This window comes from Erythrolamprus reginae, chromosome 3, assembly GCF_031021105.1.
Source record: "Erythrolamprus reginae isolate rEryReg1 chromosome 3, rEryReg1.hap1, whole genome shotgun sequence".
NCBI classification, from domain to species: Eukaryota; Metazoa; Chordata; class Lepidosauria; order Squamata; family Dipsadidae; genus Erythrolamprus; species Erythrolamprus reginae.
In genome coordinates, this window is record NC_091952.1 from 205,127,549 (window position 1) to 205,199,637 (window position 72,089).

Sequence of the window (72,089 nt, forward strand, 5' to 3'; positions counted from 1 at the left end):
AGCTGACCCTTTTGCCTTGAACAAATAGACAAGTTAATGCTCATGCATGGAATTATTGAAGCAAAGAGGAAACCCATGCATTGAAACTATAATTCTAATATTGAGAAGAGTTCCCCATACAATGAACACTCACATGCAGTAGATCTACAGTATCTGCATAGTGTGCATATCCACATTCCAAAGTGGATTTGACGTTGGAACATATTGGAATGCAGAGAAACAAAAAAACCTTTCCCTTTTCACAACTATGTTACTAGTCTGAAAATATATAATGTGGGAAGACCTGCAGGTAAAATGACAACAGTTTTATTTGATATAAGTGAGGAAGCAAAGTAAGCAACACGTTTATATTTGATGTAGGGCTCACATTGAAAAAAAAAAAGATTGCTTGGATATATTTAAAACAGAGCTATACAAACAGAATGCAAAGCTCTGTTTTTGTTACACAAATGCAAATGTGCAGCTTCCAACCCTCAAGTTCTTTAAGTTATTATATTCACTGACAAATCCTTCTGCATACAGTACTGTTTTATAAAGCAGTGCTTAAAGGACACTGTTTCTTAACATGATATATGAGTCTTTTTACTATAAATACACTATTGCAACCCAACCTAGATTGGCTTCCAGAGAAATAGAGAATGATATAAAAGGGCTGAGGCAACTGGCAGCAATATCTTGATTTTACTTTAATTTTCAGCTATAACGGAGGACAAGCTATTACATGAATAGTTAATACTTGGTTTTTTTTGAATAGGTGAAATTAGGTGAGGCAGATGAAAAGAAATCTGCGCTCGGCTAACAAATCACTTTTACATTAGCCAGACCAAAGTTTTCCTGGCAAATATATGTAAATCACCATCTTTCAGGGCACCCAAGGGAAAGTGCTTTATACTATAACTTAAATACTAATGAAATCAACTGAAAATGATCTTCATTAGTCAGCTGCGCCTTGATAAGACTCCCTGTGGACTGATATAAATTCACCATGAGAAATGGATTCTCTCCTAGTCCACAGTGAGCATTTAATCCTTCTGCAAAGCAAATTCAAATATAATGTTTAATGTGCACTTTCCCCACTCCCACTGGCTCTATTTCAGGCATTTTATATTCTATTTTGCACTGCTTCCCCCACCTATTTTTAGAGCGGCTGTGTTTTTCCTTTCTTCCATCTCCCCTTTATTTACTTTCTTGTGCGTATTTGTTCATCCATGTGTGACATAAAAATCCAAAATTAGGAACAATAATTTAAAAGCTGCTGATTTGCATATACCAGCTCAAAGTAATACCTTCACTGGCAAGACAAACACACTGATTATTGGTGAAAAGCAAAAGGGCCAGAGCATCCCAATATCAAAGGGATGGTTGAGATATCAACCCTTGCCAAATTAAGGTTGTTGCATGGTTAACCAGATATAGCTCCAATGCTGGCAATGTTTGCTGATTGGAGGAAGAATTTCCTAGTAATGTGGTTATTGCCACATGTGGATCTCAATTTTGAGAACTACCAGTTCCATAATCTCTGACCATCTCCGACCATATTAAAAGCTTGATTAGATTCTCATTCATTTGTCAATGAAGATTTTCAATCATATATGTGATGGTTTTCTCAAAGGTGCTGTTCCGAAAGGCAACTGGACTCGGTGGGTTTTCTCTTGAAGAATTTTTGCTTCTTATCCAAGAAGCATCTTCAGTTTTTCACATCTTCAAAACAAAAAATACAGGAGGAAACATCGTTGGGATTCCCATCAATTTCTTAAGTCTAGAATAGCCCTTTCATGGTTTGAAGCTAATGTCACACAGGCAAGGCAAGGTGGCTAGCCTTGCCTGATATGTCAATGAGAAACTTTTTCTTGCTTCAGTGCATTCACACTAGACCTTTATCTGGCGTCAACATTTATTAACCTCTGCTTTTGCATTTTGCACAACATCTTAAGATGAATACATTAATGAATGAGAATGCTTGTCATCATGTTGTAAAATGTCGGAAAAAAAATCAGCTGCAAAATCCAATCTACCAAGCCTTCCTATCTATCCCCTTGCCTCTCTAGCGAAGCACTACCCTTCCTATTTCTTGGTATATAGGAGGGGAACAATAATTTTCTCAGAAGAGAATTCCCTTCCCCTCGTTCAATAGATGTTAGAAAACTTAATCAACTAAGTGCAACAGGAGTCCAGAAGAACAATAACAGAGAAATTATTTATTTATTTCATTCTTGCAAGAACAGATCCCATGATTGGATCAAGATGGTTTGCATCACAGAGGTAATATTACAATAGAGATGACACATATTTATACAATCCATTTGCTTAACCTCACCCCTACTACTTTCTTGACCATCCCCCTTAGTCAATATTTTTATATAATAGTTTTTGGCATCCTTTTATGTTGTTTTGCAACTTGGAAAATCCTTACATACCAACTTGGAGGTCTTTTACTCGCCTACCCTGCTTAGGCAGAAAACCTACACTATTTCAGACAAATGGTTGTCCAACTGGTTTGTTTAGATTGTTTAAGTACAGTATTATACAATAAACTTACACATTTATTTTTCCCATATTGAGAATAAAATCAGTAGCTAATTTTCTATTTTGTCTATTTCCATTTTTATTCTATTTCAATATTTTATATTGTTTAAAACTTTGTTACTTTGTTTCTGGGTAACCTCATTGTTATTTAGTTATTTGGTAACCAACCATAAATACAGATGTTGTTGTTTGATTTAGATTATATTAGATTTATTGGATTTATATGCCGCCCCTCTCCGCAAACTCGGGGTGGTTCACAACAATAATAAGAAACAGTACATAATAAAAATCCAATGCCCACCAATCTAATTACAATTTAAAATTAGTAATTTCCTAAAACAATCCCAATATATATAAAAAACAGGCACACAGTGAACAAAACAACATGGGCAAGGGGAGGTGTTTTAGTTCCCCCATGCCTGACGGCAGAGGTGGGTCTTAAGGAGTTTACGAAAGGCAGGGAGGGTGGGGGCAATCCTAATCTCAGGGGGGAGCTGGTTCCAGAGGGTCGGGGCCCCCACAGAGAAGGCTCTTCCCCTGGGTCCCGCCAGATGACATTGTTTAGTCGACGGGACCCAAAGAAGGCTGACTCTGTGGGACCTAACCGGTCGCTGGGATTCGTGCGGCAGGAGGCAGTCCCGAAGATATTCTGGTCCGGTTTGGTTGGTTTATGGAGAAAGAGGAGGTTATATAAAGCTTCTCTTTTGATTTTCTTCTCAAAAAGAAAATAAATTGCTATACCCTACAAGTATTCACTACAAGTGAGCTTCTTTCACTCACTATGGTTCTTCCTATAGATATGAAATTATTATCTGAGAATGGAAGAAGAAATTGTTCCCTATTCTAGCACAATAATGGACTAAAATGAACTAAAAGGTGAACTAAAAAAAAAGTGTGGCCCTACTGGGGAGACAATTTGCACAAGGAGAAATCTTCAGGTGGTCCCCTTTTCTTCCCTTTATTTATATGTAGATTTCTGCTTTCCACCCCTTAATTTCAATCCTGGTTTTTTTTCATCAATGAAGTGATATCATAGTAAAATAAGTGCTTGGCCTAAGTAGAAGAGAAATTTCATGGGATATATCTAAAATATGGCAGGAGTAATGAGGAGGTCATTATTTTAGATAAGATGGTCCCAAGCCAATTAGACTTTTAAAAGTTTAAGCCATACTTTGAATTCGCCAGAGATGGATTGAAAAAGAACAGACATGATATAACTATATGGTAGCCATCCAATTTACAACTGTAGCTTGACATCTCACAGTATTTTTTTAAAAGTTTACATAGAAAATGGCTATTCTTCTTTTCATCAGCCCAACAGCTATAGATTGTAATGATCCTAAGTATATATTTTTTTCATGACTTTATTTTGTCCCTCCTTCCTAGATATAGTTTTTTTCCATAATGTCAGTGTCTAACGTACAAGAAATGAAAAAGATTTTAATGAGCTGCCTCATTAGAGGTTTAGACCTACATAGGATGAAAAGATTGACTCTGTGGTATAAGCACAGCACTAGACTAAGTGAAAAGATACAGGGAGTATTTGGAATTTGGCTCATGTTCAAGCAATAACTGCTCCCTGGTGATCCCCTTTTTTAATATATAAGCTTAGGGTGAAAGAGTCTATTTGTAAAGCATCTATCATACATTAAAAATAAATTCTAATTACAGAATACTTAATTTCTTGATTTTCATATCAAAATTAGCATTTTGATATGAAAATCAGAAGCAAAATGCACTTGTATGTCAAATATGTGTCAAGAAATAATACTCATATTCAATTAACTTATGATGCTAGCAATTAAGCTTACATGAATCAGCATGAAGAAACTGTCTTCACTCTCATCCTTGAGTGATGGAGGATATTTATCATAATGTGTTCTTACTATCTTCTCTCTCTTCTCTTGTCTCTTGTCTCTCTACATCAATACAATTGCATCTCTAACAATCCATCTGTTAAACTACTGAAGTTTGCAGATGACACAATAGTGATCAGACTCATTTGAGACAATGATGATTCCACATACAGACAGGAGGTTGAACAATTAACTCTGTGGTGGGACAGGAACAATCTGGAACTGAATATACTCAAAACTGTAGAAATGGTGATAGACTTTAGGAGAAACCTGCCCATACTTCTCTACTGTTGATACTAGACAACACAGTATAATAGTGGACACCTCTAGGTTCTACCATATTGCAAGCACAATAAAGAATGTTCTTTTGCACCAACCCAGAAAGCTCAAACTGCCCAAGGAACTGCTGATTCAATTCTACAGAGGAATTATTGAGTCTGTCATCATCTGCACTTTTATAACTTTCTGGTTTGGTTCTGCAATCCAACAAGACAGACACAGACTTCAGAGGATAATTAAAACTGCAGAAAAAACAAATGCTACCAACTGGCCTTCCACTGAAGATCTGTATATTGTACGAGTCAAAAAGAGGGCTGTGAAAATATTGACAAACTGCTTCAACTCTTATCCTCGAAACGATGCTATAGAGCACTGCACACCAGAACAACTAGACCCAAGAGCAATACCCTGTTTCCCCGATAGTAAGACACCCCCGATTGTAAGACGTATCGGGGGTTTCAGGGGGGTCGGCTTATATAAGCCGTACCCCTAAAGTAAGACATATGTCTTACTTTCGGGGAACCACGGGGGTATTGCCGGGGGGAGAGCCCGATGACGTCGCTTCCAAGCTCCCCGCGTGCCCCTCGCCTTCGCCTCGCCGCGGCGCCGCCGCCTCTTACCCAGCTTGGCAAAGCGAAGGACGGCGCTGGTCCGAAGCGAGCCAAGCGGGCGGCAACTTGCAGCGAAGGCGCTTGTCCCAGCAACCGAGTCCTGCCGAGGCTCGGCTGCAAGCGGCCAGCGAGGCCGACCAGCTCCGAGGCGAGCGGCCGGAGCTGCGCCCTCCTTCGCCTGCCTCCTTTCCGGCAGGCAGGTGGGGCTGCCCAACTGCGCAGAGCGTCTCCTCCTCTCCAGACACACGCTTCCCCGACACACGTCTGTGGCTCCACATGTGCACGCCGCTTGGAGCCCTGAGGTTGAACTTGGAAAAGGGCTCACGAGGCTCCTATCCCGTGGCTGCCCTTCTGGACTCTGGGGAGATGCCTTCGGGAACGCGACCCTTTCAATTTTTTTCCAATGTAAGACATACCCCGAAAGTAAGACGTAGTGGGGCTTTTGGGGGTAAAAAGAAAGTAAGACACTGTCTTACTTTCGGGGAAACACGGTATTAATTCTATTCTATTCTGTTTGTTTCTATCCTTTAAAAATAAGTTAATCCCATAATTTATCTAACTAGGAATTTATCCAACTAGTCCTATAGGATAATATAAATTGGATTTGGACATGGATGTTTTTTCCACAGTAAATATGCCTAGAAAGAGTAAACCCTACATTGAATGAATGAGTCTATGTGTACTGTTTGCATTGTGAATTTCAGAACCTACCTGTTGTACAAAAAGATCTCTCTCTCTCTCTCTCACACACACACACTCTCTCTCTCTCACACACACACACTCAGACGTTTATGACCTTCCTAATTGTAAAGCCTGTGAAAAATAAAATATATATTTATTTTGGTCAAATATTTGTATAAGTCTGCAGACATGTCAGCAGTAAGCAAAAATAAATATTACTAAGATAATAATGAGGTCAAATATTGCACTTCTACACTTGTTAAGTAAAATTATACCACTGCTCCTAAACTGTGATGAAATACAGTCTGTAAATAAAAATAAACATTGTTAACTTTTTATTTAAAGTAGAGAGGAGTATGGAGAAGGTTTTTCATTTTAACTAAATAATACCAGTTAAAATGTGAATCACTTATTAAACTCAATAGTATGTACACTTATAGCAATGGCAAGAGCACATAGACTTATATACTACTTTACAACGCTTGGTAACAGTCATGTGGCCAGTTCATAAACTACCCAAATAGTATCTCATGTTGTACATGTTGTCACATAAAGTGTTATGATATTGTGCATAATAAGTTCAGCAACAGAGAAACAGAACTGATGAAATGAGAAGATGAAAGGAAGGATGCTGCTGCAAGTAGCATCAAATCTCGTGTGTCTTGGTATTCCGATACCAGCTCAGCGGTAAATTATTGACTTGTTTGCTGCCAACCACATTATCCTTTCTAGAGCTTTAGAACCCTACTGTGATGATGATACGTACGCAGTGGTGGGCTACGAGCCGGAACACTAAATTGTGCTCGCTGACACGGCTGGTAAGTTCTTGGGGGACCAATGTGATTTTGCTGCTGTACCTGTGGAGGTAGCAAAATAGAGCATGGAGCCACCAGTAAAACCTTGCTGAAACATGGGTGAAAATTTGCTACCTTCATAGGTGCAGCACCAAAGTTGCGCTGGTCCCGCAAGAACTTACGAGCCACGGCGGCGAGCACAATTTAGCATCCCGTCTCGCAGCCCATTGCTGTACGTATGCAATTTGAAACTCCTATTTGCATCATGAACTCATGATGCAACTAGGGGCTGTATTAGCAACAGATAAAACTGAATTTCACTCTCCCCTATTAATTATTTTAAGAACTCATAATATAAGATGGGAATACAACTATGAGAAATTACCCAACATCTAAAAGAGTTTTCTTCATATTCTTGGGCTGAGTTTGTTCTGGCACAATTTGTCTAGAAAATTCTAGATACTTAACTGCTTGGAAAGGCCAGGACCATAAAGGATCTCATTAATGAACAGACCAACATACACACTAGAAGACTACAATTTATGTAAAGCTAGAGGGAGACACATTCCTTTCAGCATGAACAGGATTCCATATTTCTTGAACTGTGCTGTAGAAATAGGGTCAGATTACCCCTTGGCTACCTAGAAGAGGCTGTATTATTTCTGGAATGTGGAAGCTGGAGATTTTTAAAGGGAGACTGGACAATCATTTGTCTAGGATGATATAGTGTCTCCTGCCTTGGGTAAAACTAGAAGATTTCCAGTGGAGGGCTACTAAACTTTTTACTACTACACTGCGGGCATGGCTTATGCAGGATGCCCTGCATTTTCTTTCAACATCTTTCAGTGCAAATTGGGTACTCTGGGGTGGAGCTCCATTTTTGCTACTCCGCTGCATCCCCCCCCCCCCCCGGTCAGAGCAGTAGCCCACCCCTGAAGACTTCCAAGGTCCTTTCCAGTCCTATGATTCTATGATCTGGCCTATGTATACCTACTCAGTGTACAACTCTAATCAGTTTGTGAAAGCAAGAACAGACACAATGTTTCAGATATGTTTTGATGACTTTTAGAGCTGAATTATTAGCAGCAAACTTCATTGAATCACCTGCTAGAAATCATACAAATTTACTGAGCTGCAGAAATTGAGACTAAAGTTTCAAGACTATGTTTATATATTCTAATCCTTTTCAAGAGTATGGTAAGTACTGCCACAGGCAGAGAATTGTGCAGGTAGCAAATTCTTAATTTAATTTTTGTAAAGTAGAAGAGTAAAAGTAAGGAAAAGTAAGGAAACCTTCAAACATCACTGAAATTATTTAGCACAAATTTGCCACATGCATACACTGTATGTATATCAGTGGTGGGTTGCTCCCAATTCAGTCCTGGTTCTGTGAACCGGTAGTGATAGGAGCAGGAAGCTCCGCCCATCTATGAAGGATGCTTCTGCACATGTGCAGAAGCATTGCATGTATGTGAACCATAATGATGGGTTTTAGAACAACTACTGATGTATATGAATGTGTATGTATATGAATAAATATGTATATATAATACATTTTATCCATTCTGTATTTATAAGTATGGGTGAAATCTGATGCATATAGAATTTTTGTGTGAAAATCCCTTTTAGCTCTTTGTTCCCCTCATTAAAATTTTTGATATATTCTCCAGATTCTGGAGTAGATTTTGAACTGTAGAGTGAAAGGGAAATTGTATCCTTTCAGCTCAGATGCCACCAACTTAGACAGAAAATCTTCTCATTTAGAACTGAAGTTCAGATTGTCTGACTTTCTACTATTGTGGTCAATATAAGGTCTATTTATAGCAGCCTTAACACATCTTTGGATTTTATGATAAAGTTGTGTCACAATCAGTCAATCCACTTTTGGTAGCTTTTTTTTTCATCCCATGGAAATAGTTTTCATCCATTATCAGGAGTTTTTTTAAAAAAAAAATAATTTCTTTACCATTTATGTTCATTATGTTTCTGAGCAGAAAATACTATTGTTTTTTTTCCTTGTTACAGTTCTCTCTAATGCTTTTCAGCTTTTTCTGACTCCTTCTTTCTTCTTGAGAGAGAAAAAAAGATATCCTGGGAGGAATTTCTTGATCATATCTTCTCTTTGTATTTAATTGAGGTGTAAGAAGCTAGAAGAGCTGAAGACTGCTGGAGAAGTGGGAAAAAAAATTAAACACTTAGACATCTCTCTTGGCTATTTTTTAAAATAACACAGCATAAGAATGTCAGATCTTGTCTATCAAGATTTTGTCAAAAATCCTTTCTTTATTAAAAAATCATTTTTATCTAATTAAATGAGAGAAGGTTTTTTTTTAAATGAAAATAAATTTTCAGCACAGCAGTACTTCAAGTTACCTGCTAATTGCAGAGGCTAATTCTATTTAGCCCCTTCCTCTTCTGTACCTAAAGAGGGATCAAAACATATAAAGGTAGCTAATTAAATTTCAGGAACCCCAGAGTATTGAGAGAGTTAGTTATTATAATTTCTGTTTTATATCTTAGGAAATTAGTATGAAGGATAATGATGATGGTTATTCATTGCTGGAGAGACGGAGTAACGACACGGACACCAGAGCTGGATTTAAAATTGGGTCATTTTTATTAACATAAATTTGCATAATTTATTCAAATATTTTTGCATAAATTAGCATAAACAACTATGACCCGGAACTGGACCTGCAGGGTCAAACAAATACTTCCGGGGCGGAAATGACGTATGCCAGCAAACATTCCTGGGCAACTCATGGGCGTATCTCGATGCAAGGTCCAGGTGAGGGCCAGGCCGTCACCTGTGACCTTTTCTGCCATGCTGTGCATGAGGGGGGTCCCACCGGCTAACCCGAATCGGGGAATTAAAGGTGTAGGACCCAAAGACAGGTTCCCCCCAGCTGCTCAGGCAGAAACTCCCTCCATGAGCTTGCGGAGAACCTGTCAATCATCCCCAAAGATGCCCAAGGGAGAACGCGCGGTTGCTAAACCACCCAATTTTCCGCCCCTAACCTGCCTACCCAAATGACCAAAGGTAAGCCAATTAACCTAATTAATGCAAGCACCCCCTAACCGCACATCCATCACCCCAGTGTGGAATGGGCGAAAAAACAGCTCAGCTAAGAGGCAGAACTGCAAAAAATTCCCATTCGGCCCCCTAAGGGCGACCCCGAAGCACACTGCAAAATAGTGGAGGGCGGGCGGGTGTCTGCTCAGTAGCTCGGTCCGGGCGAAAAGGAAGAGCCTCGGGCCTGCTCGCCCTTATATAGGGCAAGCAGGCCCCGCCCGGACCGATCAGGGCCTTGGCCAATCAGGCCCTGATCTCCCGAGCGAAGTCTCGCATCGCGAGACTTCGCCCGGGATCCAAAATGGCGGCCGCCATGAGGGACCGTGTCTCCCGGTCCCTCCAGCAAAGCCTGCCTGCCGGGTAAGTCCGGCGCTGCCCTTGCTGGAGAGACGGAGTAACGACACGGACACCAGAGCTGGATTTAAAATTGGGTCATTTTTATTAACATAAATTTGCATAATTTATTCAAATATTTTTGCATAAATTAGCATAAACAACTATGACCCGGAACTGGACCTGCAGGGTCAAACAAATACTTCCGGGGCGGAAATGACGTATGCCAGCAAACATTCCTGGGCAACTCATGGGCGTATCTCGATGCAAGGTCCAGGTGAGGGCCAGGCCGTCACCTGTGACCTTTTCTGCCATGCTGTGCATGAGGGGGGTCCCACCGGCTAACCCGAATCGGGGAATTAAAGGTTTAGGACCCAAAGACAGGTTCCCCCCAGCTGCTCAGGCAGAAACTCCCTCCATGAGCTTGCGGAGAACCTGTCAATCATCCCCAAAGATGCCCAAGGGAGAACGCGCGGTTGCTAAACCACCCAATTTTCCGCCCCTAACCTGCCACAGGAGCGGGGGTCAGATCTCTATCTTGGCCCCCCGACTCCCCCCTCTAGCTGCGCCAGCTCACGCAGAGACCGCTGCAGGTCCTGTAAGAAGATGGCGTTCCCCTGGTCAGACAGGTGAACGCCATCATCACGGTAGAGCCATGGCTTATCTATTGATATAAGGGGATGAGGTATTACCACTCCACCCAATTCTCTAACCGTTTTGCCCATAGCCCTATTCACCCGTCGCCTAGCCCGGTGAATGGCCCTAAGGGAAGAGGCATCCCTCCACACAAGCCTAGGTAATATTTCTGACCACACCACCTGCGTGGTGGGCCAGACCTCACGAAGCCTTCGCAGGTCTTCGCGTGCCTGGATGAGCAGCGCCAGGCCTCCCAGTATGCACAGGTCATTGCCACCTAAGTGCAATACCAGCCACCTGGGTGCGGCCACAGGACGCTGCCCACCCAGACCCCTTTGGGCGCGACTCCAGGAGCCGCCCCCCATATTGCCGGGCGCAGCCACAGAATGCTGACCGCCCAGCAACGCCGGTAGGAGACCCTCCCACCACATACCTCTCCGGCCCATCCAGGTAACGTTGACCCACCGCCCCAGGGACAGGTGGGTCCCGATGGCGCTCCTGGCTGCCGCGCGGCCGGCCCAGAAAATCATGCTGTGGCCACACAGCAGCGCCGTCGGTTTCATGTTAGCCTGGGGACCTGCAAGAGGACACAGACACAGAGAGGTTACCTAGCCTAAGCCCTGCCTGGGATCCTCAGCGGGCCTAACATAACCCAAATATGCCGCTGACCGCCAGCGGCCGATCTCCCGAATCCGATGGGCCGGGAAACCAGAAAGTGCCGCACTAGTGGCGGCGCCGATACGGAACGAATGCGTTCCATAACCGGCGGGATCCATGCCCACCTGGGCCATCGCCCTAGATACTAAAGCCCAGAATTGGAAACGGGTCAGAGGGGTACCGTCACAATGCCTAAACAGGTACCCCTGACCTGACCCCCTCATACCACAATAAAGCCGTAGGGCGGCCACCGGACACACCGACTGGTCGGTGGCCGCACTAAGTTGTAAGGCAACCCCTCTGTGCAGCTGATCCGTTTTAGACCTTCTCACTACAAGGGACACCCCCCCTTGTCTAAAGGCCAGATCAGCGAACTGGAAGGCCCGGAGCGAAGTGTCAGCCTGAGACGAAGCCATGGCCTCGCTGACCCGAAGGGCCCCAAAGAACATGACACAAGCCGCTGCCCTGAAAAGACGGGCCTCGTACAATGAGGAACACAGACTGCCAAAAACCACGTTGATTGATGACAGCTGCTCCACCGTCAGGGGCTGACGAGTGTCACCTGGGGCCCCCGCTTGCTCCCTAAGCCAGCCCTCCAGCATCTTCCGGATGCGAAAGTCACCCGAAAGATCTGCAAACCCCCCCGCCTTGGACAGAAAGGCGAGGCCGGCTAACCGGGACCGGATTGTCCTAACTGACAGGCCACGCTGCCTAAGTTGGACGCAAAACTCGGCCAAATGCTCTACAGGGACAGGCCAACTAAGCTGGTAACCCCTGCCCTGCCTAAACTCCCCAAACTCCTTACCTGCACGCTGGTATGCCCTGAGGGTGCCGGGCGCTACAGACAAGGAGATAGCCCGGGATGCCTCGCCTCTCCACCACTCTGGATCCCTCCCAGACTCCAGAGGTGGCTGGGGAACGCTTCTGGCAGTTCTCGGGCCCACGGGGCCAGGGTCCGAAACCTGGACAACTGACCACGGGACAAGGCATCAGCAACCCCGTTATCTAACCCGGGGACATGCTTAGCCAAAAACAATGCGTTTAGAGACAAGGACCTGTGCACAAAATGGCGGACAAGCCGCATGACCCTGTCGCTCTTTGAGGACAGGGCATTCACCACATGGACAACCGCTAGGTTGTCACACCAAAAGTGCACAGTCTTGTCCCTAAACTGCTCCCCCCAAAGCTCTAAGGCCACTATTAAGGGGAAGAGCTCCAGGAACGTAAGGTCCTTAACCAACGAAGAGGCACTCCATTCCGGAGGCCATGCCGACCAGCACCACTGGTCACCTAACACTACCCCGAAACCACAAGTCCCCGCGGCGTCAGAGCAGAGCTGCAACTCAGCTTCCAACAGAAGCTCGTGCCTCCAGAAAGACAACCCTTTAAATCTATCCAAAAAATCCCGCCACACGCCGAGGTCAGCCCTGACCCCAGCGCAAAGGCGGGTACGATGATGGGGCAAACGGAGCCCCTTCATCGCATCATACAACCTCCTGGAAAAAGCCCTTCCAGGAACAACTACCCGACAGGCAAAATTAAGAATGCCTGCCAATTCCTGAAGCTGCCGTAGGGTCACCTTCCGGCAGCCCAGGACCTCATCAAGCTTCCGCTTAATCTTTACCAACTTCTCTAGGGGCAATCTGGAAGATTGCTCCTCTGAGTCCAATTCAATACCCAGAAAGGTAATCCTGGTGGCGGGGCCTTCGGTCTTCTCAGAGGCTAAAGGCACCCCTAATTGAGCACAAAGGGCTTCGAAGTCCCGCATCAAAGCAAAACATTGCTCTGAATGCGCAGGCCCCGCCAACAGGAAATCATCAAGGTAGTGAACGACCGTACCCAGACCACTTTGCCTCCTGAGCGCCCACTCCGAGAAGGTGCTAAAACTCTCGAAAAGAGAGCACGAGACAGAGCACCCCATGGGCAAAGCTCTGTCCACGTAATAGCCCCCCTCGAAATGGAAGCCCAACAGCTCAAAGTCGTCTGGGTGTATGGGGAGGAGCCGGAATGCAGACTTAATGTCGCATTTACCCATAAGGGCTCCCACCCCACACTTCCTAACCATAGTCACGGCTGCATCAAAGGACGCATACCGGACTGAACACAACTCGTCAGGAATGAAATCATTCACTGACTCCCCTTTTGGAAAAGACAAATGGTGAATCAACCTAAATTCACCACTCGCCTTTTTGGGGACCACACCTAAGGGAGACACACGAAGATTCGGGAAGGGCGGCTCCGAGAAGGGCCCCAGGACCCTGCCTTCGGCAACCTCCTTCCCAATCTTCTCCCTAACAATGTCTTCATGACCAACAACCGACCTAAGGTTGTCAGACATGAAGGCCTTCCTAACACCCTGATAAGGGATCCTAAATCCCTCTGAAAAACCTAGCAAGAGAGCGGCCGCTCTCGAGCGAGGGTGGTAGTCGCCCAACCAACCCTCAAGCACCCCTAAATTAATTGGGCTGGGCCCCTTTTCCCCCAGCAGGTGGGGGAGGCTTTGGGGGACCCGAGCCTTTCTTTTCAATCCCCTTCTTGGGGCGGGGGCACACGGCTGCGGAATGGTTTCCCCCACAACTTCCGCAGGCGTGACGAAACCTGCAAATGGGGCGAAAACACGCCCCCTTTGCAGCGAACTCGTGACATATTAAAGAGGCCCCTTTACCAACGGCACCCGCCACGGCCTTGGCCGGCGCGGGCGTCGCAGGCTCCTCCTCCATAAAGTGACCGCTATCGGTCCTATCACAGCCCTCCTTCCCTGACATATGAGTGGCCTGGAACCACAGGTCCGGAACCACCATATCCCAAGGCAAGTAGGGGTCATGGGCAATACGCATACGGAAACCCTTGTCGTAATGCCTCCATATGGTGCCCCCATATTCAAAATGGGCCCTCGCTATAAGGTCGATGTACTTCAGCAAGGCAGCGGCCCTCCCCGGCTGCCTCTGAATGACCACCGACGCAAAGGTCAGAAAGGCATACAGCCACGAGCTGAAGCATTTCGTGGCCTTTGTCTTTTTCACCTTCTCCCCAGGGACCACCTCCTTGTCCTGTTTAGGGACCTCCCTGTTCAAGATGGAGAACAAATCAACGTACTCCCCCCGCCAGATTGCCTCCTTAACTGACGGGTGCAGATGGTACCCTAAAGGTGTGGCGGGCAACCCGCAAGGGATGGCCCCAGGCTTGATGCTGGCGAACGGGTCCCACACCGTGGTGGCCCCCGAGCCCAGCACCCCAAGCCCCGGTGGATACATGAATGGGACCGGTGGCATAATGGCCGGGGGAGGAGGAATCCAACCCCCCACCCCCACCCCAGGTGGGACAGGTACCCCCAGCGCCCCCACTGGCGGAGCTGGCGGGGACCAGACCTGACCACAGGTGCCTGCAGCAGCCCCCGTGAAGCTGTTGCCACCCCCCAAAGCTGGCGGGATGAACCCGGGACCCTGGATGGGCAGGAGCGGAGATGTGCCTGCATGTGGTGCAACCTCACCTGCCCCATAAGGGGTAGAAGCCATCCACGGTGGGCCCATCCTGGTTGGGCCCTGGAACGATGACCATTGCCCAGGCTGGGCCATCTGTCCAGCATGGCCCGTCTGCCCGGTGCTGCCCGCCTGTCCGGTGCCCGCCATCTGTACTTCGTGGGCCACTTGCCCTGCTGGGGCCGACTCCTCTTCGGGGTCTGCGCCCCATGCTGCGGTGGCAGCCGAGGAAAGCCCCTCCGGGCCTGCCCCCGACCGCCACCTCTCCAACTCATCAAGCCGCTCCAGTACCCTGGCCCAGGAGAGAGAAGGGGACACCGCGGGTTGAGGGACTGTGGGCATAAACCCAACCACCCCCCCCACCGGGATCCCCCCCGGGGGCCCCTCTGCCGCCGCCCGAGCCCGGGCAGACGGCCTGGCAGCCCTCCTAGGCCGCACCACTGGTTGGGCCGGGAGGGCCTTAGCTGGCCGCTTCTTAGGGGCCATTACAGCAAGAATAAATCTACTTTAACAAGAAGGGATAGGGCAGAACAAAGCCACCAACGGACCCTGCACCCCGTGGGCAAAGGCCTGACTGAAGCAGCAGGCCTCCGCAGAACAAAACCCCCTCAGGAGGCTAATCCCTCCTCCCCGTGGGCAACAAGGCCCGACACCAGGCCTTTATCCCAGGCCACAAGCCACCCCGAGAACACCGCAATCCCGCGGGGCCTCCCCAAGGCAGCACCCCCCACCACCGACAAACAGGCAATGAGGCTCCAAACCGGAGCGGAGTCCAGCCGATGCTGGCTCCGCTAACACTGAAAGGCTCTTCGCTTGACCACAGGCCACAAAATGGCGCCTCGCACGAGGTCGCCACCTAAAATGGCCGCCGGAGCAGACGAACGAACGTCTGCTCAGAAGCTCAGTCCGGGCGAAAAGGGAGAGCCCCGGGCCTGCTCGCCCTTATATAGGGCAAGCAGGCCCCGCCCGGACCAATCAGGGCCTGGCCAATCAGGCCCTGATCTCCCGAGCGAAGTCTCGCATCGCGAGACTTCGCCCGGGATCCAAAATGGCGGCCGCCATGAGGGACCGTGTCTCCCGGTCCCTCCAGCAAAGCCTGCCTGCCGGGTAAGTCCGGCGCTGCCCTTCTATCCCTATCCAGTAGATTTCCAGGACCTCATTTTCAGATATAAAATCTTTTGAACTAGTTAATGAAATAATTGGGCTTTAATAGGTTGATACCTAGATTATTGTAAGTTGAAATAAGAGACGGAATAAAGAGCACAATAAAGAGTAGAAAACAGCCTTTTTTTACTTGTTTGCTACATGACTAATGACTAGCTTAATTAAAAAAAAGTCATGCCCAACTGATCTGGTGATTTGCAAACATGACTAATGTAAAAAATCCATGCCAAAGTGAACAGAAACACATTCCTTTCCAGACCAGTAGTGGCACATCAAAGGTATGAATTGGGGTGGTGCTTAAGAATTATGACCCAGTGATCAAAAACAAAAACACATTCTGATGAGTAAATGAAGATACTATATGATAGTTCATTGTTATCAAAATAGGGCATTCCAGAAATCAGAAGAAAATGCTAGAATATTCATAATATAGGAGAACCGTATTAACAAGCTTAGCCAATTTATAGGCATAGTAATTGAATCAACCAATAGGAGCTAACCACTACTGAGTCTGTGCAGAGAATCGAAACTGAGAAGGTTAAGGTTGGGCGTGGCTCCAGGTCCACACTCTGTACTCTTCCACTCTGAACTTCACTGAAATGAAACTAACTGTTCTCTGCTGTCTGTAACTGCTTGAAGAACTCTGCCAATGGTATTGTTTCTATGTTTATAAAGAAGTTTATGAATCCAGCTGAATCAGTCATCTGTATGTGCTTCGGGAAATTGATTTTTCTGCAACAAACTTTAATAGAAAACAATTTGTTCCAACATCTGTCATCTCTTCCCAACCCCACCAAGATTAAAACTATAATGATAACAGGACCAACAGAAAACTGCTAGTCAGGATCCAACACACAATTAAAGAGGCAAGTCTATCATAACTTTCAGACAGCATTCTGCTGCCCACTATACATAGTCAATGTGCTCCTTTAGACAAAGATCCTATCTTGAGTATAGGTAGTCAGTTCAAGAGGCTCTAATCGTTTCCTCATCTTTACCTTAGCTTTCCCTAGTGATTTTTCTCTGGGATCTGTGCGGCCTCTGAAAATATAATTCCTTGTCATCTAAAATCGCTACTCACCACAATTGCTTTCTCTCCAATCATATTCATATATCAGAATAGCTATCAATCTAGAATTTGGCCATTTTTCTCACCTCTTGTAGGTTATGGGATATCTTTATCAATCAACTGCTTTATTACCCTCTTGATTTCTGATAGGATGACTTTCTGTTCTGAAACATTACACCATTCTCTTATGCTGTGTATACATCTGAACACCATTAATGTTAACAAAATGGAAACAGTACAAGACAGTTTGGCAATGTCGCTTCCATGCAGTTACAGTGATTGCTTAGTAAATCTTCTGGTGCAGTAAAGGCCAAAATAGTCTGATAATTTGTAAGGAATGGAGTCTTTTTTGTGGATTACATTTAAAAAATTTATGAGGTTGCAATAAATTCTCAAGATCTTTAAATCACTTCATTAAAAGCAATCATTAACCATACCTCTTTCTGTATTAGTTCTGCTTAAAAATCCAGTTCAAATCAATTGTTGTTCTTCTTGTTGTTATTTTTATTTATTTTTATTATTATCATTATCATTATCACATTGACTTTTAGCTGAGCCCCAACCAGGGTCTTAGGATGTCATAATTTACTTTTGAAGTATATGTGTGGAATTGAACTGATGGTGATTTTGTCAATTTTGAGCTGTTTTAAATGCAATTTCAGTGCTTTTGGGACTGCACTCAGTGTTCAAATCACCACTGGAATAATCTGTGCCATATTCATTGAATTTTGATTTTTAAGTCCTGGTATTTTGCAATTTTCCTTTTCATTGACCTTGCTATCATGTGGTATTATGATCTCAATGATAGTTACCTTGTTTTTCTCACCCAGCATGATGTGTGGTGTATTATGCACCAGTACCTTGTCTGTTTGTATACAAAAATCCCACAAGATCTTGACCATCTGATTTTCAATGCCTTTTTTCACCAGTTTGTAGCAGTATGAATGTTATAATTTTTGCATAAATTCCAGTGGATCATTTATGCAACAGAGTTGTGCCATAATTTGTAATTGGTCTATGTGATTTTCTTGTATCAGCTGAGCACATGGTCTACAGTTTTATCAGCTTCCTTGCATAATCTGCATCCAAAGACGGGCTACAAAAATGGTGGAAGGTCTTAAGCATAAAACTTATCAGAAAAGACTTAATGAACTCAATCTGTATAGTCTGGAGGACAGAAGAGAAAGGGGGTACATGATCAAAATATTTAAATATGTTAAAGGGTTAAATAAGATTCAGGAGGGAAGTGTTTTTAATAGGAAAGTGGACACAAGAACAAGGGGCACAATCGGAGGTTAGTTGGAGGAAAGATCAGAAGCAACATGAGAAAATACGATTTTACTGAAAGAGTAGTAGATGCTTGGAACAAACGTCCAGCAGACGTGGTTGGTAAATCCATAGTAACTGAATTTAAACTTGCCTGGGATAAACATATATCCCTCCTAAGATAAAATACAGGAAATAGAAAAAGGACAGACAAGATGGACCATGAGTAGTGTTAGGCGAACCCATAGAAGTTTGGGTTTGGCGGATTCGGCAGAATTTGGTGGTGGAATTTGGGTAAGTTCACCGAACCTGAACTCGAACTCGAACCCAAACACCAACCCCATCACCTCTGGCCCCGTCCACCTGTCTTCCGCCAAAGCAGCCCGTGGCCACCTGTCTCCTTTTATTTCTTGTGGAAAAGGCTTGGCCGCCACAGCCACACCTCCTCCTTTAATTTCTTTCACCACTGTGCACGCGATCATGTCAGTTTCCCCTGTGAAAAAGCAGAAGATGGAGTCAGCGCTGGAGCAGCTCAAGCAACACACCGCCATGGTGGCCAATGACCATGGTGGCTGAGCTTTTTCCATAAGAAATAAAAGGAGACAGGTGGCGCGGGCTGCTTTGGTGGAAGACAGGAGGGCTACATCAACACAGAACCCAGCCCCTCCCCTTTTCAAAGAGCACTGGGGTGAGCTAAGGCTGCCCTGGGCAATGGGCGCAACAGGGGGAGAGAGCCACGCCACCTCCGAGCCCAAAATACCCATCCTGGTGCACACAGCAGCTCCCCCGCCTTGGATGCCCTCCACTTGGGCTTTGTTTCCCACTCCCATCAGCAAGAAGGTGGGCTGCCCGGGGTTGATGGGATTCCCCACCTCGGGTATGGCGCTGCAAGCAAAAGGAGGCTGGGAATCCTATTTCCCATTTGTTTGCTGCCCCCGCAGGGATTCCTAGGTCGGGGCTTTGACATCACGAATATTCCTTCCTGGCTGGGGCCGAAACGGTTTTTCAAAAAATATTAATTAATTAAAAAATACTTCGCGGGGTTTTTTCTATAACACGGTTTTTCCCGCCCGATGACATCATACGTCATCGCCAAACTAACAATTTTTGCAAATAAATAGCAAAAAAAATAATATTGTTAATAAATTATTATGTTTATAAATATCAAGATCACTAAGTGTCTTATTCAATGGTGAATACCAGTGATAATGGTGAGTAAATGGTTGTTAAGGGAATGGGAAATGGTAATTTAGGGGGTTAAAGTATTAAGGGATGGCTTGTGATACTGTCCATAGCCAAAAATGGTGTATTTACTTCTGCATCTCTACTTCGTGGAAATTCGACTTTCGCGGGCGGTCTCAGAACGCATCCCCCACGAAAATCGAGGGAACACTGTACTATGAAATTCTTTTAAAAAAAATTCTTTTTAGTTTGGCATTTAAACTATAATTAATAGAAGCTTTTGATTTTAATGTGAAGGATATGAGCATTCTACCTACGTTACAGTTACAGATAAAAGACTGTTATTTTCTACTAACATCAGGCTAGAGGATGTCAAATACTATAAAGTGTTAAATTAAGCAAGGATAGTTTCAGCAAAATTGATTCTTTTGAATTTTTGGAATCCTTGAAATCACTCAGAGTCCTTGTTACTTGGAAGCTATCCCATTAATCTTTATAGGACCCTGTTGACATTGTGGATGCTGCTATCCTATTTTTTTTTCCGGGTCAGATATGAATAGTCTACACATATAGAAGTTTCCATTTTATTCAGCAGAATTCATATTTAGCTCTTCAAATGGAACAGGAAATAATATCAAAAGAATTTTTAAAGAAAAAAGTATAATAAGGGCTAGTTCCTTGTAAAAGTCAATGCTGGAGCTATCTGGAAGAACAATTTGAAAATTAATAAGTATTAGATTCAGAGCTGTAAGATGTAGATCACAATAAAGAACTACCTTTTTTAAAGAGAACAATGAAGAGACATGCAGCAAATTTGGAAATGAAGTTTTGGTTGATAAGATGGAAGGAAGAAAAGAGACCTACTCAAGTGTAGATATGACCATCCAGCTATAGGACATCATAAATAAATTCTTCCTAAAACAGTCTAAATGTGGAAAAAAACAATTCAGCTAACTCTGACACTGATAAATTAGCAGCTCTAGGCTATGTAGGTTGGACTGTGGAAAAAATATTACTCATTGTAGTGTTGGTGTTCCACCAAAAATTGGTGAATAGGAATCGAAAAGTGGTATGTACCACTTTTCCTTAAGTGTATGATATGTATAACTACATGATTTTATATTTTCATATAATGCTTCAGTATTACAGTGCAGAATTAAGCAAGCATTTGTTTTAATCATTAAAGGTCCATATCAAAGACATGGCGAAACTATGTTTTACCATGTCTTTGATGAGATACCAGTATAGAGTAGAATGACCTTTCTTATATTTGACCCATTTAACATTGAAAACAGTTACTTTTTAACTTTGAGACAGCCATATCAGCACCTGATATAAACAGACTCCTTGACCTTGATTATTTCATTCATGGCAGAATCCTCAACCATGAACTTTGAGGTTCTCAGGACAGTAAGTCATTCCAAAATAAGACAAATGTGTCTCCTGATCCTTGGTAAAATCATGTAGATGAAAAGGAGAGCTTAATTATGCTTCAGACCCTATATTAGCTGGTCAGAAACCTCAACAGGATCCTTTGTTTATTGTTTATTGTTTATTATTTATTTCTTGTTTTCCTAAATTATATTACATTCCTGAGTATTATTCTATTACTATTTCATGTCACAATAAGTTATTTTGTTACACTGCTTTGATATAAAGCTTTAAATAAATAATAATAAAGATTTGATTTGATAAATATTCCTATTGTGACCCATCCCAACTGGGCTGGGGCTAGAGCAACATATTCATAGGTTAAGTATACTTTAAGTAGCCAAAATTATAATTTTTATAACACAGAGGGTTGGCAGAGCATAAGGCTGGGATCAAAATTATCAGGCAAATGAACAGCTGTCTAATCAAATAATTCCAAAGCATATTCATTGATGAGAATGGCAGGATAACATGTCAGTCCTAGAGTGCAGATTTTTACCCGAGTCTCATCCTAGTTTTATTAGTGCTTTTTAATTCCTTACGTGGAATTTTCTAACTGGGAATGCACTCTTAGTGTCTTGTACACTGTATTATAAAAACAAGACAGAACTTTTCCAAGACAAAAAAGAAACAGATGTGAGATGTGATTTCCTAACGGAAATATTCTATAGTAGAAAGGCTGTTTCAGATCTTTCTTTTGCATGGCCATTTGGGCTACCTTTGAAAAGTGTCTGGAAACTTCAGATCGTGCAGAATGCAGCTGCGAGAGCAATCATGGGCTTTCTCAAATATGCCCATGTTACACCAACACTCCGCAGTCTGCATTGGTTGCCGATCAGTTTCCGGTCACAATTCAAAGTGTTGGTTATGACCTATAAAGCCCTTCATGGCACCGGACCAGATTATCTCAGGGACTGCCTTCTGCCGCATGAATCCCAGCGACCATTTCGGTCCCACAGAGTGGGTCTTCTCCGGGTCCTGTCAACTAAACAATGTTGCTTGGTGGGACCCAGGGGAAGCCGCCCCGAGTCTGCGGAGAGGGGCGGCATACAAATCTAAATAATAAATAATAAATAAAAAGAGCCTTCTCTGTGGTGGCCCCGGCCCTCTGGAACCAACTCCCCCCAGAGATTAGAATTGCCCCCACCCTCCTTGCCTTTCGTAAGCTTCCTAAAATGCACCTCTGCCGCCAGGCATGTGGGAACTGAGGTACTCTTTCCCCCTAGGCCTTTACAATTTTATGCATGGTATGTCTGTATGTATGTTTGGTTTTATAATGTGTTTTTAACTGTTTTAATATTGGACTGTTATATGCTGTTTTTATTACTGTTGTTAGCCGCCCTGAGTCTACGGAGAGGGGCGGCATACAAATCAAATAGATAGATAGATAGATAGATAGATAGATAGATAGATAGATAGATAGATAGATAGATAGATAAAATTGTAGTAGATTTGTGAAGTGAGCAGAGGGTTGGGCTAGATCAGGGATCCCAAATCTTTCTGGCAGCAGGGGCTATGGTTTTGCGGTAAACCTACTGTACATCCTGTGCATATGCAGATGAAGCTTTGCTCATTTACCTGTGGATTGTGTAGCCTGATTCATATCAGACTATGGACCGGTCCTGATTGATGGACCGGGGTTTGAGGAACCATGTTCCATTCAAAACAGTATATTATGTAATTCTAGGAATACATCCCAAAGCCCCAAGTGCCTATAGTAAAAATTCAGCAGCAGTACAAAATAAAACATTACGTATAGACTTGCCACTTGAAAAAACAATGAAGCCTCCGGGTTATGATTAAATAATACTAATTCCTGAAACATGTGCCTGATAAAGGTCGCTTTTCAGAAAGTAAAAAGTTGTAGCACGAGTGCATAGAAATTATATCCTTGTCTATTTTTGGATTAAACAGAAAGCCAAAAAAAAAATTCCCAATATTTTCATATTTTCTATTAGCTTTGCTATCATTCATGCTGTTTGAAAGCAATTCCCTCCTATTTTAATGTGTTCACGTAGCAAACATTGTAACATTGTTTGAAAAGGGCAGATTTTGATGTGCCTATGCGTTCCACTTTGCCTACAGAGTCCAATTTCTAAAAAGTCCCATTTGTGCAAATATTTCCTACTGAATCTGTCTAGAGACATTTATGGATGCATTGGGATCAGAGGCATCTGCTATGTTAGTAGTCAGAAGAGTAAGATAGGTACTTAAATGGTGTGGTTACACATTCCAGAGATCTTTGAGTTTCCTATCCACGCTTTGTATCTAATTATTCTACCGATCAGCTAAAGAATATTTGACAGCTGCACAAAACATCTTTGGCCACATTTTTTCATCTGGATGCCAAATTCTGACCCTGTTATGCATAATTAGCAAGAATCCAAACAGACACATTCATGAACGCTGACATTTAAACTGAACTAGGATTTATTCGGAGGCGAAATACCTAGAGCATTTTTTTGCCATCACTGTACATACTCTTAGTTGTCCCACACCTTTCTTAAAAAGAGTACTATATTTTTTGATAAAGGGTTTTTTTCCCCCTTTCTTTCTTTTATTTTTCAAAAGTGATTTTCTATCCTGTAAAGACATTTTTGTACTTGAGTCGCATCGCAAGGTTTAGATTATAGTTTCATAGGTTTGATGGCATAGACTAATTCATTACATTTAAAAGGGATTATGAATTAAAGCAATCTCATCTAAAAAGATGAGAAATTGAGATACAGACAAAAACCAAATAGAGACTCTGAATTTCTTTTTAATGGGATAGCTGTCTGAGAATAAATTTAATGCTGGAAGGAAACATAAGACCAATCTCAAATGTAAACTATTAAATGCTAGAAGTTTAGTCAACAAGATATCAGAATTCCTCCTTCTACTTGATACCTCCAATTTTGATATAGTTTTTATATGTGAAACATGGCTAAATGCTTCCTACCCAGACTCCATTATCACATCAAAAAACTACCATGTTTTCCGCTCAGACCGCGAATCCCGCAGAGGAGGCGGAGTAGCTATATTTTACAAAAAATCGCTGAACCTAAAAATCCTCAAAGTTGCACAGGATTTACTGGTACCTGAAACTATTGTCTGTGATTTATCCCTAAATACCACAATTCGCTTCTTACTCTGCTACAGAGCCCCGGACTATGACATCGAACATGCTAACAAATTATCCACATTACTAACGTGGGCAACCAACTGCCCATACCCCATTATCTTCCTTGGAGACCTCAACCTACCACACATCAACTGGTCCTTAAATGAATGCAGCACGGAAACCATCCATTCTACTATATATAATACCGTCACCCATCTGGGACTCGACCAACTAGTAACTAACAATACCAGACTTGATAACTGTCTGGATCTCATTTTCTGCAACAGCAAAAGTGCAATATATGGCTTACAAATAACAGAACCATTTTCCAACAGCGACCACAGCATGATAAACTTCAGTCTCAACTTAAGCCACACTATGAACCACCAAAATAATACAACACCGAAATTCAATTTCAAAAAAGCGAACTACGAACTCATTGAAGCCCACCTCTCAACATTAAACTGGAAAACTCTATTCTCTGAATGCTACACTACTGATGACCTCTACAACACATTCCTACTCGAAATGAAAATTATTATCAGACTTCATGTACCTCTAACATGTTCCATAAACAAAAAAAATAACCTCCCCATCTCAATAAGAAAATTACAAACAAGAAAAAAATCTCTCTGGAGGAAAAACAAAAAAGGACAAGTTTCCAACTTCAAAAGCCGATATAAAAGCATTTGCAATCAAATAAAAGCAGAATGCCTTAACTACTACAGCAAACAAGAGGAAAACCTCCTACGCACCAAATCTAATAGAGCTTTCTACAACTTTGTCAACAATAAACTCAAAGACTCTAGACCAATTCCACCTCTCAAAGGACCCAACAACAAAGAATACCATGATGATTCATCCAAAGCCAACCTCTTCAACTCTTTCTTTGGCTCTGTCTTTGTTAACAGCAATGGCTCATCCCCCAATTTCATCAATCGCACCTCAAACTCCCTCAACGACTTAACCCAAGTAGACTTCACTGAAGACCAAGTTGAAAAAGCATTACGTGACCTTAAACCTTCTCTGTCAGTCGGACCAGATGGTCTATGTGCATACTTCCTAAAAAAGCTCTCTTCTGCCATAGCTGAACCACTAAGCATAATTTTTGAAAAATCCTTCAGAACCAGCACACTTCCTAAGCTATGGTCGAAAGCAATGGTCATCCCCATCTTCAAAAAAGGAGACCCCTCTCTTGTAGATAACTACAGACCAATTTCACTATGCTGCGTCCCATGCAAAGTTATGGAATCAATTATAAACAAATCAATTACTCTCCATTTAGAAACTAATAATTTGCTCTCTAACAAACAATTTGGTTTCCTCCACTGCAAAAATATATGGACAACTCATCTAGATCAAGGGAAATGTACAGATGCAATTTATATTGACTTCTGCAAAGCCTTTGATTCAGTGGTCCACGACAAACTACTCCTAAAACTCAAATCCTATGGCATCTCAGGATCCCTCCACAGATGGATTACAGCATTCCTGTCAAACAGACAACAAGTGGTCAAAATAGGAAGCACCATATCCACCCCTGTCCCAGTTAAAAGCGGTGTTCCCCAAGGTAGTGTACTGGGACCAACGCTCTTCATTCTCTACATCAATGACCTTTGCGATTACATCACAAGCAACTGTGTCCTCTTTGCCGATGATGTAAAACTCTTCAACACCACCGATAACACTACTACTCTCCAAAAAGACCTTGACGCTGTTTCTGAGTGGTCTAACACATGGCAACTCCAAATCTCAACTAGCAAATGCTCTGTCCTACACATTGGGAAGAAGAATCTAAACTTCAAATACGAACTTAATAATCAAACTATCACAGATAATCCCCACTCGGTTAAAGACCTTGGTATACTAATAACAAAAGATTTAAGTGCCAAAGCCCACTGCAACAATATAGCCAAGAAGGCTTCAAGAGTTGTAAACCTAATCCTACGTAGCTTCTGCTCTGGCAATCTCACACTACTTACTAGAGCTTACAAAACTTTCGCCAGACCCATCCTCGAATACAGCTCATCTGTTTGGAACCCATATCGCATCTCAGACATTAACACCCTTGAAAATGTTCAAAGATACTTCACCAGAAGAGCCCTTCACTCCTCCACTCGAAATAGAATACCCTATGAGACTAGACTTTCAATCCTGGGCCTAGAAAGTTTAGAACTAAGACGCCTTAAACAAGATCTAAGTATTGCCCACAAGATCATATGCTGCAACGTCCTGCCTGTCGGCGACTACTTCAGCTTCAACCACAACAACACAAGAGCACACAACAGATTTAAGCTTAATATTAACCGCTCCAAACTTGACTGTAAAAAATATGACTTCAGTAACCGAGTTGTCGAAGCGTGGAACTCATTACCGGACTCCATAGTGTCATCCCCAAACCCCCAACACTTTACCCTTAGATTATCTACGGTTGACCTATCCAGATTCCTAAGAGGTCAGTAAGGGGCGAGTACAAGTGCACTAGAGTGCCTTCCGTCCCCTGTCCTATTACTCTCCTATATCTCCTATATCTCTTTTTCTATTCTTTCATTGATATATTCTATTCCTATATATATATGTATGTGTATGTGTAATGTATGTATATATATATGTGTGTGTGTATATGTATGTATATATATATGTATGTGTATGTATATGTATATGGCTAGCTGATGAGGCCAAAATAAGGCCGAAATAGATCTATCCTAGTCTCCCTTAATTTTCAAATTCAGCTTAAACATGTGACATGTATGTATGTATGTATATGTGTATATATATATATATATATATATATATATATATATATATATATGTATGTATATATATATATATATATATTTGTTTTCGTAAATTTTCACGGGTATATGTATGTGGATTGTTCTGGGTTCGGGTTTTGCCCTGTGTAATGTTTTGCGTGTCTATGCGGCGTTTCGGCGGGGTCGCGTTCGCCATCGTCGGGCTGAGGTTCCAGTCTTTGTGTTGTTGTTGTGTTGTTCCATTTACAGCAACACAAGGATTGGGGCTTCGGCCTGATGATGGTGGGTGTGATTTCGCCGGAGCGTCGCATGGACGTGCGGAATGTTGCACAGGGCGGGGCCCGAGCTCAGAGCAATCTACATATATATATATATATATATATATATATATATATATATATATATACATATATATATATATGTATATATATGTATATATATGTATATATATGTATATATATATATATATTCTATTCCTATATTCTATATATTCTATATATTCTATTCCTATATTCTATATATTCTATATATTCTATTCCTATATATTCTATTCCTATATCTTCTTTGCTATTATTTCTTAGATATATTTTACTATGAGTATCTCCTCTATAACCTTCATCATGTATTTTACTATGTGTATATTGATATATACTCACTAAAACCCTCATTGTGCATTGGACAAAATAAATAAATAAAATAAATAAATAAATCTCATTTAACTATTAATAAATAAGGCAAACGTTTAACTGGAATAATAGATTACATTTTTGTTTTACTCAAACTGAATTAGCCATATTATTTTAGAGAATAGAATAGAATAGAATTCTTTATTGGCAAGTGTGATTGGACGCACAAGGAATTTGTCTTGGTGCATATGCTCTCTGTGTACATAAAAGAAAAGATACATTTGTCGAGAATCATGAGGTACAACACTTAATGATTGTCATAGGAGTCAAATAAGCAATGAGGAAACAATCAATATTAATAAAAAATCTTAAGGATACAAGCAACAAGCTACAGTCATGCAGGGAAAAAAAACTAGTAGCAATAGTAGTGCAGACTTAATAAATAGTTTGACAGTGTTGAGGGAATTATTTATTTAGCAGAGTGATGGCATTCGGGGAAAAAACCTGTTCTTGTGTCTAGTTAACTTGGTGTGCAGTGCTCTGTAGCAAAGTTTTGAGGGTAGGAGTTGAAACAGTTTATGTCCAGGATGTGTGGGATCAGTAAATATTTTCTTTTTGACTCGTGCAGGTCCTCAATGGAAGGCAGGTTGGCAGCAATTGTTTTTTCTGCAGTTCTGATTATCCTCTGAAATCTGTGTTGGCCTTGTTTTCCTGTTGTTATGTATGGCTATGACTTGAAATCATAAATGTTGCTTGGAAAAGCAGTTGGCTATTAATTTACAAAGCACATGGTTACCTAGTCATTATTTATTTCCTCTACAGTATATCTTGTGTCTCATTATCTCACCACTCCTTGTTGCAAAAGGAAACTATTATTATAGAGCAGATGCACAGTGGGCTGATTCATCTTTCACTATTTTCCCGTTCTTATGTTCCTTTTATTTCCCCATCCAGCTTCATCCTTTTCAATTTGGATGTGATCTCATGTTTTGTATAATAGAGTAGAGGTGCACCACCCCGGGCCTCTGAAACTATTGTGTTTGACTTCCAGAAAACCTATAATTTGGCTGGTGAATTTTAAATTTCACACAACCAGGGGAAAAAAAACTTGGTAGCAAAATATGTCTACTGCAAAAAGAAATAATATAATGAAACCAAATCCTCCACAAAAAATGGGATTGGACATTCCATTAAACAGGACATGAATAAGAAATGTGAGACTTATTTATTTTATTTATTTATTTATTCATTTGTGCAATACACAAATACATAGGAAGAAAATTAGACATGTAGTAAAATATATAAGGGTAAAGTGAACTTAGAGGAGAGGATATATGAAAGAAAGAAAATATATATGATAAGTGAGAGAAAGGAAAGACAATTGGACAGGGGACGAAAGGCACACCAGTGCACTTATGTATGCCCGTTACTGGCCTCTTAGGAACCTGGAGAGGTCAATCGTGGAGTCTAAGGGAGAAATGTTGGGGGTTAGGGGTTGACACAATTGAGTCCGGCAATGAGTTCCACGCTTCGATAACTCGATTGTTGAAATCATATTTTTTACAGTCAAGTTTGGAGCGGTTCGTATTAAGTTTGAATCTGTTGCGTGCTCTTGTGTTGTTGCGGTTGAAGCTGAAGTAGTCATTGACCGGTAGGACGTTGCAGCATATGATCTTGTGGGAAATACTCAAATCGTGTTTTAGGCGCCGTAGTTCTAGGCTTTCTAGGCCCAGGATTGTTAATATTCAAAAGTCAAATGCACCTTTGTTTTTGATATCTGCTGCTGTTCACCTGTGCCATAGTTTGCCATCACTGGACTATATTGACTTTATTTGAAATTCTGTTTGAAATTTGTTCTCATTTGCTTTTCCTGCTTCTTCCTTTCCTCAGTTAACTTCTTTTTATATCTAAAGATTTGCCTTCATTATTTTCTTTTTATGATTTTCCTATTCTACCCTCCATATGCTTCAGGATTCGTTGGTTTCTTCTATTTCTAGTCATGTCAGGAAGATCTTTCCTTTCTGTTTTTCTTAGAGCAGGATTGAAGAGAAAAATCCAGAATAATAGAGTGAAACTCAATGTTTATATACAATGTATCAGAAAGTTCAACTTCATAGTCCCTTATTTAGAAAATTATTTTTCTAGGAATTCTTGGAAAAAGGGTCTGCTAGACTTCCAGGAAATAAATAGTGAATTGAAACTGGCTCTGCTATGATGAGCTAGTGACAGTGATAGAATGAAGAACCAGTATGGTTGGATAGGAGGAGAGACAAAAAGAGAATTTGAGGTTGCCCATAAATGCTCCAGACAACTGCTTCTTATTAGGCTTAGATTTAGAGACAGCAGGCTCTGGTGGGTTTAGAGAATTCAGAGATGAAGGAATAGCCATTGTTTTGCTGAAACCATAGCCCCAATGCCTTCAGAAACAGAATGCCTTAACTACTACAGCAAACAAGAGGAAAACCTCTTACACACCAAATCTAATAGAGCTTTCTACAATTTTGTCAACAATAAACTCAAAGACTCTAGACCTATCCCACCTCTCAAAGGACCCAACAACAAAGAATACCATTATGATTCATCCAAAGCCAACCTCCTCAACTCTTTCTTTGGCTCTTTCTATGAGTATCTCCTCTATAACCTTCATCATGTATTTTACTATGTGTATATAGATATATACCCACTAAAACCCTCATTGTGTATTGTACAAAATAAATAAATAAAATAAAATAAATAAATAAAGGACACTGAGTTCACATATTTTTCTAATAACTGTTGGAAATTGGTTTTTAAGTGCTTTTCAACTATTAGGAACCATTGGATTGACAGGTTTTACTCCACTTGATAAAGTTCTTCCCATTCTTAGTGAAGAAAACTTTAAATGCAAGCTTTAAAATCCTTTTAGAATGAAAAGCAGAAAGAAATTTGATTTTGGAAAGTTACAGATGGACTAGGCATCCAGATAAGATTTCAAAAATTTTCCCCATGGGAAATAATTTTGTTTGAAAATTTGACCAATAGGATGATGCTTTGAAGGTTAGACACTAGAGGAAACCAGGAGGAGCTAAAGATTATAATGAAAGAAGAACATTTAAATTTGACTTACTAATATAGAATAGAACAATACTATTTTAAAATTGTTCATAATGAAGACTGGTTTTGAACAATGGTCCCAGAGATTAATGTTAGGAGTGTCTTCCTCTAAAGTTAGACTATATTTTAAAAAAATGTTATGGTAGAGGAACACATTTTACTTAACAAAATTGAGACTGATCTGAGAGTGGATTTAAAAATGACAGGCTACAAACATGACATGGAAAAATGAATTCATTTCTTATGTTAATAATTAAAAGGGGTGTACAAATAACAAATCAAAGAGTGACCTCTATAGCTTTCCTATATTGAAAAGTGTAGAAAAAAAGATTTATTAAAGCTTTGAAGAATATTATGAGAATGAACAAAGAAATGAGTAGAAATCAAGTTCTAGGATACTAACTGAAAGTACTGAAGGCTGTATTATACTGCTATATTTTAAGAGAAGTTATATGTCACTAATTCTTTTTACACTTGTGATGGAAAAGTCATTTCTTTATATATTTTTCTTTTTCTCCATTATGTTCTTATTTTTAAAATTTCTATTTTTTTTCTGCTTTCTATTTTTATACTTTAGGGGTTTTTTAATATTACTTTTTATCTTTTTAATTGTAACATTTTAAAAAATAAGCAAAGTGAAGCTTTAAATTATTTTCCCTCCCAATATGAAAGGCAAGGGTGTAACCTTTCCTATGCATTGGTTACATTTTACTTTCTATGAGAAAGCTCTGTTTAGTTTCACTGATATAAGCAGAATGCTTCCACAGACTATTAATATTATTAATAACTTTGTCAATTTTTGATTTTTGCTCTTAATGTTTCTAATGCTAAAGAACTGTTAATATTTGGAAACAGTTACACATACATTTGTGTTGTGGTTTGCTCATGCCCAGCTCCTGCCCCAAGGAATGTGGAGGTGGATGCAGGGGAAACATCAACATGTCATAGGACTGTTTTATTGCCGACAGAGTCAGGTACTGCAGTTTCCTCGGATGAAGAAGAAGGTGGGGGTGACGTGGAAGAGGGGGGCTTGGCACACAGCCCAGGAAGCCAATTTTCATTATCTTCAGTCGATTCGGATGAGGAAGTGTTAGACCCACGCAGGCGCAGACTTATGCATAGAAGAGACCAATTGAGGAAATATTACAGGAGATAAGAGAGGCCACCTGTGTTTGGGTGGGGCTCCAGTAATTAGAGCTGCTGATATAAATAGCAGCGTGCTGGCTTGGGCCGTTGTGGAAGATTATCTGATCGTTGTTCTTCAGGACCGTGCCTTGCTGTTTGTTGATTTTTCACGACTTTGAAACCAAAGCAGAGCAAAGTGTGTGTGTTTCACTTCGTGGAAGAAGGAGGGCTGTGACATTTCTTCACAGCTGCTAGCTAAGTACTTAAGGACTGATTAAGGGGATTGTACAGACTACCAGGTTGTTTTGAGACGTGTGCTCTTTGCAATACAAAAAGGGTACTTTGTTTCTTTTGAATTTTTGTGATAAAGAACATTGTTTTTGAACTTTCAAGTGTGTGTGTCTGAAATTTTTACCCTTGAATTTTCGGGAGACTCATACCATAGAGCCCGGCAGAACACATTTGTAAGTTTCCTAAATATTTTTCAAGCCTTGCTTAAAATTATCCACAATATCTATGTTAGTGTGTGTGCATGATAGACAGGGATGGGAGAGAGAGGAAGAGGGAGAGAGAGAGAGAGAGAGAGACTGAGAGGCATAGAGAGAATGATAATAATAACTCAAAGGCCTGGTTATGTGTTTTGTTTGTAAGCACTTTTATATCCTGCAGATTGGATAAACAAATTGAAGCTTCAATTTTTAGAGATTTCAGATCTTGATTGCTCTAAAGTAGAAACTGGACCCTAGGGTATTAGAAATACATATACAATCTTTGAGTATGAAGTATCATGTCACCACAAAGTTATTTTATTGTCTCACAAGAATGCTTTGTCTACTTGCATTAGGTCTAAATTGTGGGGGTGAGTAGGTCATTTAATTTTTTTTTAAAAAAGCACTCATTTCAAAATGTTTAGATTGTCATTTGAAAAATAATCCTTCATAACTGAAATTGTCCCGTGTTAATAATAGCTTTTCTGGTTTCATTTCATATTTGTCCCATAATTTAATATGCTTGTTTATAATTCAGTGAGGAAAAATGATTTAATGTCAATATGTTGGTTTGGTACATTTTCCAATGCATACAGATTTTACATTGTATACTAAATGGCACATTTTATAAAAAATACTACATATGTTTTAAAATTTTATTAGTCAAACCCTAGTTTTGGGAACCTGAGAGAATTTATGATAATAATAGTAACATGTCTTTGCATTAATATATTTGGAAATGTTTCTGCATCAAGTTGGATGTATGATGGAAAACTGGTGGGCATGAGAGTTACAGAATTGTAATTTCATTCTGAGTATTTTTAAGATAATAGCGCCGGTGGTCCTTACCTACCGGCGCCTTTTGCAGGAGGCTCGGGGAGACAGCGGCCACATGGCGTAGCCGCCATCTTGGTTTTCGGCCGATCGATGACGTGTCCGGGCAGTGTCCACCGGCTTCCCCTTTGGGCCTGGGCCATTTTGGCTCCGGCTTCTTGTAAAATATATATATATATATATATATATAAATAATAAAAAAGTACTGGTTGGTCTTAATGGCCCCAAAGAGACAGAAGGCTCCGGCTCCACTGGCCCAGCCGGTAGTAAGGCCAAGGAGGGCGCTGAGGCCCTCGGCTCAGGCTCGAGTGAACCAGGAAGAGGCTCAGAGTTGAGCCCCGATGGGGGGAAAGGGGTTCGTGCCCCCTGGGCCTAGTAATGACACGTCTTCTCTTTCTTGGGCCAGGGTCCTCGAGCGGTTGGATGACCTCGAGCGCTGGAGGTCTGGATCCGGCGTAGGAGGGGCCTCCACATCGGCGCCTGCGGCCCTTGGAAGAGATCCGGAGGAGATAGTGGCCCAGTCCGGGCAGAGGGCCCAGCCCGGGCAGATGGCGGCATTGCCGGGCCCCGGGGGACCGGGGCTACCTTGGATGACTTCTACACCTTTCGGGGCAGGTGACGTCGCACCACACGTGACATCCACTCCGCTCCTCCCTCTGCCCGGGCAGGCCTTTGTCCCGCAGGGTTTTGGGAGTGGAGTCAATTTTTAGGGTCTCCGGCGGGCACCTATAGCCAGGTTTGGTCCCCGCTAGCTCTGGCTGCGGTTGCTCAGGCCCCTGTGATGGCTTTTCCGTCGGGGCCCGGGGTGTCAGGGGTGGGGGGTTGGACCCCGCTGGCTCTGGCCGCAATAGCTCCGGCCCGTGATGGCTTACCCGTCGGGGCCAGGGGTGCTGGGGATTGGGGCCACCACGGTTTGGGATCCATTTGCCAGCATTAGGGCAGGGGCCATCCCGTGCGGGCTGCCAGCTACACCCCTGGGGTTCCACCTTCATCCCTTGGTTAAGGAGGCCATCTGGAAAGGGGACTACATGGACCTCTTTTCCATCCTGAATAGGGAGGTCCCAAAAAAGGATAAGGAGGGGGAAGTACAGGGTGAGAAGCCCAAAAAGGCAAAGGTCAGTAAGTGTTTCAGCTTTTGGCTGTACTCTTATCTGACCTATGCCACCATAGTGCTCCAGAGGCAGCCGGCTAGGGCTGCCTCCATGCTTAAGTACATAGACCTGATAGCCAGGGCCCATTTTGAATACAAGGGCTCAATTTGGAGGCACTACGATAAAGCATTTAGGATGCGGGTGGCATTCGATCCCACTCTCCCCTGGGACATGGTAGTTCCCGACTTGTGGTTCCAAGCAACCTACATGTCTGGGAAAGAGGGCTGTGATAGAACAGACAGTGGACACTTTATGGAGGAGGAGTCCCCAGCTTCTAACCCAGCTAAGGCCGCCACGGGGGGTGCGGCAAAGAGAGCCTCTCCCCCATGTCATGAATTTGCTGCAAAAGGGGCTTGTTTTCATCCCTTTTGTAAATTCAGGCATGCGTTGGGGAACTGTGGGAGTACCCACGCTGATTTCGTTTGTCCCAGGCCTAAAAAGGGGAAGGACAAGAAGGGAGGGGGTCAGGCGAAGCAACCCCCGCCTGGTGGGGGAAAAGGGGCCCAGCCCAATTAATCTTCCTGTACTTAAGGGTTGGTTAAAAAACTACCACCCTCGCTCGAGAGCGGATGCTCTCCTGCAAGGATTCTCTGAGGGATTTAGGATCCCTTATATTGGGGTTAGGAAAGCCTTCATGTCCGACAACCTTAGGTCGGTTGTGGGACATGAAGACATCGTTAGGACAAAGATACAGAAGGAGGTGGCCGAGGACAGGGTTCTGGGGCCTTTTCCGGAGCCGCCCTCCCCAACTCTAAGGGTGTCTCCTTTAGGGGTGGTCCCCAAAAAGGCGAGTGGTGAATTTAGGTTGATTCACCATTTGTCTTTTCCAAAAGGGGAGTCAGTAAATGATTTCATTCCTGACGAATGCGGCCGTGGCCATGGTTAGGAAGTGTGGGGTTGGAGCCCTTATGGGAAAATGCGACATTAAGTCGGCATTCTGGCTCCTCCCCATACACTCAGATGACTTTGAGCTCTTGGGCTTCCACTTCAAAGGTGGTTTTTATGTAGACAGAGCATTGCCTATGGGTTGCTCTGTCTCGTGCTCTCTTTTTGAGACCTTTAGCACCTTCTTGGAGTGGGCGCTCAGGAGGCGCAGTGGTCTGGGTTCGGTCGTTCACTACCTTGACGGTTTCTTGATGGCAGTGCCTGCACATTAAGAGCAAAGCTTTGCTCTAATGCGGGACTTCGAAGCCCTTTGTGCTCAGTTGGGGGTGCCTTTAGCCCCCGAAAAGACCGAGGGCCCTGCTACCAAGATTACCTTTCTTGGTATTGAATTGGACTCAGAGGAGCAATCTTCTAGATTGCCCCTGGACAAATTAGTCAAGATTCGGGGTAAACTGGATCTAGTGTTGGGCTGCAGGAAGGTCACCCTTCGACAGCTGCAAGAATTAGTGGGGATTCTTAATTTTGCCTGCCAGGTCATTGTTCCTGGCCGGGCTTTTTCACGGAGGCTATACAGTGCAATGAAGGGGCTCTGTTTGCCCTATCATCGTACCCGCTTATGCACGGGGGTCAAGGATGACTTACGTATATGGTGGGCATTTTTGAACCAGTTTAATGGGTTGTCTTTTTGGAGGCACGAGCTTCTTTTGGAAGCTGAGTTGCAGTTGTGTTCAGATGCTGCGGGGACCTGTGGTTTTGGGGTTGTGTTAGGTGACCAGTGGTGCTGGTCTGCTTGGCCTCCAAAGTGGAGGGCCTCTCCCCTGGTTAAGGACTTGACCTTTTTAGAGCTCTTCCCCTTAGTGGTGGTCTTAGAGCTTTGGGGGGAGCAGTTTCGGGACAAGACTGTGCACTTTTGGTGTGACAACCTGGCTGTTGTCCATGTTGTGAATGCCCTGTCCTCCAAGAGCGACAGGGTCATGCGGCTTGTCTGCCATTTTGTGCACAGGTCTTTGTCCTTGAATGCCTTATTTTTGGCTAGACATGTCCCCGGGTTAGACAACGGGATTGCTGACGCCTTGTCCCGTGGTTAGTTGTCCAGGTTTCGGACCCTGGCCCCGTGGGCCCGAGCATCACCAGAGGCTTTTCCCGACCACCTTTGGAGCCTGGGTGGGCTCCCAAGCAGTGGAGAACAGAGGCCTGCAGGGCTATGGCCCTCTCAGTGGCACCAGGCACCCTGAGGGCTTACCAGCATGCAGGTAAGTAGTTTGGGGATTTCAGGCAGGATAGGGGTTACCCCCATAGTTGGCCTGCCCCAGTAGAACACCTGATAGAATTTTGTGTCCAGCTTAGGCAGCGTGGCCTTTCAGTTAGGACAATTAGATCCAGGTTAGCCGGTCTCGCCTTTCTGTCTAAGGCGGGCGGGTTTATGGACTTTTCGGGTGACTTCCGCATTTGGAAGATGCTGGAATGATGGGTGAGGGAGCGACAGGGGACCCCGTTGGATAGTCGCCAGGCTCTGACGGTACAGCAGCTGTCGCTTATTAATCAAGCTTTGGACAGTCTGTGTGCCTCTCTGTACGAGGCCCGTCTTTTTAGGGCAGCGACTTGTGTTATGTTTTTTGGGGCCCTACGGGTCAGCGAGGCTATGGCCTCCTCGCAGGCTGACAGGTCGCTCTGTGCCTTCCAGTTCACTGATCTAGAGTTCAGGGTCGGGGGTGTCTCACTTTTGGTGAGACATTCCAAGACGGATCAGTTGCATAGAGGGGTTAGGATAGAACTTAGTGCGGCCACCGACCAGTCTGTGTGCCCGGTGGCTGCTCTGCAGCACTTTTGTAGCTTGAGAGGGTCGGGGCAGGGGTACCTTTTTAAACACCAGGACGGTACCCCTCTGACCCGCTATCAATTCTGGGTTCTAGTGTCCAGGGCTGTGGTCCAGGTAGGCATTGATCCCGCCGGCTATGGAACGCATTCGTTCCATATCGGCACCGCCACTAGTGGGCACTTTCAGGTTTCCCGAGCCAGAGGATTCGGGAGATCGGCCGCTGGCGGTCAGCAGCATATTTGGGTTATGTAAGGCCTGCTGAGGGTCTAGGGCAGGGTCTTAGGCTAGGTAACCTCTCTGTGTCCTCTTCCAGGTAGCCATGCCAGTACAAGACCGACGGCATTGCTTTGCGGCCACAGTATGATATTTTGGGCCGGCCGCTCAGCAGCAAGAAGCGCCGTGGGGACCCAGCTGTCTTTGGGCCGATGGGTCAACATCGTCTGGATGGGGAGAAGATGCATGCAGTGGGAAGGTCTTCTGCCGCTGTTGCTGGGAGGGCGGCATCCCATTGCTGTACCCAGATGGCTGGTCTTGCACCTCGGTGGCAATGACCTGTGTATGCTTGGGGGTCTGCCCTTGATCTGCCAGGCTTCGCACTGTGTGGCCCACCACGCAAGTGGTGTAGTCTGAGATCCTCCCGAGGATCACTTGGAGGGACGCCATTTCCCTTAGGGCCATTAACCGGGTTAGACGGAGAGTTAATAAGGCCCTGGGTCAGGTAGTCAGGGAGTTAGGTGGGGTTGTAGTGGCCCATCCCCACATCACAATAGATCAGCCATGGCTTTACCGGGCTGACGGTGTTCACTTGTCAGAACAGGGGAACACCATCTTCTTACAGGACCTGCAGCGGTCACTGCGCGAGCTGGTGCAGTTAGAGGGGGCAGTCGGGGGGCCAAGATAGAGACCTGACCCCTGCTCCATGGCAGGTTAGGGGCGGAAAACTGGGTGGTGGTTTAGCAACTGCGTGTTCTCCGTTGGGCATCTTTGGGGATAATTGACAGGTTCTCTCCAAAGGCTTGTGGTATTGGCGACCTGAGCAATTGGGGGGAACCTGTCTTTGGGTCACGCCCATTTAATTCCCCTTTTAGGGGTTAGCTGACGGGACCTCCCACATGCAAGTGCATGGCATGGTCTCAGGTGAGGGAGGGGTCCCTCACCTGGACTAGCATGGAGCTACGCCCAGAAGTTGCCCCGGAAGTTTATTCTACGTCATTTTCCGCCCCGGAAGCAATTGTTTGACCCTGCGGGTCCTTGTTAGGGTCATAGTTACTTATGTTAATTATGCTGATTTAATTAATAAATTATGCAAATTTATTTTAATAAAAATGACCCAGTTTTAAATCCAGCTCTTGTGTCTGTGTCGTTACTCCGCCTCTCCTGCAATAAAATTAAACAATCATATAACAGTTTCTATTAATATACTAATAGATGTCTATAGACAAATGTATTAGCTGGCTAAATGTATTTGCTTTACTCTAGGAATTAATGGCTACGTCATTTTGGAAAGGATTGTAATTTCTCTGTATTTTTAATCAATGAATTATATATAGATGCTCCTTTTAATTGTTTAGCCTGTGATTTGAGAAACTGCTTGAAAGGGGAGCTACCAGAATTATGGATACAGGTGTTGTAGCTTTCTATCAGCGTTTTATGTATGGTTTGTTTGGGATGTATGACTGTTTTTATATTAAGAGTTTTAACTGTTTTAATCATTGGATTTGTACTGTGCTTTGCTGTTGTGAGCTGCTCCGAGTCTTCAGAGAGGGGCGGCATACAAATCTAAATAATAATAATAATAATAATAATAATAATAATAATAATAATAATAATAAGCAAAGTACTGTAATCCTTTCTTTCTTCACATCCTCATATTCAGTACATTTTGAAACTACTCAAAGATGGTACATTAGAATGTTGGGCAACCTGTGGAGAAAAATTTTGATTTTAAATTCTGAGATCTCACAGAATTTAAGGATATAGTGATAAATCCTTATTAGTGTAGGAGAGAGACTGGCTGAGTCAGTATGAGGAGTCAAATGGGGATTTAGTCTAGAATCCCTAAGTAGGCACAACAGGGTAAAGTCCAGCTCCCCGTCCGTTGAATAACATTAAACCTCATGTAGTCTCCGGGTTCAGTCACTCTGTCAGACTTGAATAAGTGAACTCTTGATAAGTGGGTCTGGTTGTTTATGCTTGACAATTACTATTTTCTCAATCTAATGTAAACATGCCAAACAAATAATCATACTTTATTTATTTACAAATCTAATAAATTATTATTATTTCAACCATCATTGGGACTTCCTGAACAAATGATGCTAACTATAATTACTGTTTTTAAGTACACAAGAAGAGATCAACCTGTGCTTTTCTTGCAGTTAGTTGATTCACATTGGGCAGCTCATACAAATATCTTCACTTTATGTTCTACGTGTCAGACAACTTGAATTTCACGAAAATTTTGAGATGTTGTGTTTTTTTAGCTGTTTATTTCTTGACAGGTTAGTATATCTGGTTGTATCTAGCAATTTTGGTATATACAATGGTTGCATAGATCATGATTTTTTTCCCCTCATGTCAGAAGGTATCAGACATGGTTCTGAGATTCTGCAATGGGTCTTTGTTCTAATGTGAAAAGCATTGTATACTGATAAGAAATTTATGGATTATCTTCTTGCTGCATAATCCCTCTTTCCAAGTATATATTCAGACAGATATAGACATATTTTTTCCAGATAAGCTATACATGCTGTTGCTTTATGTGCTATCTTCAATAAACAGAGAATAGCTATATGGGATGAATCATTACCGGTGTACATTAAAGAGAACAGGATAACTTTAACAGTATAACTTTCCAAGATATAATTTTTAACTTACCTCTGGTACTTCTAGAATTAAAAGTATTCTGAAATACGAATTTGAACTCCTCTATAAAATTTTAATTAAGACAAGGTTTTTGGATCATTACCAGTATATTATCTTGTATTACTGGTTTTGGAGACCTGGAAAGGCCCATGAAATCTTCTTTGTCAGGTCCAGTTGTGACTGGTTCCTTTCCTCCAAAAACTGCTCTGGCAGTCATGGTATTCAAACTTCCACTAATATAAACATCCACAGATATAATAGTAAAACTGTCCACATAGTAGAACATTAGTGACATCTCATTAATTTTTCATCCATGTTTTATCCTTATATAAAGACATAAGAATTATTGATGTTCTCTGTAAGTTATAGCATCTCTGACTGATCAAATCCCACAATTTGTAGCTTAATCTGAGGGCATTTTCTTAAATAGCACTTTAGCATTAACATTTAGACTTATATTTATTTATTTATTTATTGGATTTGTATGTCGCCCCTCTCTGGAGACTCGGGGCGGCTAACTACAGTAATAAAACAATGTACAATAATAATCCAATAGATACTAAAAATGATTAAAAAACCCATTAATATAAAAAAACCAAACATACAGACATACCACACATGAAATTGTAAAGGCCCAGGGGAAAAGAGCATCTCAATTCCCCCATGCCTGGTGGAAGAGGTGGGTTTTAAGGAGCTTACGAAAGGCAAGGAGAGTGGGGGCAATTCTAATCTCTGGGGGGAGTTGGTTCCAGAGGGCCGGGGCCGCCACAGAGAAGGCTCTTCCCCTGGGTCCCGCCAAGCGGTATTGTTCAGTTGACGGGACCCGGAGAAGACCCACTCTGTGGGACCTAACCGGTCGCTGGGATTCGTGCAGCAGAAGGCAGTCCCTGAAATAATCTGGTCCGGTGCCATGAAGGGCTTTATAGGTCATAGCCAACACTTTGAATTGTGACCGGAAACTGATTGGCAACTAATGCAGACTGCGGAGTGTTGGTGTAACATGGGCATATTTGGGAAAACCCATGATTGCTCTCGCAGCTGCATTCTGCACGATCTGAAGTTTCCGAACACTTTTCAAAGGTAGCCCCATGTAGAGAGCATTACACTAGTCAAGCCTCGAGGTGATGAGGGCATGAGTGACTGTGAGCAGTGACTCCCAGTCCAAATAGGGTCGCAACTGGTGCACCTCTTCACAGTGCTTTACAGCCCTCTCGAAGCAGCTTACAGAGAATCCGGGTCCTCATTTTACTATCCTTGGAAGGATGGAAGGCTGAGTCAACCTTGAGCCTACTGAAATTCGATCTGCCAAACTGCTGGCAGCCATTGATCGGAAGTAGCTTGCAGTACTGCACTCTAACCAATTCTTAACATTAAGAATTCCTTGTGAATAACTTACACGTGTGTGCAGCCCTTATAAAGACTGCCAGTGGCTGACGGAGAGCTATTTTTAAGCTGAATGTGCTGTTGAATCATTGTAGTTTTCCCATTCGATTTACAGATAAGGGAAATGCAAAATTGACTTGGGCACCGCTGCTTAAAATAGCCTAAGCTATTCCATTGCAATGGTTTTCTTTTCATTGTACTGGAGGAAAGAAAGACAATCAAGCAAGTTGTTCTCTCTAAAATGGAGCTCTAATGGAAGCTATTTTGGCAATTTGCCCACATCGGTCTTGTATAAAATCGAGCAGATTGCAGGAACATTCATCTTTAATGTAAGGTGCTACCTGGGGTGAGTACAGGGACCAGCATGTGGTGTTCTTCTTTATCCATGAGCCAGATCAGCATAGAGGTGGCAGACATGCTGGGAAAAGCAGCTGTCCAGCAGTGATTAGAGGATGGAAAACACAATAGCATGATTTTGAGGAGTCACAATATCCTAAGGGTTTATTGAAATGTGTGTTTGTGTGTGTGTGTAATTCTACAAATAGAGTTGCGATGTATTTCCAAGCTAACAGCCAAATCTTTTGGTTGTTAGGACAATGGTCACCTTATTCTAAAAAGCAGAATGAAAATTACACTCTCTGTAAAAAAAAAAGGAAAGCAAAAATTATTCTTAGGTAGCAAATTCTTCACCTTGTGTACTATAGTCTACCTAACACCACCTATCCTGTTTGAGTTTATAACACATGCATTGCTGCATGAGGTGTTTATCACATAGTTTAAAGAAGAAAAAACTTAGAAACATAGAAGACTGACAGCAGAAAAAGACCTCATGATCCATCTAGTCTGCCCTTATACAATTTTCTGTATTTTATCTTAGGATGGATATATGTTTATCCCAGGCATGTTTAAATTCAGTTACTGTGAACTTTCCAGACAGCTGGATGCAACTCACCCTAAAAGAATGAAAATGAAGAATAATTCCTAACGTGGAAGGGAAACAGTGAGGGAATCTAAGGTAAGAATCTAAACAAGAAAGTGGACCAAGGAATAAGAATTTGGAGACAGTATAAGTGGACAATAAAATATGAATAAAATGTTACAATTTTTAAGTAAATATGGATTAAGTAAATTGGAACTAATTAGAGTTATCAACTGATTTTAAATGAGCATTTTGATAGCAAATTATTCTGAAATCAGGGCTTTTCTATTTTACTGTTTTAAACAATGCTTTAACCATTTTCAATAAAGTGCCTGCAGACTAGCGATTAAATATACTGATACTTATGGTATATCACAATATGGTGATACAGAATCACCATATTGCTCCCAACAATCTGGGTCCTCATTTTACCCACCTTGTAAGGATGGAAGGTTGAGTCGTTGTGAGATTTGAACTGCTGAACTATAGCTAGCTGAAGTAGCCTGAAGTGGTAACCACTGTGCTCTTATAGCCAACTTTCCAAAAGATAGGCTCAAGATCTGAAGGATTTTGACAAACTTGAACACTGAGTTCTATCTAACAAAATGAAATTAAATGGTGAAAAAAGTAAGTTATACATTTAGGCAAGAAAAACAAAATGCACAGGACAAGTACAGTATATGTGGTACCTTGCTTAATCGTAGTAACTGAGAGAGGGATCTTGGAGTCCTGGTGGACAATCATTTAAATATGAGCCAGCAGTGTGCAGCAGCTACCAAAAAAGCTAACACAGTTCCAGGCTACATTAACAAAGGGAGAGAATCAAGATCACATGAAGTGGTAATACCACTTTATAATGCCTTGGTAAAGCCACACTTGGAATACTGCATTCAGTTTTGGTCACCAGGATGTAAAAAGGATGTTGAGACTCTAGAAAAACTGCAGAGAAGAGCAACAAAGATGATTAGGGAACTGGAAGCTAAAACACATGAAGAATGGGTGCAGGAACTGGGTATGTCTAGTTTAATGAAAAGAAGACTAGGGGAGACATGATAGCAGTGTTCCATTATCTCAGGATAACTATTGTCCAAAGAACCCAAGGGTAGAACAAGAAGTAATGGGTGGAAACTAATCAAGGAGAAAAGCAACCTAGAATTAAGGAGACATTTCCTGACTGTTGGAACAATTAATCAATGGAAAAACTTGCCTCCAGAAGTTGTGAATACTCCAACACTGGAAGTTTTTAAGAAGATGTTGGATAACCATTTGTCTGAATTGATGTAGGATTTCCTGCCTAAGCAGGGGGTTGGATTAGAAGACCCCCAAGGTCCCTTCCTACTATTCTATTCTATTCTATTCTATTCTATTCTATTATGTTCAGTTTTCTTCTTTCTTCTTTTTTTGTTCCCAAATCCTATGCTAATTTCTGGACACTGGAAAAGCTAGTGTGGTGCCAATTATGTTGAGAATATGCAAGAATTGATTAACATACTATGTATCGGGGAGCCCTGTTTATATTCATTTTCTTTGAGGGGAAAAATCAAAAATGAAGAGGAATCTGACATTTCAGTTTTTGTCAGAGATAAAAGCATACTTGTTACTGCCTCCACCTTTCATGTGAATTATAAAAATCATGTTCCAACCCACAGTGTTTTGCCCGCTGTGATACAAGGAGGACTATTTTCCAAAGCAGCGTGAAGCGTGTGGGTTTTTTTATTTAACCAAACCACAGATAGCAGGATTCATGATAGTTTAATCTCTCTTTGGAACTCTTTAATGAATTCAAAAATCTACATTTAAATGCATGCACGTTTTTGGAGTTATAGAAAAAGATTATTTCCTATTTGTATGGGGCAATGGCATGTTTCTGGGGAGCTCAGGTGCATTGGTGCACCAGACAGAAGCCCTCAAGAAATAAGAGGAAACATCAAACATCTTTTGAAGAAAAAGGATAGAAAGAGAGTTGCACTTTTGAACTTGAACTTCACTGCTGGTGAAGACTCTTGAAAGTAAAATGTATAGCCAAACAAATAGATACTTCAGTAATCATTCCATAGTTCTCAAATGAGACACAAATAACTAAGTTTAAATTATTATATTTTGAATATATTATTTAAAGACCTACCTCTCTGAAGAAGTCTATAATGTATGGAAGGATGGAAAGAAAGACAGACAGACAGATAGGGAGGGAGAGAGGAGGGAAGGAAGGAAGGAAGGAAGGAAAGAAGGAAGGAGACAACTACATCAGGTTGTGTACAAATTGTCATATAGAAAATGAAGTGACTCGAGACAGCACGTAACGAGACGGTTCGCTTTATTTCTCAGCTCTTTAGAAGTGACTACCAGCTGGAACGCGTCTCAGCTGGAGCCGGCAAAACAGGCTCTATTTATACACAAAGTTCCCGCTCAAACGCGAGCTGTCAGCGCCACAGCCAATCAGGCGCAACCTATTTACATAGTCTGCCTAGAGACAGTTTACATGGCAATACACTGAGTATTCAACACCCCTCCCTTCCTAGACAAAAAAAACCCATACAGATTATACAGAAAGCGATGTGACATATTCATCCAATCGGTGAGGTCTTTGGGTGTTCCTTGTGGACCTGCGCAATTCAGTTAGTCCTTCGTCGCAGGCATGGAAGGAGGTCGATTCGCTAGTACCTCCTCTGGACTCCAAAGGCCCTGGTTGCACTCCGGGCCCCAGAGTTGAGCTGGCTGGCACATCTCCGACCTCCGCTGACGAGGATGGCTCCGGGATGCTGGCCGAGCGGCTTCGGATGGGTGAGTCCAGATTTAAGTCCGTCCATGTTGGCGTTGCGTTGTTTCCCATCGGTGGGCCTGCGTGTGCAATCAGCGGGTTAACGGTAGCAGTAGCCCCAGTTTCTGGGCACCTTCTCAAATGATCGATGTGCCTAGTCCATACTCGGCCATCGTTCAAAGATATCAAATAAGTTTTTGGTGCTTTTTGTTGAATAACAGTGCCCTTAAGCCACTTTGGGCCCCCATCAAAATTCCTTGCGAATACACATTGCCCCATATACATATGCCTCTCAACATTATCATTTACATAATTCTTTGTACAATACACTGGATGTAGTCTGTCCAAGGTTGATCTGAGCTTCCTGCCCATTAGAATCTCTGCTGGGCTTCTATTTGTTTTTGAATTGGGAGTCATATGTTGTGCCAATAAAAATTCATCAAGGTGCTCTTGCACCTCCCCAGGGCCAGCCCTCTTCAATGCTTCCTTGGCAACCCTTACGTATCTCTCTGCCAATCCGTTCGCCCATGGCGAAAAAGGAGAAATGAGGGCATGCCTCACCCCTAACTGATCCAGGAAGAGTTCAAACTGTCTGGCTGTCAGTTGGGGCCCATTGTCTGAAACCAACACATCAGGGCAGCCATGCGTGGCAAAAAGGTGGCGTAACGCTTTAATAGTTGAGCATGTGGTGATGTTATGCATCAGTATTATTTCGACCCACTTAGAATATGCGTCTACCACAATTAGAAAATATTTAGATTCAATGGGACCAGCAAAATCTATATGCAATCTAGACCACGGGCCCTGGGGTGGCTCCCAGTCCATAGGTGTTGTTTTTGGGGGTTTAGGCCGTGACTCCTGACAAGGGTCACACCTTGACACCCAACTCTCAATGTGGCCATCAAGCCCCGGCCACCAGAAATGGCCCCTTGCTAGTCCCTTCATCCTCACGATTCCTGGATGGCCCACATGGAGCATGGTTAAAACCTTAGATTGCAGAGTCTCAGGAATCACAACCCGGTCGCCCCATAACAGACATCCCTTAACAACAGAGAGTTCTAACCTCTTACTTTTAAAATCAGACAAGTCTGTCCCCAAGTTTTCATTATTCCACCCTTTTAGAACACAATTTACAACTTTCATGAGAATGGGATCTTTAGCTGTATGCTCGGCTACCTCCTTGGCAGTAGTCAGGGGGTTATCAGCCAACTCGATTAATAAGACATCAGCGGATGGGGCAGGATCCTCTACTAAGTCTGGAATGGGGCATCTGCTAAGGCCATCCGCATGGTTGATGGTTGTCCCTCCCTTATGAATTAGTTCATATTGATATCCTGCCAAGAATATTCCCCACCTTAGCAAGCGGGGGGACATAAAAGGTGGAGTTGGTCTGTCTGGGGCTAGAAGGCCTAACAATGGTTTGTGATCGGTTACTAATTGGAATTTTCGACCAAAAATGTAATTGTGGAATTTCTTTACTCCTGAGACTAATGCTAACGCCTCCTTGTCCAGCTGACTGTAGTTTCTTTCTGTGCTGGACAGGGTTCTGGAGAAAAATGCGATAGGGGCCTCTGTACCGTTAGGCAGTACATGAGCCAGTACACTACCCACCCCGTAAGGGGAAGCATCGCACGTAAGACGTAGGGGAAGTAATGAACTGTACTGTACCACTACACTTTTGGACGTTAATAGACTTTTTATTCGGGTAAATGCTTCACTCTCAATTTTCCCCCATTGCCAGGGAACTTCCTTCTGAAGCAGCCGGTGGAGGGGTTCCGCTGCTGTGGCCTTCTGCCTCAAAAAAACAGAGTAGAAATTAAGTAATCCCAAAAAAGCTTGTAATTCAGACTTATTTTTTGGCTCGGGAGCGTTTTGTATTGCCCTAACTTTGTCGCTAGTGGGATGGATCCCTTCACCATCAATAGTGTATCCCAGAAAATTAACAGTGCTGGTTCCCCATACACATTTGCCTGGTTTAACCCTTAGGCCTTTGTCCTGTAGCCTAGTTAGAACTTGTCTTATTCTAGCATTTAATTGGGCCTGATCCCTTCCAGAAATTAGAATGTCATCAAAGTAAGGTATAGTTCCTCCTATTCCAGTGAGGAGGCGTTCCATCAAACTCTGGAATATCCCCGGGGCTACACTGACTCCAAATTGCAATCGGGTGCAACGGAACGCTCCCCTATGGGTGACAATGGTTTGGAAATATGATGTAGGTTCGTCTACGGGAAGCTGTAGGTAAGCCTGGGCTAGGTCGATTTTCGCAAACACCTTCCCCTCCCCCAGGGAATGCAGTAAGTGTTGTACAACAGGTATGGGGTATGGGTGGTGTTGTAGAGCTCTGTTCAGGGTTGACTTGTAATCTGCGCAAACTCGCAAAGAGCCGTCTGGTTTGAGGGGAGTGACAATTGGGGTTTCCCAGGGCGCTTGATCAATTGGCACTAGAATACCTTGATGGATGAGTTTGTCTAACTCAATATCTAGTTTGGGTAGCAGGGGCAGAGGAACTCTCCATGCTTTGAGCCGGATTGGAGGCACCTTAGGGTCTAGTGAGAAAGATATAGGTGGCCCTTTATACGTCCCCAGAGTTGGACTGAATACATTTGGAAACTCTTTGACAAAATCAGGATTGTCAGAATGTGTAATTGTGTGGATGCCAGAAATCCCTATTCCCAATGGGTTCATCCAATCTAAGCCTAAAAGGGAATGAGTTTGCCCTGACACCACTAGCAGTGGAAGGTCACCCTTAAAACATTTGTATACAATTGGTACATTTACAATGCCTAAAACAGGAATTAATTGCCCCTGAAAATCCTTAATACGTAAATCAGAATGCATTAAATTATTTTTGTTAACATGAGGCATATATAGTTTAACTTTTGTCCAAGGCATAATGCTATAACGAGAACCAGTGTCCAGTTCCATCTGGCATGGTTTAGCATTTAACAGCAAAGAAATGTTAATTTTTGTTTTGTTGGTTGTTACCGTATTAATAGTAATGTTCCGAGTACCTCTTATGTAGTCGCGGTTATAGTTTGAGTGCTTGTTTCGGCCGAAGGAGCGGAAGCCTCTGTTTCCTCGGGTTTGGTTGTTGAATCTGGCAGCCCTTGGAGAGGAGAAGGTGTCCTCTGGAGTTGGGGCTCTGCAAGCGGCGGCAATGTGCCCATGGCGGCCGCAACGGCGGCAATCGGCGTCCCGGAAGGGGCATTGATGGCGGGGATGGTTTCCGCGGCAACCGGAACAGGGAAGAATTTGACGTGGCGGTCTTGAGGCTTGGAGGTGGTCTTGTCGAATTAGGAAGCAGTCGTCTTCGGGGTGTGGAGGTGTAATTGCTTCGGAAGGAGAGTGGGCTTGTTGAGGAGGCGAATAGATGTGAGCCACGACTTCCTGTTTATCGTTTTGCTTGAGTTCTCGAGCAGCTGCTTCAGCGACTTCAGCTGTCTGGGCGAGTTTGATCACGTTTTGAAGTGAAGGCTCCTCTTCGGTCAGGAGCTTGTTTCTCACCGTAGAGTTTTTCATTCCGAAGATGAGGGCGTCAATTAAGCGCGCTTCCGGATTTTCAAACCGGCATTTTGATAGCACGGCTCTGAGGCGCGTCGCGTATTGGTTGATAGATTCTCCCTCAAGTTGTCCCATTCTGGAGAACTGGTGGCGGTAGACGATCGGCGGCTTTGTCGGTTTGAAATGGTCGGAGAGCTTCGTCTTCAGGGAGTCCCAGGAAATGGAATTCACCGGAGTTGGGTCGGTCAACGTCTGGGCGAGATCGAACATCTCGGTGCCGCAGTAGTTTAGAAAAATCGCTCTCTTCCGATCGGCATCGGCGTTTCTCATGCCCGCAGCCTCGAGGAACACTTCGAATTTCTCTAGATAAGCGTCCCAAGTAGTCTTCTCCGGGTTGAAGTAGTCTGGAGCTCTCCCGACCGGCAAGGGATCCATTGCGGCAGGCGAAGGCTCGTTCTTCCGTCGTCGCCAGGTGAAGTGACTCGAGACAGCACGTAACGAGACGGTTCGCTTTATTTCTCAGCTCTTTAGAAGTGACTACCAGCTGGAACGCGTCTCAGCTGGAGCCGGCAAAACAGGCTCTATTTATACACAAAGTTCCCGCTCAAACGCGAGCTGTCAGCGCCACAGCCAATCAGGCGCAACCTATTTACATAGTCTGCCTAGAGACAGTTTACATGGCAATACACTGAGTATTCAACAGAAAATATATATCTATATAGTCATTAATAATCAAGATCAAGTTGATGGCTCCTCCTCCTCCTCATCATCATACCCACCAGGAAAATGAATATATATATTCAAAATATCAGTACAATAACTCAGATGTGATTGCCAGTTTTTTCAGTGGTTAAGGCATCAAGCTAAAAATTGGGGACCATGAGTACTAGTCTTGTCTGGGTCCAATTCAATTGGATGCTTTGGCCTGGTAACTCCATCTCAGCCTCAAGAAGCAAGCAATGGCAAACCACTTCTGATATCTTGCCAAGAAAGATTTATCCAAGCAGGTCAAGACTGACTTCAAAGAACCAATAATGATATTGTTAGCTGCTGCGAAAAGATTGCACAGACTGTCTACAAACAATAGCATAATAGATGAGCAACAATAGTGTATTAGAAGTTATGCAAGTAAGAACTGGTGGGATGATAATTACAAAGTAATAGAAAATGGAAATGCTAAAATGCTCTGTGACTTTAGAATTCAAACTGACAGGCACCTGACCAGAGGTGGGTTCGTCCCAGTTCAGATCAGTTCACCTGAACTGGTAGCAACCAGCTGGTGATGTCACAATGATGTCATAGAACCGGTTCAGTCGGTGCCAGTCCATGGGGGCTGCCATCTTTTTTAATTTTTAAAATTTTTAAAAATTGGGGGGGAGGTGTTCCTGGGTTTTTTCCTCTGCACATGGACAGAAACTGAGTTTCCAGTACTGCTCATACATTGTCATCTTGTTTTTGTCTTTTAAAAAAATTGCTACTGCGCATTCCCATACCCACAAGACCTGGTCATGCAGCGCAGGAGGAAGCTAATAGGCAGCGAGGTAAGTTAGAACCCATCCTGCACCTGAGACCTAATACCAGACTGAACAATTGCCAAAAGGAAAGTCAAAAATAATGGACATGGCAGTGCATGGAGACAGAAGAGAAAGAACTGTGTGAAGTAACAAAATACATAGACCTACAGATAGAAATAGGTCTGTGGCAACAGAAAGCAAAGTTAGTACCAATAGTAAGAACACATGAAACAGCTTACATACTCCTGTGGGACATCAACATCTATCCATCCCAAAACCCAAATCTCAGGGACCTCCTTCTGCTGCACGCATCCCAGCGACCAGTTAGGGCCCACAGAGTGGGTCTTCTCTGGGTCCCATCAACTAAACAATGTTGCTTGGCGGGACCCGGGGGAAGAGCCTTCTCTGTGGTGGCCCTGGCCCTCTGGAACCAACTCCCCCCAGAGATTAGAATTGCCCCCACCCTCCTTGCCTTTCGTAAGCTGCTTAAAACCCACCTCTGCCGCCATGGGGGAATTGAGATACTCTTTCCCCCTAGGCCTTTACAATTTTATGCATGGTATGTCTGTATGTATGTTTGGTTTTATAATAAGGGTTTTTAGCTGTTTTAGTATTGGATTATTATTATATGCTGTTTTATTGCTGTTGTTAGCTGCCCTGAGCCTGCGGAGAGAGGCGGCATACAAATCCAATAAATAAATAAATAAATAAAAACTTAGTAATAGATAAAAATGCCAAATCCAGTGTAAATATCTAGCTGACTGTACAACAAAATATAATAATTATCAGAAAACTCACAATCTTGCCTTGATGAGTTATATGATAACACCTGAAATCAGAATTTTATACAATATTTGCCAACCGCCCCCGGCCCCCATATTTAACATTTGTTTGGTTAGGTGAATTCATTGATTATATAATATAGTTTTGAAAATTACCACAGCATTTAATATTTAAATCTTAGTACTTATCTCTTAAAGATAAATTATTTTGCTTTTATAACAAGTTACTTCCTGATTGTGCTGTACCTAAATTTCATGGTGGTGAATGGCATTTTTTGATGGATCTGAGTGACATGGTAACTAAATTAGACAAATCACTCTTATTCTTATGTTATAAATGGAAGATAAATGAACTCGGTATCTTGCACTTAACCATAGTTTGTTTAAGTCACAACTGGTTATCTGGAAAATTACAACTTATATGACCTAAGCCATAACAAACTACATATGTGGAAGCCATTAGGATGTATGAAGCTAGTATAGACTTCAGGTATCCAATTCATGCACAATTCTTGACATCTCCTCCAAAATGTCAAGGTTCAATTTGAAAACGATAGATGAACAGCATCACCATACCTCAGGTAAACAAGCTGGCTAAAGTAAGCCTAACAGGAAAATATTGTATGGTTCTACTGAGAAATAAGTCTCATTCCATTTAAGATTGATGTCTAATTCTATTTTGGAGGTGTATTAAGGATATACTTCTTGTTAAAACTTTACCTGTTCTTTTTGTTAAAATGGATGGTTAAAATGAATTATGGGATAATGAATCAAACTGAGTGATTTTGTGAATGTTTCTTCCAAAGCTCCAAGGAGCATTCAACTCTGCAGCATGGAAAGCATTTTCTGATGATTCAGCTCAGCTTTAACCTTTATTAGTACTAAAGGTTAATTCCCATAATTAGCAACCATCTTTCCATCTAGCCTATTTGCTACTGTGGCACACATTGATTATCACTGCATATTTATGCATCTTAGTAAGGGATCAGTTGTCATTGAAGAAAGCACTGACAAATTCAATTTTTTTGAAAGGCCTGAGAAATAAATAGAAATAATGTCTCGCTAATATATATATATTATACAAATCCAATATACTGTATATATATATCAGTGGGAGTGATAATGTATTGCAAATTAAAAAGAGTCAGTTTATGAAAACAGCTTATCTAAATACAGCCAAATACCAGTCAGTCCAAACAGAAAGGAATATATATTTGGCAAGACATTTATCTATACAGATAAATCCATCACAGAGAGGGAAAAATGCAGATAAATATAAACTGTAACAACTAGCCATAAAGTAAGAATGAGCAGATTAATGATTAAAGTCTACATCTATCAACTCTGACTTGGTGCAAAAGGCAGATATATTAATGTTGGACTGAAATCAAAAAACATTTTTCCCCTTGTATAAAAGAAACCTCTATTACCACCATATATTCAGGGTACATTTTTCTTCTTTTGCTTTCTGTTGCAGAAGAAATTCAGAGTGCAGAATGTTAGACTGTGCTAAAATATTACTATTTAAAAAAGAAAATTGTATGAAACTCATAAACTTTATAAACCAAATAAACCTTAAAATAATTGAATTGTTAATATGCAATGCTACAAGGGCCAAGATAACTGTAAAATTTACCTTTTAACTCCAGAGATAAATTAAACTAAAAGAACCAAAAATAACAAGATAGATATATAATAATGTCTCAGACTGAGCTTTATTGAGTTTAATGAATTTCCAAGGAACATTTATGATAGCAGTAGCATTTATATTTTTGAAGAAAGATCATGTCCAACCTGATATATTTAAAAGGCTGGTTTTTAATGTATAAAGCCCTTTTCAGGTGCCTACAAAACCATCTTCCCCAGCCTGATCTTTGAAGGAAAGATTTCTTAAAACATAGCTGCACACTGCCCAATGTTAATGGGAGCCAGGGCTAAAATGTGTGGGATGATCTCCTTGTGGAGATCAGGCTAGCCCTCTTTGATTGCTTTGGTGGCTTCAGGTTTTGAACTTTTCTAGTGATAAGACCCTTATATTTTTTTGAACCCTGAAATAAGCGCTTGGCCTTATTGCCATGCATTCAAAAACCCAATTGGGCTTATTATCGAGATGTCTTGTTTTGGAGGAAACAGGGCATGTTCCATTTTTAACATTTTTAAAAAGTTTTTGGTAATTTTATTGTTATATTGTATGGTGGTTAATTTTATATTCAGTTTACTGTTGTTTTAATCATACCATGGATATTTTTTTTTGCGTATTGTGTAAATTGCTGAAAGTCACAAGAATAGCATGACATGAACTCAATGAATAAAAATAATCAATAACTGTATACTTTAAAAGCTTGAGTATTTACAGTCACTTTGTCTCTAGGGAGTTATAAATAACATTTAACTCAAGTACACTAGATAAAATAAATTAAGATGTAGTGCAACATTTGTATTTATTAGACATTTATTTATTTATTTATTTATTTATTTATTTATATTTCTTTTCTCCAATACAAATGGAAAGTTAAGGAGAATAAAAAATTGTAGTAGTAAATATCAGGGAAGGGATAGAAGAAGAGATATGAGAATAGAATACATCAATGAAGAGTAGAGGAAGGATATATGGATGGGAGAAAAGATATATAAAATATAGGAGAGACAATTGGACAGGGGACAGAAAGCACACTAGTGCACTTATGCTCTCTCCTTACTGACTTCTAAGGAATCTGGAGAAGTCAACCGTCAACATAGCTTGGATCATGAAACAAAATCCTATGATTCCCACCTCACTCTCTGGACCTCCTCAGAACATGCAGCAATTCTAACCATTTATCATGGTATTGCCTATTTTTTCCTGGTTCATGCACAGTAATTTCTTTCTACATATCCCCATAGCAACAACTCTGATTTTATTTTATTTTTTTATTTTTTTAAATTTTTATTATTAAAACAGGGTACAGAAAAGCAAAGGGATATATATAATATACATTCTAACATTTACAATTTACTTATATAGTACACGTAGGAGAGGGAGAAAAGAAGAAAGGTAGGGGGTTGGGGAAGAAGGGAAAAGAGATATAAGGGGAAGGGGGATAGGAAATTGGAGTGGAGTGGTAAGAAGAGAAGGCCAGCGTTAGAGCTGGGGCTTTCATACTTTGTGGCCTGTGGTTTGAGCACATAGGTGGTGTAAATTTCCCTAAAGTTTTATCCATATATTTTTGATGTAATTATTAGTGCCAATACGTATCAGTGGTTTAATGGTTTGTTTTCTTTGTAATTTAAAGTTCGTGTCAATCGATGTTTACAGTTTGTCGTTTCAATTTGATGTTATGATTTGTGATGTAGGTTGCTAGTTTTTCAAGTTGTTTTTGTTGGATACTTTTCTTGATGAATAATTTTTAAGTAATTCCTTTTTTTTAACTAGAGGTACCATTTGTCCCACGCTTTGTAGAAATCTGTCTCATCCCTGTTTTGCAGTTCCATTGTTAGCTTGGACATTTATGCACATTCCATTTTAATCAAAAATGATAGAACGGTTGGGTTTTTTTCTTGTTTCCAGAATTGTGCATATAAAATCCTTGCAGCTGTAATAATGTGAATTATAATATATCTGTTTTCTTTACTAAAGTTTTGTCTTATGATTCCTAATAAAAATAGTTCGGGTTTTGCATGGATGATCTGGGAAGTAATTTGTTCTAGCATAGTTTTGATTTTATACCAATATTTTTGGGTGGCTTCACATGTCCACCAGATGTGGTAATATGTACCTGGTTTTTCCCTGCACTTCCAACATAGTGGTGATAGGTCTGGATACATTTTCGCAAGTCTAGCAGGTGACAAGTGCCATCTGTAGAACATTTTGCAATGATTTTCCTTATATGAAGTTGCCATCGTTAGTTTATAGTTAACAGTCCAAATTTTTTCCCATTCATTTAAATAAATTGTGTACCCAAAATTTTGTGACCACGCTATCATAGTTCCTTTAACTATTTCTTCTACAGTACCGTGTTGAAGGAGGATATTGTATATGTTTGATATTTGTTTTTTTTGTGGACCAAAGATTATCTTGTCAAGAAGATTGGTTTTTTGAAAGCCTAATTTGTTCTTATCTTCATTATATTTTGATTTAATTTGTAGGTAGTGTAACCAATCCACTTTAATACCTTTTTCCATGAGTTTTTGTTTAGGGATTAGATCATTATTTTCGTTTAACAGTTGGTCGTATGTTGTAATTTTGTCAGGGGTTAATGCATTCGGGTATATAATTGCTTCTGTTGGGGATATCCATTTTGGGATACAGAGGTAATGGGTTTTTTTAATAAAGTGCCAGGTGTTAATTAAGGTTTTTCGAATGTAGTGTGATCTGAAGTATGTTGGAATTTTATCTGTGTCTGCCATCAGAAACTTGTGCCACCCGGATTGAAGGTCATAGCCTTCGAGTGTTAATATTCTAGAATTTTTAAGTGTTATCCATTGTTTCAGTAAATTTGCAATTGAGGCGTGGTAATATAGTTCCATGTTTGGTAACCCAAATCTACCTCTTGACCTATGGTCTTGTAGTTCTTTAAGTTTTATTCTGGCCTTTTTTTTTGTCCATATAAATTTGTGATTTTTTTTGTGTAAGTTTTTGAAAAAGGTCCTGTTTAATTTAATGGGTGCAGTTTGGAAAAGGTATAAAAATCTAGGGAGTATATTGCTTTTAATTACAGCAATTTTCCCCATTATAGAAAGTGAGAGCTTCGACCATCTGCAAAAATCTTTGTCCATTTCATTGATTAGTTTATCGTAATTGTCTTTCTTGATAGTGCTGCAATTTGCGGTAATCCATAGTCCTAGGTATTTAACTTTTTTGACGGTTTTGATTTTAGTAGATTCCTCTAGTTTCGATATCTGCTGTTTTGTCATATTTTTTGTTATCATTTTTGTTTTTTCCCTATTGATTTTTAGTCCGGCAATCTCTCCAAATTTATTTATTTCATTAATTAGAATAGGTGCAGATTTTAAGGGGTCTTGTACAATGAACACCATGTCATCAGCAAATGCTTGAAGTTTATAGTGTTCACTTTTAATTTTTAGTCCTTGGATTTCTTTGTTGTGTCTTATTTTATTTAGTAGAACTTCTAGTGCGAAGATAAAGATAAGGGGGGCTAAGGGACAGCCCTGCCTCACTCCTTTTTTTATGTTTATTGTTTCTGTCATATCGTTATTTATCAGTATTTTGGCTGTTTGTGTTGAGTATATAGTTTTAATGAGTTCTGTAAATTTATTACCGAGTTGCATTGACGCTATTTGTGTTGTGAAGAATTGCCAGTATAAACTATCAAAGGCTTTCTGTAAATCTACGAATAGGAATGCTACTGGTTTATCTATGTTTTTATCGTAATATTCTAAAGAGTCCAAAATAATCCTTGTGTTTGTTGCTATATTTCTTGCCGGAAGGAAGCCATTTTGGTCTGTATGTATTTTAACAGTTAGTATTCATTTAAATCTTTCAGCTATGATGGATGCAAAGATTTTATAGTCTGAATTAAGCAGGGATATTGGGCGATAATTTTGAATGTAAGCTCTATTTTGTGTATCTTTAGGTATTAAAGTTATATAAGCCACATTCCAAGAGGAAGGTAATTTTGAACCTTCGAGGATTTCATTAAACAGAGGTAACATTATAGGTTCTAGGATTTCTTGAAATTGTTTGTAGAATTCGGCAGGTATACCGTCTGCGCCCAGGGTTTTATTATTTTTTTGTTTCATAATTACATTGATTAGTTCTATTGATGTTATTTTGTCATTTAGCATATCCTGGTCTTCCTTATTTATTTTTTCTGTTTTTTCTAAGCTCTCGAAAAGTTTATTTATTAGTTGTTCATTTATGTCATCTTTTTTATACAGTTCCTCAAAGAAGGATTTAATTATTTGTTTTTTATCACTAAGTGTTGTTTTTAAAACACCTGTATGATCATATAATGCCTCTATAATTTTATCTGCTTTTTGGTGAGCGAGTTTTGAGGTTAACCATCGCCCCGGTTTGTTTGCAAATTCAAAGTGCTTTTGTTTGGCAATCCTTAATTTATATGAGAGTTCTTCTTGAGTTTGTAGGTTTATGTAGTGTTTTGTAATATTCAGTTCTCCTAAAATTTCAGTGTTGTCTGGTTTCGTTTGTAGGGTTTTTTCAAGATTCTGAAGTTTTATTTTTAGTGTGGATAGGCTGTTTTGTTTCTGTTTTTTCTTTTTACTTTGGTATGCAATATAGATTCCTCGCTCATAGGCTTTCATTGTGTCCCATAGGTTTTGTGTGGAAGTATTACCATCATTGTTAATTTGGAGAAACTCACCTAATTCTTGTTTTAACATTTTTTGAAAGTTTTCTTCTTTAAATATTGTTTGGTTCATAGTCCACCGTCTTGAATAGTTATTAGTTCAATCTCTCCATTTCAACAATATGTGGTTATGATCTGCCCAGGAGTTTGGAAGTATTTGTATGTCTGTTACTTCATTGATAAATTCTAAATATCAATGCGGGACTATGACTTGTGAGGAAAAGAGAAAAAAGTATATTGTCTATTATTTGGATTAAAGTGACGCCATATGTCTTTTAGAGCTAATTCAGTTGTAAGTTGTTCAAAAGTTGTTAGTAGTTGTTTTCTCTTTTTCATTTGTTTAGTACTTTTATGGTCCTTTTTCCTATCTAATATTGCATTGAAGTTGCCTACTATTATTATGTTTGTCAAGTTTAATTCCGTAATTTTTTGATGAAGTTTTGCATAAAAGGTGGATTGATTTATTGTGGGAGCGTAGATTACAATTATATGTATTGCTGGAGAGACGGAGTAACGACACAGACACAAGAGCTGGATTTAAACTGGGTCATTTTTATTAACATAAATTTGCATAATTTATTCATTACTTTGCATAAATTAGCATAATCAACTATGCCCCGGAAATGGACCTGCACGGTCAAACAAATACTTCCGGGGCGGAAATGACGTTATGCCCAAACATTCCTGGGCAACTCATGGGCGTATCTCGATGCAAGTCCAGGTGAGGGGCCAGACCATCACCTGCGACCCTGCCATGCTGTGCATGAGGGGGGTCCCACCGGCTAACCCGAATCCGGGAATTAAAGGTGCAGGACCCAAAGACAGGTTCCCCCCAGCTGCTAAGGCAGACACACCCTCCATGAGCTTGCGGAGAACCTGTCAATCATCCCCAAAGATGCCCAAGGGAGAACGCGCGGTTGCTAAACCACCCCAGTTTTCCGCCCCTAACCTGCCACGGAGCAGGGGTCAGATCTCTCTCTTGGCCCCCCGACTCCCCCCTCTAGCTGCGCCAGCTCACGCAGAGACCGCTGCAGGTCCTGTAAGAAAATGGCGTTCCCCTGTTCTGACAGGTGAACGCCGTCGGCCCGGTAAAGCCATGGCCGGTCTATTGTGATAAGGGGATGGGCCACAACAACCCCACCTAGCTCCCTCACTGTTTTACCCAGAGCCCTATTCACCCTACGTCTCGCCCGGTGAATGGCCCTAAGGGAAGAGGCGCGCTAGTGGCGCCGCCGATGTGGAACGAATGCGTTCCATAACCGGCGGGATCCATGCCTACCCAGGCCATTGCCCTGGACACTAGCACCCAAAACTGGTAACGGGTCAGAGGGGTACCGTCCCAATGCCTAAACAGGTACCCTTGCCCTGACCCACGCAGACCACAGTAAAGCTGTAGGGCGACCACCAGACACACCGACTGGTCGGCAGCCGCACTAAGCTGGATGGTAACCCCTCTGTGTAGCTGATCTGTCTTAGACTGCCTTACTACAAGGGACACCCCCCCTTGTCTAAAGGCCAGATCAGCAAACTGGAATGCTCGGAGCGAAGTGTCAGCCTGAGACGAAGCCATGGCCTCGCTGACCCTGAGGGCCCCAAAAAACATGACACAAGTCGCTGCCCTAAAAAGACGGGCCTCGTACACTGAGGCACACAGACTGTCAAAAACCCCGTTAATTAAAGACAGCTGCTCCACCGTCAGAGCCCGACGAGTGTCACCAGGGGCCCCCGCTTGCTCCCTCAGCCAACCTTCCAGCATCTTCCGGATGCGAAAGTCACCCGAAAAATCTGCAAACCCCCCCGCCTTGGACAGAAAGGCGAGGCCGGCTAACCTGGACCGGATCGTCCTAACTGACAGGCCACGCTGTCTAAGCTGGACGCAGAACTCGACCAGGTGCTCTACAGGGACAGGCCAACAAAGCTGGTAACCCCTGCCCTGCCTGAAATCCCCAAACTCCTTACCTGCACGCTGGTATGCCCTAAGGGTGCCGGGCGCTACAGACAAGGAGATTGCCCGGGATGCCTCGTCTCTCCACCACTCTGGATCCCCCCCAGACTCCAGAGGTGGCCGGGGAACTCTTCTGGCAACTCTCAGGCCCACGGGGCCAGGGTCCGAAACCTGGACAACTGACCACGGGACAAGGCATCCGCGACCCCGTTATCCAACCCGGGGACGTGCCTAGCCAAAAACAATGCGTTTAGGGACAAGGACCTGTGCACAAAATGGCAGACAAGCCGCATGACCCTGTCGCTCTTAGAGGACAGGGCATTCACCACATGGACAACCGCTAGGTTGTCACACCAAAAGTGCATGGTCTTGTCCCTAAACTGCTCCCCCCAAAGCTCCAAGGCCACTATTAAGGGGAAGAGCTCCAAGAACGTCAGGTCCTTAACCAACAAAGAGGCACTCCATTCTGGAGGCCATGCCGACCAGCACCACTGGTCACCTAACACTACCCCGAAACCACAAGTCCCCGCGGCGTCAGAGCAGAGCTGCAACTCAGCTTCCAAAAGAAGCTCGTGCCTCCAGAAAGACAAACCATTAAACCTGACCAAGAAATCCCGCCACACGCCGAGGTCAGCCCTGACCCCAGCGCAGAGGCGGGCACGATGATGGGGCAAATGGAGCCCCTTCATCGCGCCATACAACCTCCTGGAAAAAGCCCTACCAGGAACAACTACCCGACAGGCAAAATTAAGAATGCCTGCCAATTCCTGAAGCTGTCGTAGGGTAACCTTCTGGCAGCCCAGCACCTCATCAAGCTTCCTTCTAATCTTGAGCAACTTCTCTAGGGGCAATCTAGAAGATTGCTCCTCTGAGTCCAATTCAATACCCAGAAATGTAATCCTGGTGGTGGGGCCTTCGGTCTTCTCAGAGGCTAAAGGCACCCTAATTGAGCACAAAGGGCTTCGAAGTCCCGCATTAGAGCAAAACATTGCTCCGAATGCGCAGGCCCCGCCAACAAGAAATCATCAAGGTAGTGAACGACAGTACCCAGACCACTTTGCCTCCTGAGCGCCCATTCCAAAAAGGTGCTAAAACTCTCGAAAAGAGAGCACGAGACAGAGCAACCCATAGGCAAGGCTCTGTCCACGTAATAACCCCCCTCGAAATGGAAGCCCAACAGCCCAAAGTCGTCTGGGTGTATGGGGAGGAGCCGGAATGCCGACTTAATGTCGCATTTACCCATAAGGGCTCCCACCCCACACTTCCTAACCATAGTCACGGCTGCATCAAAGGATGCATACCGGACTGAACAAAGCTCGTCAGGAATGAAGTCATTCACTGACTCCCCTTTTGGAAAAGACAAATGGTGAATCAACCTAAATTCACCACTCGCCTTTTTGGGGACCACACCCAAGGGAGACACACGAAGATTCGGGAAGGGCGGCTCCGGGAAGGGCCCGAGGACCCTGCCCTCGGCCACCTCCTTCCGAATCTTCTCCCTAACAATGTCTTCATGACCCACAACCGACCTAAGGTTGTCAGACATGAAGGCCCTCCTAACACCCATGTAAGGGATCCGAAATCCCTCCGAGAATCCTAGCAAGAGAGCGGCTGCTCTCGGGCGAGGGTGGTAGTCTCCCAACCAACCCTCAAGCACTCGCAAATTGATTGGGCTGGGCCCCTTTACCCCCAACAGGTGGTGGAGGCTTTGGGGGACCCCCGCCCTTCTTTTCCGCCCCCTTCTTGGGGCGGGGACACACGGCTGCGAAATGGTTCCCCCCACAACTCCCGCATGCATGACGAAACCTGCAAAAGGAATGAAAACACGCCCCTTTTGCGGCGAACTCGTGGCACACCAAAGAGGCCCCTTTTCCGACTCCCCCGCCACGGCCTTAGCCGGCGCGGGCGTCACGGGCTCCTCTTCCATAAAGTGACCGCTGTCGGTCCTGTCACAGCCTTCCTTCCCTGACATATGCGTGGCCTGGAACCAAAGGTCCGGGACCACCATATCCCAGGGCAAGTAGGGGTCATGGGCAATACGCATCCTAAACCCCTTATCGTAATGCCTCCATATTGTACCGCCGTACTCAAAGTGGGCTCTCGCTATGAGGTCGATGTATTTCAGCAAGGCAGCGGCCCTACCCGGCTGCCTCTGAATTACCACCGACGTGAAGGTCAAAAAAGCGTACAGCCAAGAGCTGAAACACTTTGTGACCTTCGTTTTTTTAACCTTCTCCCCAGGCACCACCTCCTTGTCCTGTTTGGGGACCTCCCTGTTTAGAATGGAGAAAAGGTCGACATACTCCCCCCGCCAGATTGCCTCCTTTACCGACGGGTGGAGATGATAACCTAAAGGAGTCGCGGGCAACCCACAAGGGATGGCCCCAGGCTTGATGCTGGTGAACGGGTCCCACACCATGGTGGCCCCCGACCCCCAGCACATTAAGCCCCGGTGGATACACAAAAGGGGGCGGTGGCATAATGGCCGGTGGGGGAGGGATCCAACCCCCCACCCCTGCCCCAGGTGGGAAAGATACCCCTGGCGCCCCCACTGGCGGTGCCGGCGGGGACCAGACCTGTCCACATGTGCCCGCAGTGGCCCCCAGGAAGCTGTTGCCACTCCCCAATGCGGGCGGGATGAACCCGGGACCCTGCACGGGAAGGAGCGGTGAAGTGCCTGCGTGTGGTGCGACCTCACCTGCCCCGTAAGGGGTAGAAGCCATCCACGGGGGGCCCATCCGTGCTGGGCCCTGGAACGATGACCACTGCCCCGGCTGGGCCATCTGCCCGGTCTGGGCCGTCTGCCCTGTGTGGGCCAGCTGCGTGGTGTGGGCCACTTGCCCCTCCTGGGTTGGCTCCTCTTCGGGTTCGGTGCCCATGCTGCGGCGGCAGTCATGGGAAGCCCCTCCGGGCCTGCACCCGACCGCCACCGCTCCAATTCATCGAGCCGCTCCAGGACCCTGGCCCAGGAGAGAGAAGGGGAAACCTCGGTTTGAGGGACTGTGGGCATAAATCCCCCCTGCCGCCGGGACCACCCCCGGGGGCCCCTCTGCCGCAGCCCGAGCCCGGGTAGACGGCCTGGCAGCCCTCCTAGGCCGCACCACTGGTTGGGCCGGGAGGGCCTGAGCTTGCCGCCTTTTAGGGGCCATTAACCCTGACTTATGAGTCTGTTTTTTACCATTAGAAGGGGAGAGGGCGTGACCAACCCCCCCCCAAAGGACCCTGCACTCACAAGGCAAGGCCTGCCCTAAGCAGCAGGCCTCCGAAGTGCAAACCCCCCAGGAGGCCAAACCACAACCCCTCCCTACGGTGGCAGCAAGGCCCACCACCAGGCCTTTTATGAACAAGGCCTACAAGCCACCCAGTAACCCCCGCGGGCCCGCGAGGCCACCAAAAGGCAGCACCCCACACAACCCCCCAATGAGGACAATGGGGCTCCAAACCGGAGCGGAGCCCAGCCGATGCTGGCTCCGCTGTAACAAAGAAGGCCTTTCGCTGCACAACAGGCCACAAAATGGCGCCTCGCACGAGGCTGTACACAAAATGGCTGCCGCGAGCAGACTACCAAATGTCTGCTCGAGGCTCTGCTGTCCGGGCGAAAAGGGAGAGCCCCGGGCCTGCTCGCCCTTATATAGGGCAAGCAGGCCCGAACTCCCGAGCAAAGTCTCGCATCGCATCTCGCATCGGGATCCAAAATGGCGGCCGCCATGAGGGTCCGTGTCTCCCGGTCCCTCCAGCAAAGCCTGCCGCCGGGTAAGTCCGGCGCTGCTATTTTCTTTGTTCCTGATGTAATTTGTACTATTAATATCTGTCCGTTGTTATCTGTGTAAATTAGTTGGGGGTTGAATTTAGGTTTAATGTATAGTACTACTCTTTTCTTGACTTGATTTTAAAAGAACAAGGCTTGGGTTTGTTTATTTGTTTGTTTGTTTGTTTGTTTTTTGGCTATCCAAGACAGGGAAGAGGTGGAATAATTGCATTTGCTTTTACATATATATTTCCCAGCACTGATCCTGCTTGGCACAAAATAACGTGTATTCCCAACCTAGGATGTTTGTTGTCATTCTTGTGAATAAAGGCTGGCATTTCAATAAAGATCAACGTCTACACTGTTAATTTAGAGGAATCTGCCCAATGGTAAGCATATTTAAACTCACTGATTTCATCAAGAAAAATGAAATATTCAATTCAGTTGAAACAATTGTGGCAAAACTCTATTCTTGCTGTTAATGAAGAAAGATTGAGATTAAGTTTAAATTTAAGCAAGATTAACATTAAATTTAAGTTTAAGCAAGATTAGGATTAGAGTTAATACAGCAATGCCCATGTCCCCAGAGTCAAAAATGTCAAGATATTTGTCATGGCAGCATAAACATAACATTCCCCGCCATTTACTTACTTACTTACTTACTTACTTACTTACTTACTTACTTACTTACTTACTTACTTATGCCACCCTTCACTTTAGACTCAGGGCGTCTTACAACATGTTAGGAATAGCACTTTACAACAGAGTCAGCATATTGTCTCCACAATCCGGGTCCTCATTTTACCTATCTCAGAAGGATGGAAGGCTATTTCAACCTTGAGCCGGTGATGAGATTTGAACTGCTGACCTGCAGATTTAGCAGTCAGTTTTAGTGGCCTGCAATACTGCACTCTACCCACTGCGCCACCTGTATGTATAATAGCCATCTTGCATTTTTAACCCAGCTTCCTGAACATTGCTGAAAACTGCTAAGAATAGCCATTGAAATATATTTAAGCCTCTTCAATATCATTTAGATGGAATAAGTATTGTGCTTATTAATATACAGTCGAACAGAACAGAATAGAATAGAATTTTATTGGCCAAGTGTGATTGGACAGACAAGGAATTTGTCTTGGTGCATATGCTCTCAGTGTACATAAAAGGAAAGATAAGTTTGTCAAGAATCATAAAGTACAACATTTAATGATAGTCCGGGTACAAATAAACAACCCAATCATATTAGGAACCAATCAATATAAATTGTAAAGATAAAAGAAACAAAGTTACAGTCATACAGTCAATGTAAAATATTATATAGTATATATTTCATATTTCCCCCTTAACATCTGATTCACAGAAAAATACTAAAACTGGATAACAATGTGACATTAATTGTACATTTGAAACCAGAAATAATCTAATATTTATTGAACTGGTAAAGTAAGCTGCAAGACTTAATTTCAATTCTCAGAGATATAGGAAGATAAGCTCAAAAACGCCGAAAAAGAAGTAACTAAAAATGTGCATTGAACTGGAAGCTATTATTGTTCTTGCAGTATTACAATACAGAATTTTTGGGAAAGGTGGGGGGCAGGAATAGTCTGAAAAAGGCAATCAATAAACTTAAAAAAAAATTACAAGAGGTTTAGTGAGATTTACTCTCCGCTAAGTGTACATAACATTGCAAAGAAACTATGGGGTCCAAAGAGTTAAAATCCCCTTGCTAGGGATTTAATCAGGGCAAATGTTAATTTAAGACTCTGTCACATTTTAGACAGATTAGCAGTGGCCATTTTCTAGAGAAGCAGTATTTAGAAAATTGTTCAAGCAGGTCATTCATCAAAACTTCCATGAAATCTGGCACAGCATCAAAGAAAAATGTGGCAATATAAAAAAAGGATTAAAGAATTATATTCAACTAATTTGTGATTCTACTGACATATTATTCTACTGAAATGTATTATACTTTCACATTTCTTTCTCTTATGAAGTATCAGTGGAACTGGAAGAGCATCTGTTTGAAAAAGGGACTGTAAAAAGAAAGAAAAGAAAAAAATGCACACATGCAACTATTTAATAATCATAATAAGCAGATAATTGTCTTTTAATCATTGGATTTCTACCGTTTTGCTGTTGTGAGCCACTCCGAGTCTTCGGAGAGGGGCGGCATACAAATCTAATAAATAAATAAATTATATCTGCTGTGTACGGATGTATCTGTATTTGGATGAACCCAAATATGGGTTTGTCCTGGTTCTGACCAGTTATTCTGGGGGAGGGAGAACCTCTGACCCCCCTCAAAGAGGGTCCGCAACTTGGGCATCCTCCTCGATCCACAGCTGACACTAGAACATCATCTTTAGGCTCTGGTGAGGGGGCCATTTGCCCAGGTTCACCTGGTGCATCTAAGTAATAAATAAATAAATAAATAAATAAATAAATAAATAAATAAATAAATAAATAAATTTGTACAGAGAGTCTTTACTCACAGTCAGTCATGCCCTTATCAACTCAAGGTTTGACTACTGCAATGCTCTCTACATGGGCTATCTTTGAAGAGTATTCGGAAACTGCAAATTGTACAGAACGCAGCCGCGCGAGCGATCATGGATCTTACCAGGTATGCTCATGTTTCTCCAGCACTCCACGGTCTGCATTGGTTGCCGATTGGTTTCCGGACACAATTCAAAGTGTTGGTTATGACCTATAAAGCCCTGCATGGCATCAGGCCAGACTACTTGCGGGACCGCCTCCTGCCGCATGAATCCCACGACTGGTCAGGTCCCACCGAGTCAGCCTTCTCCAGGTCTGGTCAACTAGACAATGTCACTTGGTGGGGTCTAGGGGAAGAGCTTCTCTGTGGGGCCACAGCCCTCTGGATTCAGCTCCCCCATGGAGATCCATGCTGCTCTACCCCCTTCGCCTTCCACAAGAGTCTAAAGACTCATTTATGCCACCAGGCTTGAGGCCATTGGATCCTAGCCCCTGGCCAAATGAATGTAATGAACATTCACTGTGTAAATGGTAGTGACTGATTTTAATATTATTGGGGTTTTAGATTAATTTTTAAAAAATTAATTGGATTATAATATTGTATTGTTTTATATGTTGTGAGCCTCCTCGAGTCCTTAAAAAGCGGTGGCATAAAAGTCCAATAAATAAATAAATAAATAAATTTGGCAGCCTGGGTTGCTAGAACTTGCAGCAACCCAGGCCCGCCAATCTACCAAACCAGTTCTCTCAGTCGCGCTGTAGGCACCACCATCTTGTTTTTTGCTTCTGCACATGCGCAGAACCTGTGTTTTTTTGCTTCTGCACATATGCAGAAGCTGTGTTTTAAGCACAGCGCATGCACATGTGTGGGGCATTACTGAGTGAACTGGTAGTGAAGAAAACCATAACACACCCCTGGATGAACCAATCTCCAAGTTAAGAGGTTGTAGCATATAATACATTTGGTTATCCTACTCAAAATCCCTGTCTCAATATTTTATTCCTATACAGACAATTACACATCCTTTTTCTCTGGTAAAAGAAATAGTTTCTGAGGAGGCAATCTTAAATGGACAAATAATTTAGAAGGAAAGTATTAACCAACAATTACCTTTTTGCTGGTTCAGATCCACTTTGTCTAAAGTATCCTACCTCTTTTGTTTTGGGAAAAATAACCCTTCCTACAAGTTCTGTTATGGATCACCTGTATCATAATTGGAAGAAATCAAGTAGGGTTAAATAAGACTAAAAAATAAAAATAAGAATGAGACAACAGCTTCATGTACTACTGGGAATTGAATCTATGGAGGCAAAACTGCATAGTTCTTCAGACTGGTTTCACAAATTCTGCTACACCATATTTTGTTTAATTATTAATTACCGAATAAGCTACAATTGGCTGAATTCTTTGAACACATAAGCTCATTATAGCTTAGCAGAATGTATAAACACAGAAACAATTAAGAACCAGTAATCATTGGGACAGGAAATACACAAAATTTACTGGCAAGAACATGCTGATGATCTGGACCAAATCAAGCCAGGAAGTGAGACTTCTTGGCAAAGAGATGGACAGCAAATAAACAGAAGGCTGTGAAATTATGCCAAAATTCAGTTAAAGCAATGAAGTAACTCCATTTCTATTTCTGCTATTCATCTCAGCATAATTGTCTAGAAGTAAGGGAGTGGGAGGAAAATTAATAATTTTACTCTTATTAGGTGAATAGAAGATGTTCCAAATGTCTTGCTTTTTAATTATTCCAATTTTAATGATGGTATTTTTACAGAATTGTTTACCTTTCTATGAAATTTCAGATAAGATTCAGCACTGATCAAACTCAGGGACTTAGAAAAATATTATATATCTGTGTAAATAGTACATTTAGATTGATGCTGTCAGCATTCCACCTCTATTTTGTGGCCCAGCCCTTTTTTAAACAAATGACGTTTCCCATTTGAGGCAGCCATTCCCCCTGGAAGATTTGCCAATTTCCCAATGAACAGAAAATATTAAATGGAATATTCATTCATATTCTTTCCAATTTAATCTCTTTTCAAAATACAAAATGCTTATCAGCATGTAAAGGTTAGAAGAAACAAATTTGTCAGCATGCTGGGTTTTTTTCCATTTATGGCTTAATTTAAGCCTAAGGGTCAGAGATTTTCCCCTTCCATCCCCCTCACCTTCCATTTTGAGCTTGTTTACTAGCATCAGATAAGGCCTAAGCAGAACCTGAATATTTGTTATCATTTTAAAATACAGTCATTTGAGTAATTTTAACTATTCAAAAACTCCAAAAATATTAAATAAAGCAATGCTGTATCCTTCCAGAGGGGAAATGTATGCATAGCAATTAATGGAGAAGATTTGTTGAGTAAATAAACATTTGTAGCCTTAAAAAAATAGTGTGAATGAGATATCTGAGAGTGGAGAAAATTAAACATAATTTTCCAAAACTGTTTTCCCAAAGAGTACCAAAACTAGTACCTCCTAGATATATTGAACTACAACCCTAATAATCTGAGGCAAAGTAAACTGGTGGGAAAAGTTGAGAGCTTTGGTCAAACATATCTAGAAGATAAAAACAATAGAGCATAAATAATCCAATCCAATTGACCCTTTAGAGGAATTTTTCCCCCAGTCCCCAGAGCTAGTAACTTTCAGATAATCTGTAAGGAGTCCATTGAAGATTACATTCCTCAGTTTGTAATAAACCAATATGGATTCACTTCACAACCAGCTTTGGCAGCAATGCTGGAACTCGGAGTCCTCGGAGAGGAGCTGCATAGAAATCCAATTAATAAATAATAAATTACTAATAATAACTATGTCTTCTGTGCAAGGACATATATGGTCTCAGTTAATGTGCCAAGTCCCTTTGAAATGTCTAAGGAGAGTCTTTTAGAGGATATGTTGTCTGATACTTTGAGCAAATATAGTGGTTGAGCCAAACTAAATTCATAGGTTTGAACACTCAGAATTAAAACCTGGAGTGTCCAGTGGCATTTGTTTCCAAGCAGATATGGGTGTCACATACTATAACAACAAGTTCACCCAGCACTGGAAATGTGAACGCAGGATTGCACCTGGGCAGCTGGGCATGGCCACCCACAGGTCACAACTACCAGTTTACCCAAACAGCAGCAGCCCGCCACTGCTTCCAAGTAATTCTGCATACGATCACAAGATCAAAAGTAAAAAATCAGTGCATTTAGATTATGAGATCTCATTTCTGAAAAATATGGAATTTATTTCCTTTTTAAAAACAAATTTCACCAACCACATAAACATCCATACATATAAGTTATATCAAAACATACGTAGTTATACATTACTATCCAATATACCATAAGCAAACATCCTAATTTTATACTTTTTGTACTTTTATCACCCGTCTGTTTTCCCTCAATATTTCCTACTAATCCCCTCCATTTCTCTCTCTCTTTTCCCTCTGCCTTCTTTCTCCTTCTTTCCCTTTTTATTACTTCCTTCCACTCCTCCTCTTCTCTGCTCTCCCCTTCCATTCTACTTTCTCTTTCTCCCACTTTTCCCTTCCCTGAGTACATCTAATAATAAACCATTTTATGGTAAACAGATGAGTAACTCAATCCATAACTTTATTCCATCATCAGTGCTATATATGTTGGTCTAGGCATATTCGGGCCTTTTCCTGTGTAAGGTTGATAGACTCTCTACATTCCACACCACCCAGCAGTATTTATAGAGGGACGGCAGCTCAGACCATGCTTTGCTCGCCTGAGCACAAAGCTGAAGACAACAGCCTAAAGATGACCAGTGGGACCTCGTCAAAATGTCGCCAGGAATCTATCAACCTTATACGGGAATGTAAGGGAAGCTTACATGGGAATAATATGCCTAGACCTACGAGGGTCACCCAGAAGGTAGTGCACCACAGTTTTTCTTCAACAATTATTTATTGAATACAATGAAACTTACACAAAAGAAATAATGATGTTTCTTCTACACTCCCTATTTTTTCACATAATCTCCATCCCGTTCTATGGCCTTTCTCTAGTGAGACACAGGGACGTCTATGCTCTGTCAGTACCACTCCTTGTTTTAACAACCTTACCCTCTATTCTTCTGTTCTGTTCTTCTAATTGCCTCACCGTACATGCCCAGCGACTAACCGTACTTCTGTCAACTGCAGATTCTCCATAAACTTCAAAACACTGCCGCAGCTACGCTATCTGTCTGAAGAAACACAAAATTTACATACGCATTCCTGACAATTCAAGTAATACATATTTAAAGTTTCACATTCGTACCATTACTGTAGGCTGAGAAAAAAAATGTGGTACATTACTTTCTGGGTGACCCTTGCACATACATACATATTATATATATTTGGGTCATTTGGCATATTCGGGTTTCTTCCTGTGTAAATTTCAGAGATTTCTGATGACGTTTCGACGAGGTCCCACTGATCATCTTCAGGCTGGTGCTTTTATCCTTGTGCTATGTTCTCCCTAGCACAAGGACAAAAGAACCAGCCTGAAGATGATAACTGGGACCTTGTTGAAACGTCACCAGAAATCTCTGAAACGTACACGGGAACAAACCCGAATGTGCCAAGACCTTCTATATACATATAAAACACACACACACACACATATTATTCTTCTAGATATATTTATTATTATTCTAATGAGGCATCCTTGCCATCTCTTTTTGTCACCTGAGTCTACCACCTTTAGTTTTCCATTTTCTCCCAATTAATCACCATAACTTATCTTCCATACATATTCATTGTCTCTTGTACCTCTTTCCTTATTTATCCTTCAAATCTGTCCTGTTTATATTTTTAATATTTGACCTTGCTCCTTCCTTTCCTCAATTTATATCTTTACTCATTTTACTTCTATCATTTCTAAATGACCTAAATTTCTAATCCATTTTACCATTTCAGAACTCCCTTTCACCTTTATTACTCAATTTCTTATTTTAACTCATCCTCAATATTTAAACAAAATCAAATCTTACTACTACACATCCATCCATTGGTTGGTTATATTACCAACTTCCCAATATACTATCCTCCATTATCTAAAATCTCTTCAACATAATGTCAAATTTATAAATTATATAATCTTATATTAAGAATCTTTTAAAAATGATAATTATACAGATCTCATATTATTTCAATAATTATCAAAATTATTTTCAACATTAAATTGTATTTATAAATTATACAGCTTATATAAAAACTTTTTAACATAACGATTATCCAACTTTATAACCTTCCAACAATTCAGCTACCAAACGCTTTAAATCCACATATAGGATATTCTTTATTCTTTTTCAATATCTTCTACTTCCACCAAGTCCAATTATAGAAACATCCTCAAATTTCTTGGGCTTTTAAAACTCTGTTCCTTTAAGTCTCTCTATGGTATTTCCAATTGCTAGATAGCCATTAGCTCTACTCTAGAATATCTTTTATTCTCCTTTCAAATTTCTTCGTTTAATCATGAAATAGGTCTAATACACACCCAGCTTCAACACTTTCACTTCCCTCCTGTTCAAGCCCTTGGATCTTGTCCCCCAAGCAATCAAACAATCTCTTCGTTCCTATCATTATGATTGTGGCTGACCCAGCTAATGGCGACAAAGTCATCTTTCACAGCTGCTGTTGGGAGGTTTTTGCCAGATTCCCAGGGTTTTTTTCAAGACCTCCATGACAACTGAGAGGTGCCTCTCTTCTTCATTGCCCCTCCAGAGTGGTTCCAACCTGTTTCTGGACTAATTTCAGATCCCCAAGCAGCTGGGATTTGGGATTTCCCTCAGAGTGAGGAAACATCTGTGGCCTTGTGACATTTGGCCACATCCCGCTGCCTTGGAATTTATTTCCTGTTGGGAAAACCCTTCACCTTGAGAAAATAAACATTACAAACTTAAGTCAAGGTTTATATGCTTGGGACTATATCTACTTCAACTTAATGAAATAAGATCAGGTTATAGCCTAGTTTTCAACAATGCTCTGTTATAAGGAATATATTCACACAACCTGCTAAGCCACAAACCAACAGATTCATTTATATCTCAGCTGATTTGTGAATTAATATGTCAAAACTGTGGAATAATATAGAGAATCATTGAAAAAAATGGAGCTAGATATTTATAAAAGAAATGAAAACATTGTCAAGGATTTTCCCCAATGAAAGTACAAATTATAGCAAGTAAACCTGAAAGAGTCTTGAGATCCAACTCTAAGGCTACTTTTCATACAAAGAGCTGGAAAGCTTTTCAAAATAATAATTTGATGTTTCATCTAAGGGTAAACAAATGATGAAGCTTTTGCTTCAATCTTTCTTAAAGCAGTCATGAAGAGCAGCCTTTGTGTTCAGTTTAATAACCAGGTAAACAAGAATCAGCTTAGCAGAAGAACAAATGCTTTGCACTAGAAGATACCAGGTATCAGGTATTTATTTATTCGTATATATTTCTTTATCAAATTTGGGCATCTCACTACATATGTGAGTGACTAGGCAGTTTACGGATTAAGAAACCCCATAAAAATCATATATAGACATAATTAAAGCAATATTAATATTGTATGGTACACAGATAAAAGCAAGGATGAAAGATAAGTTAAAAAATGGAAAGAGTGCTCTTAAGCCACCCAAACATCCCCAAGGTTGCAGGCCACTCTTTGATCCCCACAGATGAGAAAGAGTGCTCTGAAATACTGCCGGAAAGAATAGAAAAATGTGAGTTGTATGGATCTGACCCATGCTGAGGAAACTTCACTTCATTTTTTCTTCCATCCATGTCTTTGCTGCTCAGTTAATGTTAAATTTTGTTCACACAAAAGCTTATTTTCCAATTTTTGATTTTTCAGATCGAGAAACTGCTCACTCATGTTGAAATTTTTTTGCTGACTGTGAATTAGGGCTTGTTTTCCCCCCTTTAAATTAATCTGCTAAAATTTGAA